The sequence below is a fragment of the Arachis ipaensis genome, chromosome B7 (genome assembly GCF_059453495.1).
Source record: "Arachis ipaensis isolate K30076 ecotype BB chromosome B7, ASM5945349v1, whole genome shotgun sequence".
In the NCBI taxonomy this organism is placed as follows: domain Eukaryota; kingdom Viridiplantae; phylum Streptophyta; class Magnoliopsida; order Fabales; family Fabaceae; genus Arachis; species Arachis ipaensis.
The window spans coordinates 65,024,757-65,096,845 of NC_142442.1; the positions used below are offsets into that span (position 1 = coordinate 65,024,757).

The window sequence follows — 72,089 nt, forward strand, 5'->3', positions numbered from 1 at the left end:
ACGACCTGCATCTGAAAAACAACAACAAAGTATGGAATGAGAATCGGAGGTTCTCAGTATGGTAACAGTGCCCAATGATGTAAGATGTAAGGCTCCGGGACGCCAAAGGCAATCCTAGAACTTCACATCATATACGGATATTCAAGCTTAGAACAAAATAAATAATTAAAGAACTTAACCATAAACCATAAGCAGGGTTATCTAACTTAGGGGATTTCTAACTAGAACTAATCACACCGCTGTATCCCACAGCCTTTGCCAAACTAACCTCCGTGCGATCCCATCGCCACCGCCTACCTAACCTCCTCAGCACCAAACAATCACAATTAATGCAAACAAGTAAAACACATATAATATTCATACACAACAAGTAGTTCAAGAAGCAGATAGGCATGTTATACAATTAGGCAAACTCAAGTAAACAAAGCAAGCAAGCATATAGAAGATGCACATGATGAATGTCTGTTCTATTGGCTCGTGATATCACTTGTCGGTCTATGAATGCTAACCCGACACATCCTTTCGGATGTTGCCTTTCTGCCACTTCCGATGATATATCGCCTGGCCCGCTCTTGTTTCGATGATATAGTGCCTGGCACACTACCGTTTCGAGGATATAGTGCCTGGCCCAATTGCATGCTTAATCCGAGGATATAGTGCCTGGCACACTCTTGCGACAGAGAAGGAAAACAACAACAACATATAATTCATCACAAATCATTCCAAGGATATAATGCCTGGTTCACTATCGTTCCAAGGATATAGTGCCTGGCTCACTATCCACATCCACAAGTCCATCAATCTCAAATCATCGTCATTTCTCATCTCAAATCACTTCCAATTATTAACTCTCTACATTCCAAGGATATAGTGCCTGACACACTCTCTTTCAAACATTATCATTCCAAGGTTATAGTGCCTGGCCTACTCTCAACATCCATCAGGATCATTCATTCCTTTTTGAGTCCTCAACTCATCACATCCATCATCAATTCATGATTTCCATTCCGAACTCATAGTTCATCAATTCCTCAATTCCAATACCATCCTCCTTTCTTATCTACCATATCCATCCTCAGTACACCAGAAACCTAAGCCTCCATTCTCTAACTTTTCAAAATAATACCAAGTATATTACCTAGGACCTTTCCCATGTTCTAATACCCGAAATTAAGCCCAAAAGTCTTAAAATGGTGTCACAGAAGCTTACAAGCTTGTTGGGAAGGTAAAATAGTTGAAAACAAAATTTAAGTCTGAGAAATAGGGCGTGTGCGTACGCACAGGGGTGTGCGTGCACACACCCAGGAAGTTTCAAAACGTGTGCGTACGCACAGGGGTGTGCGTATGCACAAGTACCAAAATTCACAATGTCTGTCCACTCGCACAACCTATGCTAGCGCCCCCAACAGACGACCCTTCCCAACTTGTGCGTGCACACAGGGCTGTGCGTACGCACAGGTTGTAAAACTTCCTTGGTGTGTGCGTGCGCACAAGGCTGTGCGTACGCATATACTAGAAATCACAAAATTCTGCAACTCTGCAGAATTTCAGATTTTGACACCAATATTTGAATGATCATAACTTCCTCTACAAAATTCCAAATTTTACAAACTTTATATCATATCGAAGGGTTTTCAATAATCTTTAATTCTAAACCAAATCCAACAAATTTTGAAAGCTGAGGCAAAATTTATGATCAGACAAAGTTCACCAAAAATCCATTTTTTTACCAAAACTTCACAATTACCAACTTTTCCCATTTTCACAACTCAAACCAACCAAAACCAAATAAAACCATTCCAAACTCCATTTTTCATTAACATCTAACCTTTATATCATATTACACCTTTCGTACCATCTATTCCATCACACTTCCTTATTCTCAATCTCAATATCAATTATATAACACTAAAAATCAACCCTCCACCAACACTTTAATCAATCATAAATATATCAATATCAATCATCACAACCAATACTATTTCATCGTAATCTATATATTCCACACCTAAAATTACTCAACCATTACATCACATATTACTACCAATCCATAATTTAGCAACACATAACATCATCAATTCCATATACCAATTTCCACTTGTAGACTCAAATCTCAATAATTTACATCACAAACTATCATCCCACCATACTCTATCAACATCAATAAACCCCATCAATCATTAACAATCCTCAACAATCATCATTTCTCAATTCCCACATCATACATCAACATCATCAATAATCATCAACAATACCAACAACTCCCAATTACCATAACAAATATCAACATTAGATATCTCAATTTATCAACTCCTCAAACATTCATCTCCAATTACCAACAACATAATATTCATCATTACTCATCAACCACATCAATAACCATCAACAATTAACATTGAATCACATATAATTATTCATACATCACCCATATCCAATCCTATCTTCGGAAGTTTCCAGAAACATTACATATTACATAAAGAAAACCAAAACCATACCTTGGCCAATTCCCAAACACACCAAACACTAAAATGAAGCCACCAAACTTGATCTAAAGCCTCAACCAACTCCAACAAAAACCAAAACTCAATCTAACATCATACATATATATCAAGATCAAAACCTAAGATACGTAAAATAACTAAACACAAGGATTTAATAAAATCTTACCTTACCCAATGAGATTAGGGGTAAAATCCAATAATTACCCGCTACTAGAGATCACTTAAATAAGCAAAACCACAAAACTTGCTCAAAAACCAACCAAATAACATGCAGGAACTTAGAGCTAGAAACTAGAGCGTGAAGAGAGAGATCTTAAAAGATTTCTTTAAATATAAAGGAAGAGCTCGACAAGATCTTCGCGTGGTCGTAAATAGCTCGTCAATCGGAGCTCTGGATCAAAAGTTATGGCTCCCGGAAGTGGAGGATGAATAGTAACCACTCCCTTCTTCCTCTCTTCTCTCATAACCGCGCCCCTCTTTCTTTTGGGGAAGAAATGGGCTGAAAAGCTAATTAAGTAAGCTTATATATGTTGGACCTTGGACCCGCTTTGGGCCCGATCCAACCCGTTAGCGTTTTTGGTCTTTTTGGCTCACTTTGGGCAAAAACCTTTAAGATTAATGTCCGGTTTTCGATTCTAAATTATTTTTATCCTTTCGAAACAATAAACAAATTTTATAAATCTTATTTTTCTCAAAACACAGTACCGGGCAGGCTTAAACCAATTCGACCAGTTCGGCTGCCGGTTCTCGGCCTTTCGCAGAAAATACATTTTCTGACTCCGAAAAATTCATTGAAACCAAATTTCATGTTTATATTTTCAAATTAAAACTTCTAAATTTTGAATCTATTCCGGGCACTAAAATTATTTTATTAAAACAATTTTGCGTGAAAAACTCGGGTTCTTACATAAGGACGATGGTAAATCCCGCTTACTGTTTTATAGAGTATCCTACTCGCATCCTTTCGGATCACAGGAGTGTTCCTGACACTATATCTGTGGGGGGTTCCCGTAGCCATTTACGTGATCGAAAGGCGACATTCCCATGGGAATGTGTTAGGTTGGCAGTTGAACCGACGATATGATATCACAGCCAAATAGGACAGGCATTCGTCATGTGCATATTTTATATGTTTGCTTCCTTTGCCGACTTGCATTATTTTCCTTATTGTATACCATGCTTAGTTGTTTCTTGAATTACTTGATATACATGATTATACTTGTGTTTTACTTGCATTGCTATTACTTGTGTTTTCTACTGGGATTGAGGAGGTTCGGAAGGCGGTGACAATGAGATCGCATGGAGGTTAGGCTGGCGAAGGTTGTGGGATAGCGGTGTAAATGTTAGATTAGAAAATCCCTAAGTTAGATTCCCTTATTTCATTATGGATTTAAAGTGATGGTTTTAAATTTAGTTAATGTTTTAAGTTGAATCTCATGATTGATATGAAGCTCTAGGATTGTCTCTGGCGTCCGGGGTCTTATATCTTACATTACTGGGCACTGTTACCATACTGAAAATCTCTGGTTCTCATACCATATTCTGTTGTTATTTTTCAGAGCGGAGGACCTTGTTTATCTTTTGGAGTCTTTTGATTTCTTTTGTTTTTAATACTCTCACTTTTGTATTTATTTTTGCCTTAGAGGCTTACTTTGAGAGAGATATGTTGTATTCTGTCTAACTTTCAAAGAACTCAGTATGTCTGTATATTGACTAGTTAGTCTAAACTCCACGGGCTGCGGCTAGTACCTTATGATTATTATACTCTTATATCTACATATGTTTTATTATTTTGTATCTACATCTTGTGATTTAATGGTTTTAGCTTCGTGTGAACGTTTGCGCTTTTGTAACTCTGGTTTGAGCTTATTTCTTTCTATATATATTATTGTATAAGCCTTAGAATTTGTCGTAACCTTTGATTAACCTTTGCTTTACGGCATGAGGTAAGGCTTAGGGTAATTAGGGTGTTACAAGTTTGGAGATCTGAAAAGCAAGCAAAACCCAGAGAAGATGATAGGGATAGCAAAAATTAGGGGCACAAAGATGATGAGAAACCATTCCAATTAACACCACATTTTAATTCCTACACCCAATTCAACACCAATTAAGAAGATATCATCAAAGAAATCCTCAATGCAATTATTAAACCACCAAGAAAAGCTGGAACATACCAAGATCAAAAGTATATGGATAAAACAAAACATTGCACCTCTCGCCAGAAGTTCAAACACACCACGGATGACTACGTGGTGGCATAAGACCTGTTAGAGAAATCGGCTAGACAAGGACTTCTAGACAAATATGTTGATGGCAGAATTAACAAATAGGTGTCACGGGGCAATACACATGGAGGACATCTCACATCCATCTCAAGATCTAAAGACGAAAGCACAAGACCTTCACATGAATCACAACCGCAACCAAGAGGTATTATTAATCGTATTTCAGGGGGATTCGTAGGAGGCAGACCAACAAGCTCAACTAGAAAATATACTTGTATAGTAATGTTGAAAGCTCAAAACCTAACATCAACCATCCGAACATCCCAGTAATAACTTTTGAACCTTCAGATTATAAATTGCCAGACAGAAATCTGGATGATTCAATAGTGATCTCCATTATGGTCAAGGATCTCATGGTGAGGAAGGTGCTCTTTGACCCCAGAAGTAGTGCAAACGTGTTATTTATTCAACATTCCAAAAGATAAAAATGAGTGGCAAAGCCCTCCAAGCTTTAATAGGGGAACTCGTCGGCTTCTCTGGTGAAAGAGTACTAGTTATGGGATATGTGCGGCTACACACCACTATTGGTGAACATCCTCACAAAAGGTACAATTATATGAAGATGACAACTATTATACATATATAGGTAATAAGTGTAGGTAAAAGGACACAGCTCATTTCTTTGCTAAGAAGCAACACTAAGTTGTTCGCATGGACACCAGCAGATATGCCTGGAATTGATATGAGTTTAATATTTCACAAGCTTGCCATACATAGTTGTCAAAACCGAATTGATAATCGAACCGATTAGATTACTAGTTTATTAGTCATTTATTTAATCGGTAAGTTACTGGTTGAACTAGTTGACTCAATCCCACATACATAAAAATATAAAATAGTTAAAAATATAAAATTAAAATTTAAAATACATATTTTCACTAATATTTTAATAAAAATAAGTCTCAAATTCAAAAAATAACTAATATAACGATAACCATAAAATTAGTTAGTACTACTATAATAGTATCTTAATTTGACACAATAAGAATAACAATAAATATTTGTGCACAATTGAAAGATAATTAATTTAATAATAAATAATAAAATTAAATTAAATTGATTTAATTTATTTTGTTGTTGAAACCATGCAAGTTATAGTAGATATATCTAAATTGGCACACATACTACCAAAGCATCAAATAGCTTGGTGACAAGGCTTATTGCTTTCCAAGATGAAGACTGAGGTTTGAACTACCTCAACTACAATTTTGAAAAAAATTATAGGTGCCTCCTTTGTACGTAAGGATCATAGGTGGACTGTGAAGCGTTGGAGCACAGGAGGATCCACCCCTTTGTATGTGCAGGATCATAGCTGGACCACGGAGTGATGGAGCACAGGAGACCCGACCAGTTCACGGGTTTAAAGTAAGTCAAACGGTTTTAGGAGGTTTTCATCAAACCAAACAGTTTTGGGCGATCAGAATGTGGGTTCTAACAACTATGTTTCCATAAGTCCTACAACTCACTGTGGCACAGAAATCCTCAAGTTTTCTTACCCTAAGCTTCAATGGATGCTTACTCTGGGTATGACCAGATTCTAATGGATCCTAATGACCAGGACGCTTACTCTGGGTATAACCAGATCCTAATGACCAGGACAAAATAGCATTCATCACTGACCATGATAGCTTTCGTTACAAAGTTATACCTTTAGGCCTCAAAAATAGAAGAACAACTTATCAGCACCTTATGGAGAAAGTTTTTCAATATCAGATAGGCAAGAAGATGGAGGTATACATCGACGACGTAGTAACTAAAACCCCAGGAGGACGATCTCATTGCTCTGACCTACAAGAAACATCCAACCAGTTAAGAATGTACAACATACGACTCAATCCAGAGAAGTGTGCCTATGGCATCTAGGGCAACAAATTCCTCAACTTCATGCTTACTTCTCGAGGAATTGTAGCAAACCTGGATAAATGCTGAGCTATACTAGAGATGCAAAGCCCATGGATAGTAAAAGAAGTGCAACAGTTGGCCGAGTGTCTTGTAGCTTTTTCCAGGTTTCTATCTTAACTAGCACATAAATCATACAACTTCTTCCAAACATTAAGGAAATGGAAAGAATTCCAATGGTCTATAGCTTGTGACGAAGCATTCAAGCAACTAAAGCACGTGCTAGCCAGTCTGTCTATATGATAGAAACCTATCATGGGTAAACCAATTTTTATTTGTCTTCTATTTCCTCTAATGCTGTTAATTTTGTTTCTTGTGGCAAAAATAGAGATAAGATATCCAATACTAAAGAAATTGGCATTTTCCTTAGTTACAACAGCTCGAAGAATACGCCACTACTTCTAAAGTCACCAGATCATAGTTCAGACTGACTGCCCCTCAAAACATATCCTAACCAGAGTTGTCAGGGAGGTTGATAAAATAGTCAATTGAGTTGTCTAAATTTGATATCCAATATCTATACAGGGGGATGTAAAATCACAATTCCTAGTTGATTTCATAGTAGAATTCACAATGCCGAACACCACAACCCAAGTCCTTGATAAGCGAATATTTTATACGCTTTTTGGCATTATTTTCTTAGTGATTTTAGTACAATTCATTAAGTTTTATTATGTTTTAATAGGTTTGAGTGAAAAATTCACATTTTGGATGCTACTTCCAGCTTTTGTGTTTTTCTTATGATTTTAGGTGAATTTTGGGTGAATTTGGCAAGTTTTGGCAAAGTTTGATTCAGAGGCAAACAAAGGAGTGTAGATGCTGTCAGATCCTGACCTCCATACATTCAAACGAGCATTTTTAGAGCTACAGAGGTCCAATTGACGCACTCTCAATGGCGTTGAAAAGCTCACTTTCAGAGCTTTTTAGCAATTGATGCACCACTATTTCGTGATACATTTTAGGCTGAATTGAGTGGATTTTATCCATTATTCTCACACTTATTCATATAAATTGCATGTTTTACATTTTTCTTCCTAATTTTGTGCTTTGATTGAAAATATACTTCTTTGGTCTTCACTTTGCTAATTTTAATCCTCTTTTATTATCATTCGATGCCATGATATGTTTGTTAAGTGATTTCAGGTTTTCTAGGGCTGGAACGGCTATTTAATTTTTGAATTTAATTAATAAATAAAGTAAAAACAAAAATATTTTCTCTTTTCACTTCTAATTTTCAAATTCTTCTTCCCTTTTATTCGAATTCTTCTTCTCTCTTCTCTATCTTCATTCTTCTTTCTTCTTCACATTTCACAGGGAGTGATGCAGCACTATTTCGTGGTGCATTTTATGCTGAATTGAGTGAATTTTATCACTTTTTCTTACACTTATTCAATGAAATAGCATGGTTTTGTAATTCTCCCTTAATTTGTGCTTAAATGTGAAAACATGCTTTTTAGGCCTTTAATTTGCTAGTTTTAATTCACCTTTGATTCCACTAGATGCCTTGATGTGTTTGTTAGTGAATTCAGGTTGAAAAGGCTAGGAACGGATCAAAAGAGTGAAGAGAAAAGCATGCAAAGTGGAGAGATCATGGAAAATCAATGATTTGGAGTGCATTCATCGACGCGCACGCATGAATATGAAGTCGCATGGCAACGCGTACGCGTGACATGACGCGTACGCGTGGGAAGTAAAAATGCCAATAGACGCGTACGCGTCGCAACTCGCACGTGACCTCATTAAAGTGAAAATGCTGGGGGCAATTTCTAAGCTTCCCAGGCCTAGATCCAACTCATTTTCTGAGCCTATTACGTGAAGAATTCAAGAGGAGTTTAAGGGGGGAGCATATAGTTTAGTTTTCATCATGATTTAGTTAGTTTCTAGAGAGAGAAGCTCTCTCTTCTCTCTAGAATTAGGTTAGATGTAGATTAGGATTTCTTAGATCTAGGTTAAATTCATGCTTTGATTTACTTTTCCTTTACAAATTCTTGTTCCATTACCTTTGCTTCTCTAGTTTAGTATTTCATTCCTTGTATTTGTTTACTTTGTTGTTGATGAACTCTTGTTCCTTTTATTTTCCTTTAATGCAATTTATGTTTCATGTTTCTTTTATTGTTGATTTGAATTGTTGTTGTTAATTTCCTTGCTTTGAGTAGTTGTAGATTTATATTTCTTGCAATTTTGTTTTACTTTTCTTTTGTGCCTTTCAAGTGTTTGATTAAATGCTTGGAAGGATGTTAGAGTAGAATTTTTGTATTCTTGGCTTGGGATGGTAACTTAGGTGAAATTGAGTTGCTAATGTCCAAGTGTTGATAATTGGTGTCCATTGACTCTAGCTTCCACTAAGTCTATTAGTGAGTAGCTAGGACTTATGGATTATGATTGATGTAGCTCATTTGACTTTCCTTCACTTGTTAGGGCATGACTTAATGGGATTGATCCTTACAATTATCATGTTGTGGTTAGTAACAAGGATAAAGATCCTTAACCATCAACCCTTGCCAAGACCTTTTTATTATTTGAGTTCCTTTACTTTCTTGTCATTTATGTTTTTTGTCTCTTATCACAAAACCCCAAAATATACATCTCATAACCAATAACAAGAACACTTCCCTGTAATTCCTTGAGAGACGACCCGATGTTTGAATACTTCGATTTTTATTTTTATTGGGGTTTGTACTTGTGACAAACAAATTTTTTATTAAGGAATTATTTTTTGGTTTAGAACTATACTTGCAACGAGATTTCATTTGTGAAATTCTTTTCTGACACACAATTTTCCGTTCAACAGGGAGTCCTTTGTTCTTGAACAGAGAGCTCCCATTCTTCTTTCTTTCTTCTTTCTTTGCTTTCTTTTCTTGTTTATGAGCAGGAACAGTGATAAAGAACCTCTCTTTAATCTTGATCTTGAACCTGAGAGGACTCTAAGGAGGCGTTTACAACAAGCTAAAGTACAATACTCTGGAAGAAACCTCACAGAGATTTTCGAACAAGAAGTTGAAAACATGGCAGCCGAGCCTAATAATGAAGGAGATGCAAGAAAGGTTCTTGGTGACTACACCATACTAACTTCTGATTTCTATAGAAGAAGTATCTCCATACTTGCCATTAGAGCAAACAACTTTGAGCTTAAGCCTCAATTAGTCTCTCTAATGCAACAGAATTGCAAATTCCTTGGACTTTCACTGGAAGATCCACATCAATTTCTAGCTGAATTTTTGCAAATCTGTGATACTGTTAAGACCAATGGAGTGGATCCTGAGGTCTACAGACTTATGCTCTTTCCCTTTACGGTCAGAGACAGAGCTAGGATATGGTTGGACTGTAAACCTAAAGAAATCCTAGACTCTTGGAAAAAATTGGTCAATGCTTTCTTGGCCAAGTTCTTTCCACCTCAGAAGATGAGCAAAATCAGAGTGGAAGTTCAAACCTTCAGATAAAAAGAAAGTGAATCCCTCTATGAAGCTTGGAAAAGATACAAGCAACTGATCAGGAGATGTCCTTCTGACATGCCCTCAGAATGGTCTATCTTAGGCATCTTCTATGATGGTCTCTCTAAATTGTCCAAAATATCATTGGATAGTTCAGCTGGAGGATCACTCCACTTGAAGAAAACACCTGCAGAGGCAAGAGAACTCATTGAGATGGTTGTAAACAACCAATTCATGTACACTTCTAAGAGAAACCCTGTGAATAATGCGGTAGCTCAGAAGAAAGGAGTTCTTGAAGTAGATACTTTGAATGCCATATTGGCTCAGAATAAGATCTTGACCCAACGGGTCAATATGATCTCTCAGCATTTGACTGGAATGCAAGCTGTAGCAAGCAGCACTCAGGAAGCTTCCTCTGAAGGAGAAGCTTATGATCCTAAACAACCAATGATGGAGGAGGTATATTACATGGAAGAACCTTATGAAAACACCTACAACCCTTCATGGAAGAACCATCCTAACCTTTCATGGAAGGATCAACAAAAGCCTCAGCAAGGCTTCCATAGTAATCAAGGCGGAAGAACCCAGAATAGGTTCAACAATAGGCCACCATTCCAATCTTCTCAGGAACATATGGAGACTCCTAGGCAGAGCCTTTCTGACTTAGTCACTATAGTCTCCAACCTCCCTAAGACCACTCATAGTTTCATAACTGAAAGAAGGTCCTCCATCAGAAATTTGGAGGTACAAGTTGGTCAACTGAGTAAGAGAATTGATGCACCCCTATTTCATGATATATTTTGGACTGAATTGAGTGGGTTTGTGTCAACTAATCTCATACTTATTCATGAAAATTGCACGTTTTTTATTTCCTTCCTAATTTTGTGATAGGGTTGAAAACTTCCTTCCTTGGCCTTTAAATTATCAATTTTTAATTCTCCTTTATTACCATTTGATATCGTGATGTGTTTGTGAGGTGTTTTCAGGTTTACAGGGCATGAACGGCTTAAAGGGTGAAGAGGAGGCATGTCAAAGTGGAAGGAACACAAGAAACTAAGGAGCTGAGTAGCGACGATCGACGCACATGCATGGCTCACGTGTGCGCGTGAATTGGCGCATCTAACAGCGACGCGTACGCGTGAGCGACGCGTACGCATGACAAGCGCAGAAGGCCAGCAACGCGTAGGCATGGCTGACGCGTACGCGTGACAGAGCGTCATGTGCTGCACTCATCAGAAGTCGCTGGGGGCGATTTCTGGGCTATTTTGGACCCAGTTTTCAGCCCAAAAACACAGACTAGAAGCAGGGGACAAGCTGAGACTGAACATACTTTCACCTTCACTTTAGTTTTAGTTTTTAGTTTTTGGAATTCTAGAAAGAGAAATACTTCTTCTCCTAGGGTTCTTAGCATTCTTAGTTTTGCTTTGGATTGGATATTGAGAGAGTTGCTACTACCTTCGATTGAAGTCGTCATCTCTATAGTTTGCTTTTCTAATAACTCAATTACTTTTTTCTCTTTAGTTGCCCTGTGTTCATGTTTGGATATTGTTATTTTTGAACTCTATTAATGCAATGAATTGTTTTTATATTTAATTCTATTACTTTTTTAATTTCTTTTAATTAATTATTAGTGCCAAATTTGATTTTATTAATTTATTTTAATTACCATGTCTCCTATCTACTCCTTTTACATGTCTGTGAAAATGGTATTCATGTTAATGGAGTAGAGCTCCCAACTTGGTTTAAGAGTTGAGTAATTGAAAACTCTTGAGTTGTAATACTCAAGTGTAACATGTAATTGAGAATTGCTGGCTAACTCAATTTTCATTGACTCTAGTCCTTCCCTAGGAAGTGACTAGGAGTTGTGAATCAGAGTTAGTGCTACCCACTTAACCTTCCTTTGTAACTGCAAGAGGATAACTGAGTGGAGGTAATAAACCTTTACTATTGCACTTGGGAAAAGACAACAAGGATAGAAATTCCAATTATCTCTCCTAACTAAGATCTATTATTTCAAATACATAACATCTCTTGCTATTGTTCGCTGCTTTAAGTTCTCGCTATTTATTTTTCTGTTCTCCACCTCAAAAATTACTCAGAAAATTCCTAGCCAATAAATAGCACCTTGTGTCAACTCTTTGGGAAACGACCTGGGAATTCCACTCCCAGTTATTTAATTATAATTATGACACAAATTAAATTGATAGTGGAAATTTCGTCGGATAAGACTGTACTGACAACACTGTTTTTATTAGAAATTCTTAACCGGCATTTTTTCACCCATCAAGAATCCCTGAGATTCTTCCTAACACTCTTCCTAGTAACACTGAGGTAAAGCCAAGAGAAGAGTGCAAGGCCATCACTACTGGAGCTGAGGCTTAATCTAAAGGGAGTAATCCAGTATTGAACACTAATGATGAGCTCCCTATTGAGCGTTCAATGCCCAATGCTACACCTTTAATGACGTTGAACGCCAGGAAGGAGGTCCCTCCTGGGCGTTCAACACCCAACCTGGCACAAGAGCTAGTATTGAACGCCAGTAAGGAAGACCTTACTGGGCATTCAATGCCCAAATTTGCAGAGAAGCTGGCATTGAATGCCAGTGATGATGACCACACTGAGCATTCAACGCCCAAAAAGCCACAAGAGAGGGATTTGAATGCCAGTAAGGGTATTCCTACTGACTATTCAACACCCACTGAGGAAGTCCCTATCCAAGAATTAAAGCAAGCCAAGGCTCATGTAGAGACTATAGAGGTCCCCTTGCAAGCATTCTTGTAATTCATGAGTTCTGATGAATACTCATCCTCTGATGAGGATGAAGAAACTAGGACTGAGCAAGTTGCTCGGTATCTAGGAGCTCTGATGAAGCTCAATGCCAAGTAATTTGGAGTAAAGGCATTGGAGGAAGAACCTCTAGTGCTTACCAAAGAACTCAATGCTTTGGTTTAGCAGAAGCTGCCTCAAAAGCTTTCGAATCCCAGACGCTTCCTAATTCCTTGCACTATGGGCACCATGACCTTTGAAAAGGCTCTGTGTGACCTAGGGTCAAGTATAAACCTCATGCCACTCTCTGTAATGGAAAAATTGGAAATCTTTAAGGTGCAAGCTGCAAACATCTCACTAGAGATGGCAGATAAGTCAATAAAAAAATGCATATGGGTTAGTAGAGGATGTCTTAGTAAAAGTTGAAGACCTTTACATCCCTACAAACTTCATAATCTTAGATAATGGAGAAGATGAGGATGAATCCATCATCCTTGGAAGACCTTTCCTAGCCAATGCCAATGCTATCATTGATGTAGCAAAGGGAGAATTAATTTTACAACTAGGGGAGGAACATATATTGTTCAAGATGCCTCACTCTAACTTTCCCTTTGAGAAAAGAGAGATAACTGTGCAACGCTTAGTGTTCCAACCTTCTCTCTCAATGCAGAGCTTTACTGAGCCCCAAACACTAATTCTAAGTTTAGTGTTGGGCAGCCATCAATAAGCACTGAGAATAAAGGTATTAGGAAGAAAGTACCTAAAGGCTGAAGGGACAAGAAGGTCCCCACTGAAGGCCTCTCACTTGGCATGAGAGTTGTCTTCACCAAGAAACCAGTCATACCACATACAGTGAGTCGTGTCTTGTCTCTAGAGTATGTGGAGCTCATCCATGAAAAGATAGGAAGACTATGGAGAGGTTGATCAAGGGATGGATTCAATCATTGATAAGTTCCCCTCTACAATTGAATCCTCCCCCATTGGGCTTGACATGGAGACTAAAGAAGAAGACACCTCACCCCCCATATCCTTGGCAAGCAATGTAGACGAAGTTGAATTGGAAGGAAGCCACTAAGAGAAAGACGTTGAGCAAGAAGCAAGCTCCATCATTGAAGATGATTCCACACTAACCAATGAGTCTTTTGGAATTGATGAACCTCCCTCATTGTGCTATGAAATTGATGACAAGGAGGACCGTGCACAACTTCCGACACATGGTTTGAGCAATGAGAGGCGTATAGAAGAAGTTGGTGAGCAAGAAATTGAACTTAAAGAAGCTTGCAAAGAGGTGGAAGTTGCAAAGGAAGACCACAAGGGAATGGATCTCGCATTGGCTAAGTGTGGGAAGGTCCCCCTTCCTAAGTCACCATCATCCAACACAACATTCAAGTGAGTAAAATTCCTATCCCTAAGTTTTACTTTCTCACTTGAATACGGTTTGCTTGAAAATGATGTTCAACTTAGAGCCCTTTGTGGAGCTAAGAGTAGGAGAGAGTTGTGAAGTGGTTGGAGATATCACTCTAAGTTCATGATGGTTGCATGCTCAAAGTTGAATAGCAATGGTTGGTGTAGAACCAAATTGTATGGGTCTAGGAGAATGTTTGGATGCTTAATTGAGAATTCACAAGCCTTATCACCCAGATTTAACTATGGTAGTCAATAAGAAGATGGGTGCAAGAACAAGGTTTGAGACCCTGGAATTCATTTCAACAATCAAAACTCTTGGGGTCTTGTCATTTACTTAAGCTTACTTGAAGGCCTTGTGCACCTAATTTGGGATTCTGGAGGCTATTGGAAATGCAAGAATTGGTGGGGATTCAAGGAAGAGTTCAAGCATAAGCCACCATAGAAAAGCCCCCACCAAATGTCCAACTTAAGGACTTAAACTAAAAGTGCTAGGTGGGAGACACCCCACCATGGTAAAACTCTTTTTCTCTTTTATAAATATTGGTAAAACTAGTTCAATTTAATGTTTTGATTGGTTTGTTGAGTTTAATTGTTAGTCTACTATGTTAAATAAGGTTTTATGGTGTTTTGGTAGCTGTTTGGAAGTTTCGAATGCTTGGTTTGGTGCAAGAACATGGAAAAACTTTGAAAAACAGAGCACCATCCACGCGTACCCGTGCTCCACGCATACGCGTGACCCAAGTATTTTTGATCATCCACACGCACGCGTCATGAACGCGTACACGTGGATTCAAAAATTCCACCTCCCAACCAAAAACCCGAGAGTTGCGCCTGCACTGCGCGAACACTGTGCTTTTCGCGCAAGGCTAGGTATGCGTATGCGTACCTCATGCATACGCATCGCTCTCTAAATAACCCATCGACGCGCATGCGTGCCTCATGCATACGCGTCGCATCCATTTCACCTCACCCACGCGCACGCGTCACTATACGCGTATGCGTGGATTACCTTACTTCATACACTTCTTTTCTCATCTTCTTTCCATTTCTTTCCTTCTTCTTTCTTCTTCCCTTCTCCTACCCCTCATCCAACGCTTCCAAACACCATATAACACCACTTTTTTAGTTAGTTAGTTTGTTTAATTTTTGTTTAACTTTTGTTTTTTTATTATAAGTGTTGGATTATTAATCTTGTTTACTGTTTACTGCTACTGACTACTAATAGGATGTTATCTTAACATCAATTTTGTTTATATTCATTGTTGGATTCTCTATTGAGGTTATAATTGGTTACTTGGTTTTGAGTTTTTCATGTTTGACATCTTTTCATACCAAGTACATATGACTTTGCCTTCAAGTTTTTAACCTTTTTGAATTGCATGATTTGGCCACCATGTGATTTGAACTTTTCTCTTTGATTAGGCAATTTCTCGATGGATGATGTGCATTTATCTTAATGCATTGTGCTTCTTGATTATATACATCCATATGTTTTTGGCTTGAATGCTTTCATGCTTCTTTATTGCTTGTTTGGTTGTTTTGACCCACAAGTTTAGAACATCTCAAGCACACTAGAATGAGTGAAGTGCATGTTCTTCTTTTGTATAATTGTGACATAGCTCTCTATGTTGGTGTGTGTGTGTTCTAAACTGCGTGCAACTTAGAATGCACACTCACTTTTATTCATGTCACACATTGGGTCACTCACTTCATTCTAGTGAATTACCTCATTCCAACAATGTACGCTTCCTTGCTTTTGTATTTTCTCATCTTACGGTGTTATATTTTATTTTTCATGAATGATGTACCACAAGCAAACACGGAAGCGGGAGGAAGAACACGCAGCAACCGGTTGATCTACCAGCTGAAGGTAGTGATCCGGAAAGTTGCCGTACCCCCTTGCTCATCTTTGAAAGTACCGAGGACGGTGCAAACTTTTAAGTGTGGGGAAGTCGTCCAACCGGTCGGCGGTTTTGGGTGACAAGTTTCTAATCCCAACACTTTTGCATTTCATTTTTAGGTCTTTTAGGATTTTTAGTTGGATTTTCTTCTTTCGCATACATATACACAATAAGCTTAGTCAAAATAATGAAATTTTTCAAGAATTTTATCTATAAGGCACCCCAATTGATTAAAAAAAATTTAGAACTTGCTTGAATTATATATTGTGGAATATGATTTTTGAGCTAAGAACACAAGCATGTGAGATTTGAGCCTAATTGTGTGGTTACATCATATAACCACTTATTTTCATTCTTGTGTGCATTATTCTCTTCCTATGATTGTAATCTTTGATTTGTTTGATTCTTTATGTCTATTATTTTGTATATACACGCACTTATATGATTGAGGCCATTGTTTCAAATAGCTCACTTACCCAAATAGCCTACCTTTTATCTTCCATTATTAGCCAATTTTGAGCCTATGCTTAACCCATTTGTTCTTAATTGTAGCACATTACAAGCCTAAGTGAAAAATAATAAATGTCCCTTTTTTGGATCTTTGATTAGCTTAGGCTAGTAAGAGTGTTCATCATTTGATTTTGGGAGAGTTGGGAACATTGGGCATAGATAAAAGTGTGTTTGTATTTTTGTTGAAAAATTTTGGGAACTGGGTACACATTCATGTATTAATACGTTTAAACCATATGCATTGATGCTTTTGTATATATTTCAGTTTATATATATATATAATAGAAAAAGAAAGAAAAAGAAAATCAATAAAAAGGGGACAAAATGCTCGAAGTAAAGTTCAATAAAAATCAATGCATATGTGTGGTGATCAAAAGAGAATGTATGAGTGTGTGAAAAAGTGAAGAATAGGTAGTTAGGATAGCTTTGAAATTGTATAGGTTGTTATATAAGTTAAGTGGGAAGTTTAAGTTAATCAAAGATTCAAATTTCTAGTTCACTTGACCATATGCATCCTTACCTTGACCCTAACCCCATTACAACCTATGGGAAAGTCCTCATGATATTTGTATGCATGCATGAAATAACTGTTGATTGTTAGATGAAAAACAAATCTTGGAAAGTATGATTAGGGGAGAATTGAGTGAATCAACCCCATACACTTGAGCGACTGGAGCGGATACACATCCGGTGAGGGTTCGATCGCTCAATTACATGCTTCCACCCATGACCATCCCTTTTCTTGCATGTTCGTTAAAATCATTCTAATAACTCAATTCAATTGTGGGTTTGATTTGATTGCTATTGCCTTAGCCCTTGTACTTGTATATGTATTCATGGGAATTGATTTATTTTGACCAAGCAATTGCATTCATTTAGATAGATTGCATGTAGTTAGTTGCATTTAGGTAGTTTTGATAAACCACTATTTTATGGTTTATCTTGTGCTCAATTGAGTGGTTTTATCAAGTCTTCATGCACTTATTCATACAGATTGAATGATTTTACAATTCCTTCCTAGTTTTGTTCCATAATTGAAATCTTGCTTCCTGAGCCTTTAAATTGTATATTTTTAATTCTCCTTTATACCATTCGATGCTGTGATCTGTGTGTTAAGTGTTTTTAGGCTTTATAAGGGAGGAATGGCTTAGAGGATAGAGAGGAAGCTTGCAAAAATGGAAGGAACACAAGAAATAAAGGAGACAACCAGCGAGGAGTGACGCACACGCATGGCTCACGTGTGCGCGTGAATTGGGGTTCACACAGCGACGCGTGCGTGTGCCTGACGCATACGCGTGACAAGGAAAATCGCCAAATGACGCACACGCGTGACTGACGCGTACGCGTAACATGCGCTACCTGCAGAAATCACAGAAAACGCTAGGGGCGATTTTGGGCTGAGTTTGAACCCAATTTTCGGCCCAGAAACACAGACTAGAGCCAGGGGACGAGCAGAGAATCAACACACATTCTCATTCGCATAGTTTTTAGTTTTAATTTTGGGAATCTTAGAGAGAACACACTTTTCCTCTAGGTTTTCTATACATTCATAGTTTTTATGCTTTTGATGCCTGTTTTGGATATTGAGAAGTGATACTACCTCCGTTGAAGTCGCTATTATTCTAGTTTGCTTTCTTATTCCTTTACTTTTTTTATTACTTATTAACCCTGTTCTGATACGTATGTTGCATTTTGGAATTTATTAATGCAAAGAATTATTTTTACTTTTAATTAGTTTTCAATTCCGATTCTATTTAATATATAATGCCTTCTTCATATATTTCTGTGAACGTTATATCCATGTCAATGGAGTAGACTCCCAACTTGACTTGGGGGTTGATTAAAAGGAGACCCTTGAGTTGGAATGCTCAAGTGATTAGTTAAATTAGAAGTTGTTGGCTAATTCTCTAGGCACTAACGCTAATCCTTCCCAAGGGAGAGGATTAGGACTTGTGAATAAGAGTTAGCTCAATCACTTGGCTTTTCTTTATTTAGTAAGGGTTAACTAAGTGAAAATAACAACCTCTTGATACTACTCTTGAGAGAATTCCAACAAGGATAGAACTTCCAATTAATCTTCCCCCGGTCAAGGCTTTTTATTTTGAATATATAAATCTCTTTCAATTTTCATTGCTTTAATTTACAATTATTTATTTTCTGTTATTCAACTCTTAAAATTTCTCGGAAAAACCCTTGACTAATAAAATAGCACCCTTTTGTCAACTCGTTGGGAGACGACCTGGGATTCCTACTCCCAGTATTTTTATTCTAATTTCGTTACAACCCTTCTAAATTGATAAGCAGGATTTTGTTGGTTAAGAACTGTACTTACAACGCTATTCTTACTATAATTTCTTAATTGGCTGATTTTCGCCACCATCAATTTTTGGCGCCGTTGCCGGGAGTTGCAATAGCGTGCTAAATTATTAGTTGGTGTACATATTTTTAATTTTTGCATATTTTATTTTATTTTATTTACCATGAGCTATATGTTTCTTTCAATGAATGACGTGTTCACTGCCTGACCCGAGCTTAGCTGCGTTTGGTCCTGAAATTAAAAGAACTATTTTACGTATTAGGCAAGCTCGGCGTCGGTTAGCCTCTAAGGGTGGTGAAGTGGTTACTACCAATTCACCAGTCTCTTCTGAAGGCAAATCTGAAGCGGAATTTGAGGAAGAAACAAGCTCCTCTACTACTGATTCTATTGATTTACGTACAGGTAACATGGCGGAGCCCAGGAGGATTACTCTCCAGGAAGCAGGAGCTCCAGACTTTACACTGCAACCGTATCAAGCGCGTCACCCAAATCTGGCTGCAGATTTTGAACTGAAGACTACGCTAATCAACTTAATGCCTAAGTTTCATGGCTTACCTGCTCAGGAGCCTATCAAGTACCTTAGGGATTTTCAGACAGCCTGTTCTACTGTTAGGCGTCATGGTGCAGATGAGACTTCTATTCTGCTAACCGCCTTCCCATTTTCTCTTGAGGGAAAGGCGAGGGAGTGGTACTACACTCAATCTGAAGCAACTGTTACTAACTGGGATACGCTCAGGGGAGAATTCTTGGAAAAATACTTTCCAGCTGAAGTTACAGACAAACTGAGGAAGGAGATTTCTTGCATTATCCAAGCTGAGTCAGAGACCCTTTATAAGTATTGGGAGCACTTCAGGAATCTTCTGGATGCATGCCCCACCACATGATCGACAGGTTGGTGTTGATCAGCTACTTCACACAAGGCATGAAGCCTCATAATAAGACTACATTGGATGGTGCGAGTAATGGTTCTCTAAAAAAGTACAAGACCGCAGATGAATCGTGGCAACTGATCAGCGACCTAGTTGAGTCCACTCGGAATGCTAGGCACAGGAACAACCATCCCAAGGCTGTTGTAGAGATTTCCTCTAGTAGTGAGACTACTGCTCTCACACAAACTCTATGTGAGATGATCAACCTACTGAAGCAGATACAGCGGAATCAGCAACAACCTCAGCCTCCCCCACAACAACAGTATCAACAGTTGGCCCCTCAAAGAATTTGCAGAATATGTGCATGCAATACTCATTACACTGATGAGTGCCCGCAGCTCCAATAAGAGGACAACACCTTGGCAGCTACTCACAATTTCTATGACCGCCCAAGTCAAGGATATCATTAAGGCGGCAATTATAACCAAGGTGGGAACTATAACCAAGATTGGCAAGATAACTCCAACCAAGGGTGGAGAGGTAACTCCAACCAAAGCTGGAGGGACAACTACAACCAAAGAGGCAGAGATAATAGTGGAAATCAGAGGTGAAACAACAACAACAATTAGTAGAATCGGTCTCAGCAAAACCAAAACCAACCTTACCGGGTACCTCACCAAAGACAAGCCCAGGGATCTCAAAACAACCAACAGCATGGCCCTCAAATCACTTACCCATCTTCCTCTCCCAATGATGAGTTGCTTCACTCTCTTGCACAAAGACAACAGACCATGGAAAGCCAACTTACCGGTCTGACCTCTGCTATACAAGCTCTCGTCTCCCATATGGGATCGTCGAGTACCTCCAACACTCAACCTACAAGCTCCAGTACACTTCCGTCCCAGCCTTTACCCAACCCCAAAGGAGGAATCAACACCATTACTTTGAGGTCTGGGACTTCACTACCAGAGAGGAGTCATGCGGAGCCAAGCTTAACAGAAGACACTCCAGTTGAAAGTACTGTGGAGGTAGAGGATACTGAAGAAGAAGATGTAGTACAAGACATGGTTAACCAAGGAATGGAGGACCAAGGGACGCAGAAGCTACAAGTGGCGCCATTCCTATTCCATTTCCACACCTTGCTAGGAAGCCCAGAAAGCAGATAGAGCTAGACCCTAAAATGGTAGAAATATTTAAAAAGGTTGAGGTAAGCATTCCACTTTTTGATGCCATTTAGCAGGTACCTAAATATGCTAAGTTTCTAAAAGATTTGTGCATGCATAAAGATAAAATAAATGAATTAGAAACTATTCCTTTAGGTAGCTCCATTTCTGCTTTAGTGGGTGATATACCTGAAAAATATAGTGACCCAGGTCCATGCATGGTTACTATTACTATAGATGGTGTGAAATTTTCTGATTGCATGTGTGATTTAGGCGCGTGTGTTAGTATAATGCCATTATCTGTATATGATGCTTTGAGGCTTCCTCCCTTAAAAAGGTCGGCAGCATATTTTGTTTTGGTAAATAAGAGCATTATCTCTGTGGTTGGAATTGCCGAGGACGTGCTGGTGAGCATTAAGGGGCTCACATTTTCTATTGACTTCTATATCTTGGAGATACCCCCTAATGACTCAGGAAGACCATCATCCATCCTACTTGGAAGACCATTCTTGAAGACTTCAAAGTTCAAGTTGGATGCATTTTCAGGAACTTACTCCTTTGAGATAGATGGCAGAGAAGTGAGCTTCAACTTGGATGAAGCTATGAAGCACCCTCCGGAAGATCATTCCATCTTCCAGTGCGACATCATTGATGAGATTGTAGCTGCAGTTCACCAGGAGGAAGTAGAAGAGAAGCATATGGAGCAAGAGGCAAGTGTGGGGACTCCCCCTGAACTTACTGAAGATACCTTGCCACCAGCCCCAGATGATCAAGTGCCTAGCCATGAACAGAAAGTGGAGTTAAAGCCTCTTCCACCCCACCTCAAGTATGCTTACCTTGAGGATCATCAGAAGCTCCCAGTTATCATTGCAAGAGAACTCACTTCCCAACAGGAGGAGCAGCTGCTTAGTGTGCTGAGAAGACACAAGAAGGCTATTGGGTGGAGCTTGGCGGATATAGTGGGCATCAGCCCTCAAGTTTGTGAGTACAGGATATTTTTAGAAGAGGGAGCAAGGCCTGTTTGTCAGCCTCAAAGGCGGTTGAATCCCACCATCTTAGAAGTTGTCAAGAAGGAAGTGACCAGACTCCTTGAAGCTGATATCGTCTACCCCATCTCAGACAGTGAATGGGTCAGCCCAGTACAAGTGGTGCCCAAGAAATCTGGAGTCACAACAGTGAAGAATGAGCATGGAGAGCTCTTCACAACTAGAGTGTAGAATTCATGGAAAGTTTGCATTGATTACAGGCGCCTCAACCAAGCTACTTGCAAGGATCATTACCCCTTGCCATTTATTGATCAGATGCTTGATCGCCTATCAGGTAAATCATATTACTGCTTTTTAGATGGTTACACAGGCTACTTTCAAATCCATATAGCTCTTGAGGATTAGGAGAAGACTACTTTTACATGTCCCTTTGGAACGTATGCATACAAGAGGATGCCTTTTGGCTTATGTAATGCACCGGCTACTTTCCAAAGGTGCATGATCAGTATTTTCTCAGATCTTATTGAGAACTATATGGAAGTTTTTCATGGATGATTTTAGTGTGTATGGTGATTCATTTAGCCTTTGCTTGGATAGTTTAGCTAGAGTATTAGACAGGTGTGTTAGTTCAAACCTTGTATTAAATTTTGAAAAATGTCATTTTATGGTAAAACAAGGCATTGTTCTGGGACACATTGTTTCTAATACTGGTATTTCTGTAGATCGAGCAAAGGTAGATGTGATTTCTAGTTTGCCTTACCCCTCCTCCGTGAGGGAAGTCCATTCATTCCTTGGCCATGTAGGTTTCTACCGGAGATTTATCAAGGACTTCAGTAAGGTAGCATTGCCTTTATCCAGACTACTACAGAAGGATGTTGAGTTCGAGCTGGATGCGAACTGTAAGGAGGCGTTTGATAAGCTGAAGCTTGCCTTGACTCAAGCTCCGATTTTGAGAGGACCAGACTAGAGCCAGCCTTTTGAGATTATGTGTGATGCCTCCAACCATGCAGTGGGAGCGACGCTGGCTCAGCGCGAAGGTAAGGATCCTTTTGTAATAGCTTATGCTTCTAAGACCTTAGACGCTGCTCAGTCTAATTACACTACCACTAAAAAAGAGCTTCTGGCTATTGTTTTTGCTATGGATAAATTCGGAGCCTATTTACTTGGTACTAAAGTGGTAGTGTACTCAGACCATGCAGCTCTAAAATATTTATTAGCTAAAAAAGAGTCCAAGCCGAGGTTAATACGTTGGATATTGTTGCTGCAAGAATTTGATTCTAAAATTAAGGATAGGAGTGGTTTCCAGAATTTAGTGGCAGACTACTTAAGTCGCCTTGAGCACATTAAGGATGACTCCACTCCTATCAATGATGCTTTTCCATTAGATAGCTTGCACGCAATATCTGAAGTAGTTCCTTGGTATGCACCTGTAGCTAATTATCTAGTTAGTCATACCTTCCCTCCTAATTTTACTAAGCATCAGAGAGACAAGGTGAAAAGCGAGTCCAAATATTATATATGGGATGACCCATACTTTTTAAGGTATGGTGCTGACCAGATAATTAGAAGGTGTGTGCCTCAATCAGAATTCCAGTCCATTTTAGAGGCCTGCCACTCCTCTAAGAGTGGTGGACATTTTGGCCCTTAAAGAACAGCTAGAAAAATTTTAGACTGTGGATTCTGGTGGCCTACTCTTTTTAAAGATGCTACTACCTTCTGTAAATCTTGTTCCCCATGTCAAAGGTTTGGTAATATATCCAAGAGGGATGAGATGCCTCAATAGCTTATGCTATTCTGTGAAATTTTTTATGTTTGGGGCATTGACTTCATGGGTCCATTCCTAATATTGTTAGCTATAGATTATGTTTGTAAATGGGTGGAAGCAATTCCTACCCGTACTAATGATGCTAACACTGTTGTCTCCTTTGTTAGAAACCATATTATCTGTCGCTTTGGATCACCACGAGCAATCGTGAGTGATCAAGGCACTCACTTTTGTAAATAGGAGATTAGCAGGACTACTGAAGAAGCATGGGATTGTTCACAAGATAGCAACAGCTTACCATCCCCAGACCAATGGACAAGTTGAGGTGTCTAACAGAGAGATAAAGCGCATACTGGAGAAGATAGTCAAGCCTCATGGGAAGGACTGGAGCACCAGGCTTGTAGACGCGCTTTGGGAATATCAGACAGTGTACAAGACACCCATAGGGATGAGTCCCTTCTGCCTAGTCTATGGCAAAGCTTGTCACCTCCCAGTGGAGGTGGAACACAAGGCTTTCTGGGCTGTAAGGGAATGCAACATGGGATTTGAGAAGGCTGGTACTGAAAGGAAGCTGCAACTAGCAGAACTGGAGAACCTTCGACTCGAAGCATATAATAACTCCAGATTATATAAAGAGAAGATGAAGGCTTTGCATTAAAAGAACATCAAGAGAATGGGGAGCTATTTCTCCTTTACAACTCCAGGTTGAGGCTCATGCCAGAAAAGTTGAGATCCAGATGGGAAGGCCCCTACAGGGTAGAAAAGGCAGAGCCATACGGAGTCTTTCACCTGAGTCATCCATCAAGCTCCAAATTCATCAAGGTCAATGGACATCGCTTAAAGCTGTATCATGGTGAGAAGATGAAGGACAATAAAGAGCTAGAGGTCTTCCTCTTAGAAGATCCACCAACAGAAGCAGATTGAGCTTGTGGACCGTCCAACTTAAGGACGTAAAAGCAAAGTGCTAGGTGGGAGACAACCCACCATGGTATGATCGTTCCATTTTCATTCCTAATTTTATTTTCTCTTTCCATAGCGTTCATTCATAATTTCTGCATATTCATCTGCATTCTGCATTTTGCATTCTTCATAAAAAAAAAGAAAGAAAGAGAGCACACGACGCGCAAGTGTCACTGACGTGTACGCGTCATATGCACATGCGACGAAGGAAGAATTGACCAGAGAGTTATGTGGGAGCAGGGCTAGAAGCATGCCTTAGGCACAAGCAAGACCACGCATACGCGTCCCTCACACGTACGCGTCGCTTGCGATTTTGGGCCATCATGCGTACGCGTCCCTGACGCTACGTGCACGCGTGACCATGAAAAATCGGCATACATGGTGCGTGGCCAGAGAGTTATGATGGTGTGGGGCTGGAACTGTACTGGGAGCACAACCCCCATCACGTGTACGCGTCCCTGACGCATACGCGTCGTTTTCCTATCTTGGCCACCCGCGCACGCGTCATATGCAATTTTGGCTCTCGTGCGTATTTGAACCGCGAGTTGTGCGTTCGTGGGACTGCCTTTGCGCCATTCGCACAACCAATGTCACGCGTACGCATCCCTGACGTGTACGCGTCACTTAAAACTAGCACGATCCACGCGTACGCGTGATGCACACGTACGCGTCACATGCGACGCACAATTTATCCACTTCAGCACCTGATTTCAAATCCCCTCTCCCCCAATCCTAATTCTTTTCAATCCTAATTATTTCTTCCTTCTTTCTTTCTTCTTTCTAATTCTTTCTTACTTTCTACTACTTTCTTCTTTCCTTCTTCATCTTCTTCATCTAGGTTCTTTTCTTCCTCCCATCTACTCTTTCATTATTGCATTTGTTTATGTTTCTTTCTTCTCTATCTTTCTTTTAGCTTACTTATTTATGGTTTCTTTTTTCTTTTCTTTTTCATGCATTCTTTTGTTGGTATTGGAGTTTTATTTGGGTACTACCTTATTATCATGAAGCTTGTGGTTATTATATGGAGTGATTTAACAATTGATACTTTAATTTGGCTCTCATATACATTTGGATTATATTATTTTCATTCCTATTATATCTTGCTCACCAAGTGTTTGTGAAAAAGCCCTTTTGGCATCTTGAACTCTATTTTGTTTTACTCTTTTACTTGCATGCCTGTTTTTCACAACCCTTGCACTCCACGTGTATTTGGGATTATCATTCACAATTGTCATCATACAAATACTCTCTATATTGGCACACTTAATTTTTAATGCTTGAGTTATGCTTCTCATGCCTATTCCTTACATGCTTTCACCTCTTGCATCTATTTAATTATGAATTGCCTTATTGCTCTTAATTGATGTCATACCTACATATTTTAGCTACCATATATTTGAGCTAACATCTTTCCTTTGGTATTCATTATTACTTGGAATTTTCTCCCTTCTGGTTTTGGTTATCTATATTTCACACTCTTCCTTTTTCTTCTTCCTTAGGCATGGGTACCAAGAAAGGAAAAGAGAAGGCCACTGACAAGCCACCGGCTAAGAGAGGAACCAAGAGAACACTAGCTAAAGTACTTCCATCTACCAGTGTCAAGCCACCAACAAAGCGGGTGAAAAGGATTATTAAAGTTGATGAATCCGAGAAAGCCTTTCCCGCCCGAGAATCCACACGGTTTGCTAACCGTTATTGCGAACAAATGTTCCACATCCTAGCTGAGAGGAACTACAACAATGAGCATCTACTCATTGTCCCAACACACTTTGTTGATTTTGTGGAGCCCCAAATAGAGAGGAGACAGTGGAGATTTTTTAGGATACAGCCGCGAGAGGCCAACTTATCATGGGTAGTTGAATTCTACTCGAACTTCTACTCGCCTACTCTGCAGACTGTCTATGTTCATCAGCAGCAAGTCCCTGTCTCCAAGAGTGCCATACAGAGAGCACTAGACCTTCCACCTAGTCTTGAGGGATGGGATGCATATCAAGAAGCATCTCATAAGTGACAAATATATCAGTTCGACTGGGATAGCATACTTGGAGTTATAGCCCAACCTGGCAGCAAGTGGATCTACGGGCAGCATCGTTCAAAACCCAAGAGCATCTCAGCTCAGTCACTCACCCTGGAGGCTTACGTGTGGGCACAGATTATGTCCCACTATGTCTTTCCGAGCACTCACGAGTCGACCTTCACAGCGGACATGGCTATCCTCATCTGGTGCATCCTGATAGAGCAACCCCTCAACCTGCCCCGACACATCTGGGATGCCATGGGACACGTATAGATTGCGGGTAACCTGCCTTTTCCCACCTTGGTTTCAGATTTATTCTCTACAGCAGGTGTGTCATCTCAGGTAGGAGACACGAAGGACATGATCCCTAGAGCTGACCAGTATGTCTCGAATGGGAAGTACACAGGCCGCCAGTACCCTCTGTGAGCCGGCCTGCTGGTCCATCTTTGGATACTCCTCCCTCGTCCACTTCACCATCATCCACACCACAAGCACCATCCATCCATCAGATGTTCCTTCAGATCCTTGAGAGGTTCGACCGGCAAGACCGGCGAATGGAGCAAATGGAGCACCGTAACAAGTGCCGATACAACTACCTGAAGGACCTCATAGCTGGTACACACCCACCTCCATAACCAAAGGACACCCCAGACTCCCCTTCATCCAGTAGTACAGAGAGCCAAGGTGAACCAGACACTGGAGGCGACGCTTCTAGCCCCCCTTGCTCCTTATTGATGGCACGGAGGACCGTGCCAAGCTTTAAATGTGGGGAGGTCAGTCCTTGACTTCCGGAGGTAACTTTTCTCTCTCTTAACACCAACATTTGACTTTTTCTTTTGTTAGATAGGATAGATTGCATAATAATAATTGTTTGCATGTATGTTTTGCTTGGTTAAAGTAATGAGTTTCTTTTCAAGACCCTATTTTACAATATTTCACTAATTCAAACTGAAAGTTTGTGTTAAACTTGTTTGAAGATTGTAAATTGGAACATGAATTATAGCTAAGAACACACAACCTGTGAGATTTAAGCTTAATTACATGGTTACATTATTTAACCATAAAATTTTATTCTTGTGTGTTTTCTTCTCTATGATTGCAATCTTTGCTTTGTTTCAATCTATATGTCCATTGTTTAGTATATTTACATGTTTGCACATGATTGAGGCCATCATTTGTTATTACCTCACTTATCCCAAATAGCCTACCATTTCAATCACCTTTGTTAGCCACCTTGAGCCTTTTAATCCCCATTTGTTCTATATTTTACCACATCACTAGCCTTAAGCGGAAAAACAATTAATTACCTGATTTGAATCTTTGGTTAGCTTAAGATAGAGATTGTGTATCAATTAAGTGTGGGGAACCGTGGGAACTTGGGTAGATAGGAAAGTGTTTAATTTTATTGAAAAGATATTGGAAATTTGGGTGCATACTTATATGAGACCAGAAAAGAAATTAAAACCTATGTGCATTGATAAAGTTATGTTTGCTTTCATGTTTAAAAAAAATTCAAATAAATAAGTAAATAAATAAATAAGGGGACAAAATTACCCCAATGCTAAGTTGAATAAAAGATCAATGCATAGGTGATGAAATTGAAGAAAAGTTGGTACATGAGTATGTAATGCAAAGTGGGAATTTTGGGTAGCTAGGCATGAATTGGAATTACATAGAGTGTGCATGTGTGTTAGGTAAGAGCTTAGGTCAATCAAAGATTCATATTTCAGCTCACTTGGCCATACATATATCCTTACCCTTACCTTAGCCCCATTACAACCCTGAAAAGACCTCATAATGTTTGCATTGGTATACTAATTTTTTGTTGATTGGTTAGATGAAGAACAAAGTCTAGAGAGCATAACTAGAGAAGAGTAGAGTGATTAACCCTAGACACTTGAGAGATTAGAGTGCATATACACTACCAGTGAGGGTTCAACGCTTGATTTTATGTTCCCTGCTTTCATGAGCTATCTTCTCACAAGTTTACTTGTCTTTTATTATATGATTTGAATTAGTGGAATCTGACTTATGTTTGTCTGAAGGAACTCATCTACTTTTAACCAAGTAGACAGAATCATCATAGCATATAGTTGCATTCATAGGTTGCATCTCATGAGTCTTACTTTCTCCCATTCATTCTTTATATCTCCTTGAGCTTAGCATGAGGACATGCTAATGTTTAAGTGTGGGGAGGTTGATAAACCACTATTTTATGGTTTATCTTGTGCTCAATTGAGTGGTTTTATCAAGTCTTCATGCACTTAATCATACAGATTGAATGATTTTACAATTCCTTCCTAGTTTTGTTCCATAATTGAAATCTTGCTTCCTAAGCCTTTAAATTGTATATTTTTAATTCTCCTTTATACCATTCGATGTCGTGATCTGTGCGTTAAGTGTTTTCAGGCTTTATTGGGTAGGAATGACTTAGAGGATGATAGAGAGGAAGCTTGCAAAAATGGAAGGAGCACAAGAAATAAAGAAGACAACCAGCAAGGAGCGACGCGCACACATGGCTCACGCGTGCGCGTGAATTGGGGTTCGCACGGCAACGCGTGCGCATGCCTGACGCGTACGTGTGACAAGAAAAATTTCCAAACGATGCGCACGAGTGACTGACGCATACGCGTGACATGCGCTACCTGCAGAAATCGCAGAAAATGCTAGGGGCGATTTTGGGCCGAGTTTGAACCCAGTTTTTGGCCCAGAAACACAAACTAGAGCCAGGGGACGAGCAGAGACTCAACACACATTCTCATTCGCATAGTTTTTAGTTTTAGTTTTAGAAATCTTAGAGAAAACTCACTCTTCCTCTAGGTTTTCTATACATTCATAGTTTTTATGCTTTTGATGCTTGTTTTGGATATTGAGAAGAGATACTACCTCCATTGAAGTCGCTATTATTCTAGTTTGCTTTCTTATTCCTTTACTCTTTTGATTACCTATTAACCCTGTTCAGATACGTATGTTGCATTTTGGGATTTATTAATGCAAAGAATTATTTTTACTTTTAATTAATTTTCAATTCTGATTCTATTTAATTTATCATGCCTTCTTCTTATATTTCTGTGAACGTTATATCCATGTCAATGGAGTAGACTCCCAACTTGACTTGGAGGTTGATTAAAAAGAGACCCTTGAGTTAGAATGCTCAAGTGATTAGTTAAATTGGAAGTTGTTGGCTAACTCTCTAGGCACTAACGCTAATCCTTTCCAAGGGAGAGGATTAGGACTTGTGAATAAGAGTTAGCTCAATCACTTGACTTTCCTTTATTTAGTAAGGGTTAACTAAGTGAAAACAACAACCTCTTGATACTACTCTTGAGAGAATTCCAACAAGGATAGAACTTCTAATTAATCTTCCCCCGATCAAGGCTTTTTATTTTGAATATATAAATCTCTTTCAATTTTCATTGCTTTAATTTGCAATTATTTATTTTCTGTTTTTCAATTTTAAAATTTCTCGAAAAAACCCCTGACTAATAAAATAGCACCCTTTTTGTCAACTCGTTAGGAGACGACCTGGGATTCCTACTCCCAGTATTTTTATTCTAATTTTGTGACAACCCTTCTAAATTGATAAGCATATTTTGGTTGTTTAAGAACTGTACTTACAACTCTATTCTTACTATAATTTCTTAATTGGCTGATTTTCGCCACCATCAAGTTTGCATTGAATAAATGTTGATACCCTTTGTTTCTTTCTTGAGTTTAGCATGAGGACATGCTTGGTTTAAGTGTGGGGAGGTTTGATAAACCCCAATTTTGTGGTTTATCTTGTGCTTAATTTGGGGAATTTCATCACCTTTTCTCACATTTATTCAATGAAATAGCATGATTTTGTAATTCTCCCTTAATTTGTGCTTAAGTGTAAAAACATGCTTTCTAGGCCCCTAAATTAGTGATTTTTGTTTCCTTTAATTCCATTCGATGCCTTGATGTGTTTGTTGAGTGATTTCAGATTCATAAGGCAAGTATTGGATGGAAGAAGTGAAGAGAAAACCATGCAAGGAGGAGAATTCATGAAGAAATGAACAATTGGAGAATTGAGGGCCACGCGCACGCGTCATCCACGCGTACGCGTGCATTGAAGATTCGCAGGCCACGCGCACGCGTCACCCACGCGTACGCGTGAATAGGAGTTTTGGCCAGCGATGCACACGCGTCACCCATGCGTACGCGTGACGCTCGGCACGTAACTCACTTAAAGTGAAATTGCTGGGGCGATTTCTGAGCTGCCCAGGCCCAAACCCAACTTGTTTCTGAGGGTATTTCATGCAGAATTGAAGATTGAGCAAAGAGGACCACTTAGTTAGTCATGATGAGCCTTTAGTTAGTTTTCTAGAGAGAAAAGCTCCCTCTTCTCTCTAGAATTAGGTTAGGATTAGGTTAATTTCTCTTAGATCTAGATTTGATTACTTGATTTCATCTTGTTTCCTCTATAATTTCTTGTTCTAATACTTCAATTCTTCTTGGTTCTTTTGTTAATTTCCCTTTGATGTCACTTTTATGTTTGTGAATGCTCTTGTTGGATTTGGATTTGGATTTCCTTTAATGCAATTGATGTTTCTTTTATGCTCTTGTGGTTAATTGTTTTGTTTATTGTTGATTTCTTGCTCATGATGGTTATGGATCTTGTTAATTCTTGCATTTTGTGATGTTTACTTCTATTGCACTCTAGGTGTTTGATGAAATATTTTCTCTAGTTTTTAAGTAGTTCTCTTTACTCTTGGCCTAGGCTAAGGGGATTGAGTGACCTTGAGCTATTGGGTCTCATTGAATTGGTGATTTGAAACCCTTAGTGGTCAATTTGATAACCATTGACTCTAGCCTACTACTAAGTTAATTAGTAGCTAGGTTAGGACTTATGGATTGATGTTGATCAAGCCATTTGACGTACTTCAAGCCTAGGAGTAGATATTACGTACTTAAGGCTTTTGGAAGTAGACCTAATGAGCGTGGTTCCTCATAATTGTCAATATATAGTTCGTAGACAAGGATGGTGATCTCAATTACCTATGTCTAGCCAAGAGTACTTTTCCTTTCTTTTGTTAGTTAATTGTTCATTTACTTTTCTTGCCATTTATTTTCTTGCCAAAACATAAAACCAAACCCCTTACCCCCTTTATAGCCAATAATTAAGCACTTCATTGCAATTCCTTGTGAGACGACCCGAGGTTTAAATACTTCGGTTAATTCTTATTAGGGTTTGTAGTTGTGACAACCAATATTTTTGTATGTGAGGATTCTTTGTTAGTTTAGAACTATACTTGCAACGAGATTTTATTTGTGAAATTCTAAATTGTATAAGGAAGCCGAGCTATCAATGACCTGTTGCCAATCAGTTTCAGGGACTGAATTGAACAAATACGAAGGTAGGTGGAGACCAATTTATATTTTTATAGTTATTAAGAAGTACAATGTTAATTGGATAAATGGTTAGAAACCAAAATGAACTTTTACTCAAAATTAAATAATGTGATAATTAAGAATAAAATATATTTTTATTTCTTTTATTTTTTGAATAAAATACATTTCTAAAGTGATACATCTTATATGAACATCATATATTAGGAAAGAACACCATCCCAAGTTCTAAAAAATGAGAAAGAAGTTAAAGAACAAAGAGATGATGACAAAGTTGATAGATATTAGAACTACAAAAAAATCTTATATCTAAAAGTTACGAATTTGAATCTTTTAAATTTTAAATTTTTATTTTAGTGGGTAAAGTGTAATCTCTCACCTTTGAATGGGTTCTCTTTCATATTTTCTATTGGTTCCACTTATGAAATAAATGGTGAGATATCACATTTTTTCCTCTAAAATAAAATTCAAACTTTAAAAAATTCAAATAAAAAAATTACATCGAAAAACCTTGTTTTAAGTGAGGACTTAGAAGGAGCACAATCAGATCTCCTTTAAAAATAATGTGCTCTAATTTTATAAATAAAGTACAGTTATGTTTTAAAAACTTTGAAAGATTCGAATTAGGTCAAGTATGGAAGAAAAGCTCAGATAATTTGAGAAGACTTAAATTTGATACTTTCAAGATTAAAAGAAAAAATAATTATGACATATCTAAATATTCATGAAAAAGGGATTTGAATTGTGTTTAATTTTTTTTGGAAATAAATAAATTTTAAAAACCTATGTGTCTTTAAACTTGTGAGCAACGAGATGTGGTAGAATAAAACCTTAAACTCTAAATTAAAAAAAAAAAAAAAAAGCTTGAACCCTAAAGTTTTTATATATGATTGTGAAGTTGAAGAATAAGATAAAAAATAAATAAATAAATAAATAAAAGCTCGAAACAACCAAAGAGTTTATCCAAAAGGATGCAGGAGGGTTAAGATGAGTCTGATTAAACTTGGTGACCTACATATGTTAACAATTCCCCTATTTCCTAGTCTAATACCTTAAGAGTTTTCATAAAAACCGCATCTTGATATAAGCCTGTTTAACCATTTATATTAAACGATAATAAATGCAATTTCAAAAATAATCCTTTGAATCTATATTTATTTCATGTTTTTTAAAGAAATCTATTTGACTCCTAAGATAAGGAACATATTTTTTAAGGTCTTAAATAATCTCAAATCCTCTTGCATATTTCGAAAAATATTTTTTTTCGTACAAGTTATTTTTTTTTATAAATTTATACAAATTATTTATATTCACGCATACATGTTATTTTTTGTATTGTTATTGCACGTTCTTTTGTTATCGTCGTCACCAACACCACCTTGTCCTCCTCCTCCTTTTCTTTCTCCTTTTTTTATTTCATTGGAATTTCTTCTTTTCCTTCTTTTTCCTTCTTCTCTTCCATCATTAGTTATCTCGTTACTGAAGATAATAAATAATTCAAGTTCAGATTGTCAATTAAACCAAAATGAAATTTATTATTGTTTTGAATTATTATTTTTGTTTGTGAAAGTTATTGTTCATCGGTGATTGTTTGAATTGAATGTTATGTAAAAGTTCTGCATTAGAAGAAATATTTTTTTATATTTGCAACAAATTTGGGTATAACACGAAAATATTTAGGTGTAACACGAAGATATTTGAATGTATTATTTAAGAATTTTTGGTGTATGTGTGCTATTAAATTCTGCATAATTAAAAACTCTTCTTCTCCCTCCTGATCATCTTCTGGTGCTTCTTCTTCTTCTTTTTCATCATCATCATCATCATCTTTTTTTTTCTTATTCATCTTTTTTTTTCTTGTTTTATCTTTTTAAATTTTTTCTTGTTTTACTCTTTTAACAAGAATGAAAACAAAAAAAATCAAATAAAGAAGAAACATATAATGGTACAAAATTACTTGGAAAATAATGAACTTACATTCATTCAACTAAAAGAAAGAAAGAAATAAGGAAAAAAATAAGAAGAAAACATTGTAGCATTAGAGGAAATATTTTTCTGTATTTATAGCAAATTTGGGTGTAACACGAAGATATTTGAGTGTATTGTTTAAAAATTTTCGGTCTATGCATGCTAATAAGTTCTGCATAATTCAAAACTCCTTCTCCTCTTCTGTTGCTTCTTCTTCTTCTTTTCATCCTCACCATCTTTTTTTTTATTTATCTTTTTCTTTTTATTTTACCTTCTCAAGTTTCTTCTTGTTTTACTCTCTTAACAAGAATAAAAACAAAAAAAATCAAAGAAGAAGAAACACATAATGCTGTAAAATACTTGGAAGTTGATGAACTTACATTCATTCGACTAAAAGAAAGAAAGAAATAAGAAAAAAAATGCAGAAAAAAAATGCAGTATTAGAGGAAACATTTTTCTGTATTTGCAGTAAATTTGGGTGTAACACGAATATATTTGGGTGTATTGTTTAAGAATTTTCTATGTATGTGTGCTGATAAGTTCTGCGTAATTCAAAACTCTTTCTCTTCTTCCTCCTCATCTTCTGCTGCTTCTTCTTCTTCATCTTCTTATTTCATATTCTCATAATTCTTCTTGGGAGAAAAAAATCAATATATATATATATATATATATATATATATAAATATAATGTTACAAAATTAATAGAAAAATGAGGAAAAAAATGTAGCAACAACAACAGTAATAAAAAAACAACGATGAAGATAAAACATGCGAAGAAAAATAAAGAGAAACGCAAAGAAGAAGGAGAAGAAGAAGGAAGAGAAGGAGGAGGAGGAGGAGGAAGAACACGGGAGGAACGTGATTTTCACACGCGTGTTATGAAAGTAGATTTTGTTGGATTTGGGTTAACTTGTATGACTTGTATGCTAAAAAGACTTATATGTGTAGGAGTATTCTTTCAAAATACCATCAGATCAGTCTCAAACTTAAAGCATGACCTAAATGCTCATAAAAGCTTTAAAATGCTCAAATCTATCTGCAATAAGAGATTTTATAAATATACAAGTTATTTGGAGCTCTTTTTTATTTTAGAAATTTGAGTTATATATTTCTTTTCTAAATATGATATCTGATAAATTTTTTTATCATTTTAAATTATACAAAAAAATTTATAGTTTATCAACTAACTTGCATATATTTTGCATAATTAAAAGTATTTGTACATATTTCTCTCATGTGAATTCAACAATAAAAACGTACTTTTTAAACTTCGTTAAAAAAAATAACGTCATGATTCATGTTAATTAATTTGAGAGACTACTTTGATTGAATAAAGATTTGAGAGAAATTTTGTTCTTTTATTTGTGAATAATCAGACAAAATTAGTTAACAAATAGCAGCAACAAAGCATAATAAGTGGATAAAATTAGTAATAACAAAAAGGACAAAAAACCTCTCTTCCTTGAATAAAAATAAAAAGAGGATAACAACCTCTCCATCTCAGTACATCTTGTCATTTGTATTTATACAAGAATTTTCCGACTCAACCACTGCCATTACCAGGGTGTAAAAGAAAGAAGGGAAAAAAGGCTCAGTAGCTTCTTTCTTTCGCAGTTGGAGTGCCCAACATATCTAAGTTGGTCGTTAGACTCTTTAAGCATATAATTTCAAAAGCTCTTCATGGAAAGCCTTTCTGATTGCTTCTCTTTTGAGCTTGAGCGCAGCAGTGACTAGACCAGACTCTGGAGTCCATGGTTCAGGAAGCAATTCAATTTTTGCAGGGATCTCAAATTTCTCCAAACGAGCCTTCTTTCCTTCCTGCAAATAGTTTCATAGATTTGTTATAACAAAAATTGAGTAATAGTACATTTTTTGCAACTACAGAAGGCAATGCACTGCACTACAGGGTCTAGACTACAGAGATATTGAAATAAACATGTGAATGACACTATCAAGTTTCCCACATTAAACAACCAATACGCTTTACAACCAAATTTAGATTGCTCCCTAGAACAGTGATGCATTATTATCTCGGTGGGGCTTTTGGTGTTTTGGGGGGGTTGTTAAAATTGACTTTCATATGAGAAATCCTGATTAAATTGGAATAAAAATTTTATTCCAGGAAGACAGATATTATCCACAAATAAATGAATATGCTAGGTGTATACTAAAATCAGGTACCAGTGTAAAATACATATTGAAATACAAAATACACAAAAAATGAATTAAACTACACATGTATTTATGCACAAATACATGGTGGCTGATTTTGGTGTGCAAATAGCATTTTTGACAAAGAAAGAATCCTAGGTTAGAACAAATGTGATAATTTTGTATTTTAGATCCCCTAAAGTGAAGAAACTTGTGAAGTGACAATGAAAGAGTAATCACCCCTCGAGATCATTAGGTGAGATCCTGTAAGGATGAAAGTTATTGATTCAATGGTGATTAGTACTAGAACCTAATTTGTGAGTAGAAAATGCATATATTGGATGGGTGTTTAATAAAGTTAAATATGGGTATTTCTATTTTGGTGCTAAATTGAGTAATTGTCGAGTTCATTGCTTAATTGTTGATTTTAAATTTATAATTTTCTGCACTTTGAACTTGTGGATGATGTTTACTTTCCTTAGGTAAGTAGTGTTTTTGGTCTAGTTTGAGAGTAGGTTACCTAAGATGAATCCTGAATCATTGTTCTTCATGATTAGTGGAATTAAATCTTAAATTGAATCATGTTAATTAACATTGACTATAGCTAAATTTTCCCATTGTAGGTAAATGGAAGGGAGGTAAATGGAAGGGTTTCGACCTTTACTTGATATTTTAGAGGTTCAAGGAATCCTTTAAACTCATTGTTCAAATAGTAGTAGTCACAATTTGAGGGCTCGACCAGCATAGCCTGCCTAACAAAACTTTGGAAATAAATTTACATTAACATCAAAAGTGGCACATACCTTTACAAGTGACGCATGCACCTCCTTCATAGTGTCTTCTCTCTTGCATAGTTCTGAAAGTTTTGAATAAGCTATGCCTTTACTTGAGGCCCAATCTTCCAAAGTAGATGGAGAAACTACGACGAGTGCCACACAGTAATTGTAGATAGGATCAGCATGCAACATAATATTGTCCACAAAAGGGCTAACACTAAGAGCTGCCTCAACCTGTATTCGATAAAATTAGTCACAAAGGAATATTACTGAGAATGATGCTGACGCATTCCACAAACCAATATTCATACCTTTCCCAAGGAGACATACTCTCCATGCTGCAATTTAACAATATCCTTTTTGCGATCAATGATTTCGAGGCAACCGTCTGAATGAAATCTCCCTATATCACCAGTGTAGAACCACCTCATTCCTTTTTCATCAACCTTTAACATGAATGATACAGAAGTTAATTCATGCAGTCTAAATATATGCTGCAAATAGAACTTTGAAATTTGCTAAGCAAAAGAGAAAGAGTGCCCCTAGGAAAATAAGAAGCGATATCTTATCCCACCTTAACTCCACTCCACCCCCCCCCCCCCCCTTTTTTCTTTTTCAAAAGCACGAAAAAAATGACAATGAAGCTATACCTTGTATGATTCTTTTGTCTTTTCTTCATTTTTGAAGTACCCAAGTGTCACGTTTGGACCACCAATTACAATTTCACCCCGGGGCATGGGTGAGTCTTTTGTTAGATACCCACCTTCAGGCCAATCAATTAGCTGAACCAAAAAATAATAATAATAATAAATATCAAATAAGATGTTTTTGAGTGGGTGGGTACCAAAAGAAAACCAAGCTGCCATTTTAAGACAATCATGCTAAAAAAAGGACTTGTACCATGGCCACCATCCCATTTCAACTTTCAACATTAAACAAGGCAAGTAAGAAATAACAATGTTTCTGACTGAGGTGAATTACGAAAGGACCATAAAGAACACGATAGATGCAGGTCCTTTCAATGATTTTTTAACAAGGACTATGAATTACTTTTTATCTGATGTAACAAGGAAATGAAGTTGACACCCAATATATCCTGTAAGAGTTGTAATGGTCTCTACAATTTCATAAAATATGGATACATAAATTTGAAAAGATTACTCATTTGAACTTGACATCAAATATTTACTTTTGATGGGATGTGACGACAGAAAACTCAACTTTCAAAATGTTTGGTCGTAATTTGAAAACATGTAGACCTCTGAAATAGAGGCAAGGTTTCTGAAGATGACATATGTTTACAAGTTGCTCAAGAGTCATGGTCGCCATATTAGTGGTGAAAACTAGAAGCAACACAATGACAAACCCGGTTACAAACAAAAACATACTCTATGCAAAGAAAAGTTAATAACAACAAAGCCTTTTTCCCATAACCAGTTGTCCTTCTTCGGATAGAGGGATATCGCAGCATAGAGATAGGTAACCACACTAAAATATAAACCATATCTATGGACAAATCATTTTCATAAAATCCATTTTTGTCTCCCTCTACCTCTATCAGTTGAGCTAGCATTCATTTGATCTACATATATTGGACTTCTACCTTCTTGTATGATTACAAGAATCTTACGATCTTTACCAAAATAGACGCTATCATAACTCCAACCTATTAATCTTGTACAGTGGGCCAACTTATCAAGTACTACAACCTTATCTTTGCAACGGTGACTTTATTCACTTGTTGGTTATTTACTACCTAATATTCAATTCCATATAATAGTGTTGTAGGATTTTCCCTTAAACTTCAGTGAGACTTTTCAGTCACAAAATAACAGTCAACACACTACTCTATTTCCTCTATACAGGTTAAATCCAATAGGTAGCTTACATTTGTCTATATAGACTGAATGACTGATTTGTTTAATATGGAATAGATCAGACAGGTCCCCAGTATTAAAGATATACAACAACTAGAAAGTCTTATCCCACTAGATGGGGGTTGGCTACCCACAGTTAAAGATATAAATGCCAAATTTATATTGAAACTTGTATGTTTTGCTTTTACCTCTCAAGAAACTCAGTCAAAATCTTCTACCTTGATATCTACTGACCTGAGCAAAGTAAAACTTGATTTAGGAGGACTTATTATACTTGGATGAAATTTTCTTAGCCAACAATATCGTCACTTTGCCTTGTAAAGCGTGTTGTCATTCCTATAATTTCCAATCTTTGTCAGCTAACCATCAAACTCCGCCTATGTTACACTTGCGGTACATAGCCGGTCCCAAGCCCGGATAAAGGAGGTGTTAGGTCTTCGGCAACCAACATAAAAATATAGCCGAACCCCCATGACATGAATCAAAGACATTATTGCGCTAAAGCTAGGTCGTTGCCCGGAAGCAACGCGCCGTATGGCTCGAGTACGGTGTCGAAGCAAGAGCCGCTGCATCGGTGCCCGGATGTAGTGTTAAATGAGCAAGGGTTCTCGCGTTTTCGTGAACGGACGAGGGTAAATAAGCTAGTTCACAAAGGAAAAGGTAAAGGTCGAAGCGACAGAAGGTTGAGATTTGGGACATGGAACATAGGCACTCTAACAGGAAAGTCCATAGAGGTGGTGGACACCATGACAAGGAGGAAGATTAACATTATGTGCCTACAAGAAACGAAATGGGTTGGTGCAAAGGCTAGGGAGTTGGATACTTCTGGTTTCAAACTTTGGTATACAGGAAAGGTGAAGAATAGGAATGGGGTTGGAATAATTGTGGATAAGCAGTGGAAGAAAGACGTAGTGGATGTCAAGAGGGTGGGAGATCGGATCATCTCTATCAAACTTGTGGTGGAGGGAGGTGCTTTCCATGTGATTAGCGCCTATGCACCGCAAGTGGGTTCGGACGAACAACACAAGATAAGGTTTTGGGAGGATCTAGAGAGTTTGGTTCAAGGCATACCTTTGGGAGATAAGATTTTCTTAGGAGGAGATTTAAATGGCCATGTTGGGAGAGAAGTGACTGGATATGGGAGTATTCACGGAGGCCATGGTTTTGGGGTGATCAATGCCGAGGGTAAAACTATTTTGGACTTTTCCTCAACTTTTGATCTTCTCATCGCAAATACATGTTTTAAAAAGAGAGACGAACATCTTATAACCTATAAGAGTGGCATGACAAGCTCTCAAATCGACTTCTTGTTGAGGAGAGTCGACCGGAAATTTTGCATTAACTGTAAAATTATCCCGGGAGAGAGTTTGACAACACAACATAAGGTGCTCGTCATGGATTTTCGCGTTGAGCAAAAATTGAGGAAAAGACATCATACGAAGAACCCAAGGACGAGGTGGTGGCAGATGAAAGGGGAGGAACAAAGAAGCTTCCTAAGACGGGTAGGAGAAGAGGCAAAGTGGGATGGGAATGGAAGCGTGGAAGAAATGTGGAGGAAGATGGCAGAAGTTATTAGAAGAACAGCAAAAGAAAGTTTTGGTGAATCTAAAGGAATAGGACCAAGAGACAAGGAGTCCTGGTGGTGGAATGCGAGTATACAAGAAAAGATAAAGATAAAAAGGGAATGCTTTAAAGAGTGGTTTTTATGCCGCAATGCAGATAACTGGGAAAAATATAAGGCGGCTAAGAAAGAGACAAAAGTGGCTGTAAGTGAAGCAAGAACAAGAGCATATGAGGGTCTCTACCAGTCTTTGGGCACGAAAGAAGGAGAAAAATGTATATATAGAATCGCAAAGAGTCGGGAAAAAAGAACGAGAGATTTGGATCAGGTTAAGTGCATAAAGGATAAGGATGGAGAGGTGTTGGCTCAAGAGGAGAAGATTAATGAAAGGTAGAAGAGCTACTTCTACGAGTTATTTAATGAGGGACAGAAGACTCTTCCGAGCCTTGGTCGATTATGCACAAGGGAAGAAGATCAAAACTTTAACTACTATCGAAGGATTCGAGACTTCGAGGTAAAAGAGGCTCTAAAGCAGATGAAAAATGGCAGGGCAGTAGGACCTGATAATATCCCGATTGAGGTTTGGAAGGGTCTTGGAGGAAAAGGCATCAACTGATTAACCAAGCTTTTTAATGAGATTTTAAGGTCAAAGAAGATGCCTGATGAGTGGAGAAAGAGCACCTTGGTACCTATCTACAAGAATAAGGGGGATATACAAAGTTGCGAAAACTATAGAGGGATTAAGCTTATGAGTCATACTATGAAGTTATGGGAAAGGGTGATAGAACGGAGGTTGAGAAAAGAGACACAAGTAACAGAGAACCAATTTGGATTTATGCCAGACAAATCTACCACTGAAGCGATATACCTATTAAGAAGGATGATGGAGAGGTATCGTAGTAATAAAAGGGATCTACACATGGTGTTTATTGATTTGGAAAAAGCGTATGATAGAGTACCAAGGGAGAAGACATGTATGATGGGGCCACAACTAGTGTGAAGACTCAAGGTGGTGTGACAGAGGAATTCCCTATTGGTATAGGATTACACCAGGGATCATCCTTAAGTCCATACCTTTTCACATTAGTCTTGGAAGTACTCACAGAGCACATCCAAGAGCCTGTGTCATAGTGCATGCTTTTTGCCGATGATATCGTCCTTATGGGAGAGTCAAGAGAAGACCTAAATAAGAAGTTGGAGTTATGGAGAGAAGCTCTAGAAGTGTATGGTCTGCGCATAAGCCGTAGCAAGACGGAATATATGGAATGTAAGTTCAGTCTGAGAAGGGAAAACTCCAATATAGAGGTGAAGATTGGAGAAAACATCCTGCGAAAAGTTAAAAGTTTTAAGTATCTTGGGTGCATCATACAGGATAATGGAGAGATTGAACAGGATGTAAATCATAGGATCCAAGCAGGTTGGTCAAAATGGCGGAGTGCATCTGGTTTTATATGCGACAAAAAAGTGCCTTTAAAACTTAAAGATAAATTCTATCGCACCGCTATAAGACCGGCTATGCTGTATGGTACGGAGTGTTGGACGGCTAAAGGGGAGCACGAACATAAGTTGAGTGTGGCAGAGATGAAGATGTTGAGATGGATGAGTGGTCATACGCGATTGGATAAAATAAGGAATGAAGATATAAGGGAGAGAGTTGGAGTAGCACCCATTGTGGAAAAGATGGTTGAATCGCGTCTCAGGTGGTTTGGACATGTGGGAAGAAGACCGATAGAACATCCAGTCAGGAGGGTGGATGAGATAGAAGATGGACAAAGGGCGAAAGGCAGAGGAAGACCTAAGAAGACCATCCATGAGGTGGTCAAACGAGATCTACATGTAAACGGTCTCTCTGTAGACATGATACATGACAGAGCACAATGGCGTCGTTTGATTCATGTAGCCGACCCCACTTAGTAGGACAAGGCTTTGTTGGCTTTGTTGTTGTTGTTGTCAGCTAACCATCATTGTGGTTTATCTATTAAAACCATCCACAAAATCTTAGTAGCCTATTATTTAACTTTTCCAAATCAGTGCAAAAGACGAAAAGCTCTTTGATCATTCTGATATCCCCTCCATTAGTTATAAATTACTTTAATACCTCTGATATTTCTCCATCAATATCCACAAAAAGGAGAGTAGCTTTTCTGTGATTAACCTTTTTTAAGGCAAGAAAACAAACTAGTTTCCTGCAAAATGTCCTCCTATCTCAATCACCACTCAATAGTACACTGCCTAATATTCATAACATGGGCTCGTAAGTTTCAATTCCGCTAATCCTGTATTTTATACATAGGGGATTAGACCATCGGTACTCCTCTACTCATCCAACATTTACTTGGACTTTATAATCATGTTGAACAACTTTGTAAGTCAACTTATGCCTTTCCCTCCTAGACATTTCCATACCTTAAATGGTATCCCATTAGCAATCTCATTAACTTTTTATTATTCATTCTCTTGAGAGACTCCTCTTACACCGCTCTCAAGTTTTACAATAGAAGTTAATAAATTTTGTCCTCCTCTCTAATAGTTTAGCCTATCAGACTGCAAGAGTGTCCTATACCATTTATATAAAAAAACTAACTCTTCAATCTTCTCCTGGTGCCTTATTACTGAATTTCGTGAACAAAAACTCCACCTCTTCATCTTTAATACATTTCAGCTTGTCAAAATCAGATCCCCCACTGCTGCAAGCAGCAGTAGCTTGTAAATGCTTATATATCACTATTTCAGAGCCAAAGGATTGATACAACAACAAAGCCTTATCCCGCTAGGTGCGGTCAGCTACATGGATCATGCTACCATTATACTAATGTTAACAAATATATATAAAGGTAAACTTGATCTGATTAAGCATTACCTTAATAAATGAGCATGGAAGAGGTGGTCCAACACGACCAACAGATGTATCATCAACATCAGAGAATGTCCCACCAGCACAAGTCTCTGTCAGACCATATCCTTGACCTATTGGAGCACTGGAAATGACAATCCAATATAAATATATAAATATGAAAAGAAAATAATAAGTGCAAGTGTAAAGCAACAGAAGTTGATACTAATATATCATTTAGAAGCCCATCATAACAGAAGTAGAAGTTGAGTGTGCAAAAGAAATATGCAGGCTGCCAGAACAGTTTGAACTTTCTATTGATATCAACTGTCAAGCCGATTGTAGCAAATCATTCACAGGCCATAATATAGACTAGCAGTTCACATTTCAACCTTGGTTCGATCATATGGTAATACAGCAATCAGTCAATCACTCTTTTACAACAGAGCTGTCTCAAAACTTGCTGCCTCGTATACCAATTTGGTCAAAAAGGTCACAATTAGAATTGTGGATATAGATTTCTTAAGCAGATTTGTTTCGTCGCTGGTATTGAAACTTTTGAAAGAAATTATTAGAAGAGATATCAGAAGAGGTATTCAAATCCTTATGCTAAGCGGTATTGAAACTTTGAAATTATCAGAAGAGGTAAGCATAAAAGGACAAAGTACAGATATCAAACATGAAAGAGCACAATAATGTCGTTTAACCCATGTAGCTAACCAATGCACTAAGTCTCTATTGTTGTTATCAAGTAGATATTTTGTCCTCTATTCAAATATTTCTCCTTTTATTTGGAAAGTTCATATATTGATTATTCATATATCAAGACTTACCCAAGACAAATATTGATGAATCTCTGTGTATCACCAGAAAGAGGAGCACCACCAGACAATATAAAACGGATACGACCCCCTAGAATTGCCCGGACCTTTCTAAACACAAGAAAGTCCCAAAGTGCCTTCTCCAAGCCCCAAGCTCCAAGCCAGCTACCATTAACTGCTTGCAACCTGCGAGCATAGGCTAAGTTGAACAACTTCTTTGACAACCCTCCAGTTGCATTTACCTACATGGGCAAGCTTAAGATTTTATTCTTGGTCCAATGACTAAATGAAAGTCAGCTTTCATGCAACCACCTCACTAACACACATGATACGACTGATGCATGATGCATAGGTGTGTCTTCACACCTCAAATATCAATACCTTCTTGAACACTCCATCACGCACTCGATCAAGGATTGCTGGTACTGCTGCCATTAATGATGGCTTCAACACTGTAGCATCCCCCTTTGTTCCTTTCTTAATCTTGTTTGATGTATCTGTTAAGGTCAGAGGAGATCCATATCCTATTGCACTTCCACAAGCTGCAATCAAATTCTAAAATGTTTTCGAGATTGATAAGTCGTGAAATAAACAAAAATTTGATGTGCTTAGACAGAAATATGCATTAAGTATTTCAAACTACAAAAGTATATCCACATACCTCAGCTGCTAATTCAAGGATATGGGCCATTGGTAAGTATGCTAGATATGTGTCATTTCTCCCAAGGTCAGGAACAATTGTCATCACAGCAGAGACAGTTGCTAAGACATTGGCATGTGTCATCATCACACCCTTTGTGAAAAAACCAAAAAAAAAAGTATTAAAGGAACAGCACTACAATATAAACAAGAGAATCAAGATGGAAAAGGAAGTAAAATAAAGCACCAAAATCTGGTCCAATCAGATATACTATTTGGGATCACCAATCAAGTGAAGTGATTTAGAAATTGATATTAGAAAAGCTAAATATATATATATGAGATGCTTCCAACCTTAGGTAAACCTGTACTTCCACTTGTGTACATTATAACGGCAACATCAGCGGGATGAGGTAAATCAGCATCAACAGGGTTTTCTCTACCAAGCTTCTCTACATTAGCAAAAGAAGTTACGATCCAGCCATGCTCAACAGATGAGGCTTCAGATGGGATATCATCATCCATGCATATCACACGTTTCACTGAATCAAGTTGTCCACTAATACGTACAAGTGTCTTCAGTTCTTTTTGGGCACATATCACTGTTGTAACCTCTGTCTGGCACGCATTTTGTAAGTGAGTTCACAAAATGAAGCATGCAAACTTAAGAATGCATCATCCTAAAAGAGTTAGAGAAGAAAATAAAAACCTCATTGAGTGAGTGACATAACGCTTCCTCCCCCAATGATGCATAAATAGTCACAACTGTCACATTTCGCCGGAAGCAACCCTGAAGGTGCATATGAAAGGCTTAAAGAAACAGAAAAATTATCAATCACTTTTTTTAAGGAAAATTAGACGTAATAATAAAACTAATATTTCACCAATTCTACAGCACTTAATGATGCATAAATCTCTTTTTATTGATTTGGTGGCTGAGAAGAAAATTTCAGTTATGCTCAGAGATATATTGGCTTTACTATTATCCTTTCTATATAACCATTTGGATGAGTAAAATTGACAATTCTCTAAACTGAGATTATCGTGTTAATTTATATCTCTAATAACAAAAAATAAATAATTAAAAAACGTGAATCTGTGATTATCATAGCTCAATTTTGGTTTGGTGTTTACAATTTTCACAATTTCTTATATGAAAAAGTCTATGGGACCAGCAACTTTTGTATTTTCTGGCCAGCACTTAACCATCAAAATAAAAGTGAGTGATTTCCCACCATTAGATGTAATCTCACACCATTAAAAACACTATACACTATTGATGGCCAATTGATGGTTACAAAATACTAAAATTGCTGGCCCTAACATTCCTCTTCTTATAATACCCAAAATAAAAAAAACCAAGTATTTCTCGCCAATTTTCATGGGAAGTAAGAGTCTACATTGATTAATTTTCAAATAAAAGAAAGACTTTAATTTTTAAAGCCACCCAATGTAAAATATACTTTACAATAGATCCAATTAATATTATCACCTTACCAAAAATAATTACATTATCCATCAATTAATATTAATTCATTCAGAAAAACTCTGTTTACACGGTTAATTGTTAGTGGCTGGGTGCATCAAAGATGACTATCGAAAGACTAAAAAAAAAAAGTTAAACAAAATAAAATAAAGAAAAGCAAAATCGACCAAAAATAAAAGAAATTAAAAAAAAAATACCTGGAGCGCAATGAACCACTCTTCCCTAGTATCAGCAAAGATGGCAGCACGCTCTTCCCTGACATGACCCAACGTGGCCAAACCAGAAGCGAATCCGCAAACTGCTTCGAACGTTTTGGCGTATGTGAGCCACTCGTAGTCTCCCAAGTGAAGCTTCTCGAAGGTTCTACCGTCTTCGCTGGTCACCACCTCCCTCGACACCAGCCGCCGTGTCCCTAGCAGCAGTCGCTCCGCATGCCGCCTGCAAGTCATCTCAAATAGCTCCGCCAGCGTCGCGGCCCCCTCCCATGACGTCTCCACAAGTGACTCGAAGCGCCGGTTCCTCACTGCCAGGCCCTTCTCCCCTCCCACGTCTGCTGGCACGGCGCGCCGCTTTCTTCTGCCGCCGCCGCCGCCGCCGGAGGCGTTGCGGACGAGGAGGGTGACTAGGAGAGGGACTACGACGCCCGCAATGTAGGGAGTCATTGTTGCTGTTGCTGCCTAACTGAATTTGAGGCGTGAGATTTGGGATATAAAATGTGAGGAGTTGTGAGAATTTAATAGCGAATCTGGGAAAAAAAGGACTTATTGCATGTCACGCCATTGGACTATGTTGCATATGTGATTGTGCGCGTGTCATAAAAAAAGATTTTTTTAATTAAAAAATATATTTTTTTATTTTTTAATAATAAAAATAAAAATATTAAAAAAATTTTTAAAAAAATTTGAAAAGTTATAATTTATATTTTTAAAAAATTAAATAAAATATTTTTACATAATAAATAAATAAAAAATATTTTTATATTATGGTACTTAAATATAATTAATAAATAAAATTATTTTTTATATGAAATATTTAAATTTAAAATTATTTTATATTTTTAAAAAATCTTTCATATAAAACTCAAAAAATATATATTTTTTAAAAACTCTTTCAAACAAATCATATTATATATATTTTATACTTATTAAATAGAGTTTGACAGTGTGATAATATTTTTTATGAAATATTTTTCCGTTGGATAACAGTATAACAATTTCTTTTTATTGTTTAGCCGCATTTTCTCTCAATTGAAATAATTACTTTATAGATTTAAATTTCACAACATAAAATTGAAGTTACTTAACAGATTAATTTAATCTTAATAAATACGTTTGTTTTTTTACTTAAGATCATGATTTCTTTATCCATAAATTGAGAATTTGACACATAAAAAGTATTTTATAGAAAGAATAATACAATTTACTCTGTATCCCAATAACTTAAGGCTTTTGCCTAACCTTTCAATTTAAAAAAAAAAAAAATACTTCCTGGGTCTCTATTTTTAAATAATTGTCCATTTATAAATATTTTGAATATTAAATAAAAAATATTTTATAAGAGATAGATGTTCGAATTAGAAAAATATTAAATGAACAAGTTATTTTTATAATCAAATTTAATTAAGTATTTTTTTTCTTATACATTTTTCTTATTATGCCAATAAATTATTATACTAATTTAATTAAATTTAATCAAATAACTTAATCATATAATATCAAATTATATCACGAGGAAAGTGTAAACAGGGCATGGTATGACTGTTGAGTGTTGACAACTAAGAAGACGTGAACATTGAAGTTTCAGTCATGAACGAGTTTTTCCAAGTTGACATTTTTTGTTCTTTTTCCTTGTCCTGTGTTTGTCTCTGTCCTCAGCGTTGCTTAATTTCTAACAACTAAGGATAAGAAAGTGCTACAATTTTCGTTGCTACGTTTTTGGTTGATGTTGGGTTGCCCGTGCAAGACTTGGAATCTTGCGTGGCCTGTTTATTCAGATGTTTTGGAGAATATAGGAAGAAAACAATTCGTAAACTGAGTAAGAAAACTTAACTAAAAATATAATTGGTATTTTTTTGGGTGTAACGTATTGTGAAAACTAGAAGAATTGCGGTTGAGCTCACAGCAACTGAAAAAAAAAAAAAAATACATGAATGGAGTTTGAAGATGATATATTGAGATTGAGATTATTGTGATGTGGTGCATGAGCAACAGTAGGCAATAGATGCCATGTTATTGACACGTCATTCATTTGCTCTGTAAAAATTTATATCTGGCAAGTTCTTTTCGAAGGGTGAATTCTCGCGTAGGCCTCTACCCTTCATTGATTAGAACGTGCAATTGGATGAGGTTGGTTGTTTAACAAAATGAATATAGCAAAAGCGACAGAGAAAGATAAAGTTAAGTGAATACATATCTATTTTAGTCTTGCGCAATGAGTTCATCTAGATCTAGTTGCTTTAAACATAAAACCATACACAATAGAACCAACCAACCAACAATAAAAACAGAAAAATGATTTTAAGTAAAATTGATAGTTCTAATCGAGTGCATTTGTTTACCTCTAAAAGTACAACTAATATACTGCCCCAAAAACGGTAATGCCTCAATATTTTGTAAACTTGAAAAACTTTGAAATTATTTTTTCGTACAATTGTGCCTTTGAAGCCTTTCATAACATATAGTGTGTGTTTGGTTTAACTTTTATAAACTATAGAGTTAAATTTAATTTGATTATACTAGAATTATTTTTTTATTAAAATTGAGTTTATTTCAACATAATTTATATTTGAATACTTTGATTCAAAAGTAATTACAATTAAAAAATATTTTTCAGATAATGATGACCAAAATTACGTTTAGATGTAAAATAACCAAAAGAGTAAAAAATAGATTAAACTTTTAATATTATTATTTCAACAATTTTTATATTACAGAATTTTAAATTATAATATATTATTATTAAAATATTATCTTAAATATTATATGCATATTATAATAAATTATATATAATATTAAATATATATATACATAATTGATAATGTCTAATAATTATAAACTATAATAATAAAGGACAAAAAAATTTATAAAATTAAATAAAAATAACAAAAAGATGTATAAAATAAAATAAAGATAGAAGATGAAAAAGAAAGAGAAATAAAATGAAGATGACCTTGCATGGAGAAAAGATGAAGTGAAGAAGGATAATTGAAAAATAAAACGAAGATGACCGTGTATGTATAACAAGAAGAAAGTGAAGAAGGATAGTTGAGAGAATAAATTTTGCAATCAATTCTCAACCGTAGGAATTGAAAACAAAAACTACAAAATGTTGCTTCAAGTAAATGTACGTTTGAGGGTAAAAATTTTGTTAAAAAATTCATCCAAACAAGTTTGGTCCAACGTTCAAGACTTTTGATTGTGCATGAACGCTAAACCAAACATACACATAGCCTTAGTTTGGAGCTGCTCTTCCATTCATATGATCTTGTCGTTGCCCTTGAGACGAGCTCCCAGAGAACATCTCCATCATAGATCTAAAGGCTCCTGTTACATCATCAGACATTTCATCAAAGTTCAAATTAATATTGCCACCAATTCTTATTTCCGGTTCGTTAGCACTTGTGGCATTGGCATCCACTGGCCGTTCCTGAGACTGCGACCCATGGTGCGAACCTGTGACATTTGCAGCCATGTCTCTGAACATGCTTGCTATATCATTTGGGTTAAATGGCACTGATGGAAAAGGTGGCACTCCATGGCTTCTTGATCCTCTTGTCGATTGGTTCGGGAATTCCCAAGATGATCTTGAACTCTTTAGAGCATAAAAAGTGATTAGTTTCAGCCTTTCAGGTATCATGTTTAAGAAACTACCATCAGAATGCTATAACTGCTACTATAGAGAGAGATTACAGCATCTTGTTTGAGCAACAACCATTACAATGCTAATGACAAATGTATCATGAACACATATTACCAATTCGGCAAAAATATTTTAAGTTACTAATGCTTGAAGTGCAGGAAAATGCTACACATTGGATATTATGGAAATAACTAACAATTAACCACGGCATTCAAAAAAACCATATGCAAGTTAAACACACCATCACTGGTGTAAATTGAAACATTGCTAAAATTTTACTAATTCTTGATGCTCCCTTTGTGTGGGAATAGCAAAAGTTTAACATGAAACATGTTTTCTCCAGAGACTTGGAGTAGGATGTCTACGTGGAGATCCCTCTAAACTCTGATTCAATCGATGAATAAAACCAATGTATTTAAGAAAAGCACGTTGAAGCGATTGCTCCACATCTTACTTTTGAAGGTTCATAAATACGACGGTATCAAAGGAGTATGAAAAAGCAAGATGATCATACCATCCTTTCCAAACACACTCAAGGAGGTAAACTCTCGATTCTGTCTGGATATGTGGATGACATTGCGATCAGGCAATTGTATGCACCTATGACAAATTTTCTGACAAGCTAGTTTTACAGGACAAGACTAGATCACTAGATGTCTGGAATCTATTTGGTGTAAACCCATGATCTTCATAGAAGACTTTTCTTCTTAGACATGTTGAGAGATTGGCAACCTATGCTTCATAGATAACTTTCATTTTGGTTGTTTTTTGCTCTCGTAAAGAATAACTATTATCCTCTGTCTTTTACTATTCTTCTCTGATTGAATGAAATCCTTTTGTCAAATTTTTTTTTTTTTATCCACTCAAACAAGTAGTATATTCTGAAGGATAAGTTAGCATCTGGATTCAAAATACAAGATATTTGGAAATTAAGGTACTTCCAACGGATTCAATTGCCCATCTCAAGAAAGGTATCTTTATTTCTTAAAGAAACTCCCAAACAAACAGTAAAGCTCAAATGCAAACCCGCTGGTGTATCTAACCAACAGAATCACAAAATAAGAAATTATTAGGAGTCTCCTATGGTTGAATGTTGATAACGGTCTATTCGAGAGTTGAGTGGGGATGTTATTACATTTGGCACATGCTACATAAAATTAAGCATATGCAGTTAGTGTTAGCAAATTTATGCATGCCAAGCAAGGAAGACACACATGCAAGCTGCAGATAAAATATGTAACATCATCTCAACAAGGTTTTTGTTATTGAAAGGAGATTCAATCATCATATTCATGTTCTTGGGAGGATGTCTAGTAACATGAAGGAGTGAGAAACCTAACAAATTTACTTGTGAAGTGTAGTATGTAGAGGCCGAATTTCCAACAGTGGCACCAGTAGGTTGTGAATTACAATGGACAAAAGCATAGTAGTCTGAGAGCATAAATGCATAACACTAAGCTGTCATGAAAATATTCTATAAAAAATCAATGTCATCAATGAATAATATTCAGTCTCTACTATATCTTCTTTCAAGTAACTAAAATATAAATATTTCCTTTATTTTTAAAAATGAAATAATGATGATAACAATACCTGATTATGATTTGCATGGTGTTGCTCTTCTCGCAATTTATGCTCAGCCACCTATAGATACAAAATGGTTATGACAAACAGAAGAAGTAACAAGCAAAGCAAAACAGAAAGGAACAACAGGTCAAACCCGTATATTTTCTTTAACAGCTTCGTTATTTGGATCCAATAGCAAGGCTGCAGAAGTAAGATATCATGGTAAGGATAAAACCTCAAGTTTCTCACTTATTCAATAGATTTAAAATTCTTGAATCCCAAGCATCTTGGATCCAATAGTTATCATCAAAATAAACATGATAAGTTTAATGTAGCGTGTATTTTGGAAAGATAAGTCAATTTGACTGGAATTTTTACATCATGTTCCTGGAAGTTTAGGAAATCCAAACAGCAAATGGTAGCTCATCCATCAAGAACTTTGAGAAAAACTCCCTTTGAGATTTTGTGAGAGAAATTTAGTAATCTATTTTTAAAAAAACAAGAATATCATTAAGACAGAAGAATTTTACAAGAACATGGGAGAATCAAAGAGACTCCTTACAAGAGCAAAATGCAAAAGTAAAAAACCTATCAATAGAGCCTAGCTTCCAAAACTCTTGACTAAATTTTAACATCGAAGATGCATGGGGTCAAACTAAATACAACAGTAGCATATACTGCACATTCCCGGAAAGGTTTTGCAATCCTTCTACTAGCTTTAAGGATAGATACCCCAAAGGGCTGCAAGTATATAGGCACAAAAGGTTCAAGGATAGTTTTGGAATTAAGCAGAATCAGGGAGTGGGAAAATTGAGTGAATCCTCAATTCCTAACTAATTGTGCAGAAATTGAGAACAAATAGAATGTCATGCTGGCATGTGGGTTGTGCGCAAAGTGGTGGTGTATTTCTAGCTACGTGAAAGAGAGATATAAAGCGTAGAGAGTGAGGAAAGAGAGGGAGGCTAAAAATTGGGAGTTGGCCTGGGTGAGTGGGGCTGCAATAGCGCCCTGTTTCACTTTGCTTGTTGCGTATTTTCTTCTATCTTCTCTTCAACTGTGAGCTGAGATCCAGACTCATCAGTGTGAATAGTACAATCATACTACTTCCTCTAGTCCCTGTGTTTGTGGTTTCTTACACCTTCCTACTCCCAAAACCAACAGACCTGCTCACCTGACACTCGCCTGACAAAGTATTTCAAAAAAATTCAGCCACTTTGCATATGTGAAATGGATTCTGAATTTACCTCACACAGAACACATTATAAAAATCAGAGAAATAGCATTGTGTGGTGTTCAAACAATGTGTAAATGTGAAATATATGATGCATCTCAAATATGTCACGATGGTTTGTATGAAAAAGCAACAAAAAGGTCAACATTCACAGGGCAAGTCCCTGTCAATTCTAAAACAAATTATAAGCTTACATAACAGTAGAAGAATACACTACCAACCTTTTCTGAACCCTTTATCAATAGCAAAGCTGTAGTTTCCTTGAGCATAGTATACTAACCCCAAACGACTGTAAGCCTTGCTGTAGTTTGGATCAATCTCAATAGATCTAAGACAATCTTGGATTGCTTCATCATATTTTTTAAGCTGAGTGTAAGCTGCTGCCCTGATATGTGTCAAAACAATGAACAGAGTACAGGTTCATTGCTTAAAATGGTGCCTAATGATCAGAGAAGGTTGAACCATGGCATATATCACAATACATTACTTCAAGAGAAAAGAGAAAGGAAGGGACTCTTATGACTACAAATTTCAATTTGGGTCACGATAGATCAGAAGAGATTAAACCATCATCCTTGTAAACGTTCTCAAGGTCATGATTCAGTATTCCTTTGGAGCTGTGGGATGAAATAATGGATAAGATTCCATAATCGATAAACTATTTGTTATATAAAGCCGTCACACAATTCCACGAGTTTAAATCCTGAGAGAAAAGTGCTTAAGGGCATGTTAGAAATCCCAAAGAAATGCAATTGATTTTATTTGCAAATCAATTAACTTGTTTAGATTTTAAGAAAAATGAGAATTGAATTTATTTTGAAATCCAACAGATTTTCTATCACTTTGTATTTGAAGTCCTTTCACTTTTAACAGGATTTACATGGATTTTGGATCTAAAAGATTTAAAAAAAAAAACTGTTTTGCCCTCTAAATATTAGTGTAAATAAAGATGTGTTTCGAATGGGAGGTGGCAGGCAGCTATCAGGCGGAGGTCCGTTGGTGGTTGGCAGTGGTCAGCAGCAGTTCACACACATTATTTGATTTCAAAAAAGCAAATCAAATCAAATCAAATCAAATCAAATCATTTCCATTTTTTTTTTGTTGAAACACACCCCCTGACAGATAATTGATTGCGATGTAATTCCACATATATTTGTTGCTCAATTTTACATAAGAATTCAGGGATGTTTCATTCTTTTGAAAGAAAATAGTACTGCCTACAGAACCTGTTCATTCTGTTTATCTCAATTTCATTTCAAGGTGTCAAGGAAGCAACAGTCGACAGGGAAGGGAAGAATATCAGTGACGAATGGACAAATTTGGTGACAATATTGAGAGTGGGTATAAGTAGCAAAAGAATTTTTTAAAATTTTAGTTCGAAATAAGTACTGTTTTGGTTCCTAAAGTTTGGAGCCAAAACCCAAATTGCCCCTAACTTTTTTTTGGTTCGAAATGCTCCTCAACGTTACATTTAGAATTAAAATCGTCCTTTTCGACTTTTTTGGACAAAAATCCCCTTGTGTTTGTTATTGGTAGTTATGAAAATTAAAATAAATTAAAAGATAAATTAAGAATTAAATAAACATAATAATTATATATAGATTCACTTCAATTTCTGGGAGGAAACAACAAGATGACGATAGTTCCTCCGCCGCATCCAATGGAGGGGCTCCACAAAGCAAGAGCACCACCATTCCTCACGAAGACGTTTGACGCGATGGACAATCTGAAACGGCGCAAGCTTCTTGGTTTGGGATCCGCACACCTTCTCTAGAGGCCTTCTTCCAAGATACTTCAAGCATAATAACTTCCCAATATAAAGATTTTGTATTTCTTTCTAACCCAATTTAAAGATTGTGTTCCTTTCTAACCCAATTTAGAAACCAGTTATAATTATTAATTACTATAAAAAGGTTTTACTGATTATTTACCTGCCACTATATATGATTGAATATTTAAATCCATTGGTCTCGTGGTTTCTGGAATTCCCTTACCTGCTTTTGCGATTTGTGAACAATCATTGAGACTTCAAATTTGTCTTATCTATTTGGTCATGTAGGGTTTTAGAAAGATTGGTCCAGATAAATGGGAATTTGCGAATGAAGGGTTTGTTAGAGGGCGCAGTCACTTGTTAGCTTCATGGAGCCCCTCCATCGACTGCGGCGGAGGAACAATCGTCATCTCATCGTTTCCTCCCAGAAACTGAAGTGAAGTTGTGTATGATTATTATGTTTATTTATTTCTTTATTTATCTATTAATTTGTTTTAATTTTCATAACTACCAATAATAAACACAATGGCATTTTTGTCCGAAAAATCAAAAGGAGAATTTTAATAATAAATGTAACACTAAGGACCATTTCGAACCAAAAATAAGGTTAAAAACGATTTAGATATTGACCCCAAACTTTAGGGACCAAAACTATACTTATCCCTTTTAGTTACAAACTTAACTACTCATTCAATACAAAATCCATGATTAGCATTCTCACTTCTCACATAACAAGAGTGTCCTCCTGCCCTAGACTAATATCTCACAAAAGCATATTACATCTAGTGAAAATGAGCAGAAATTGCAACTTCCTGAGAAGATCAGTAAGTTAACATTCCATATAAAAGCTACCCATGTAATCATATAGAGAATAACCAAATATAATTAGTAGTATATTTGAAAACATATAAACCAGAGCAAATACCTGTTGCAGTAATAAACAGCACTTTTTTCATGCACTGCAATTGCACAATTATACAACTCAATTGCATCATGGTATTGCTTGGATTGCATTGCCTTGTTACCTGAGTGAAACCAAATTTCGGGTATTATTAGCAAGAGATACACATAATGCATGTCACCGTGTGTGCATGCTTGCATTATCAGAAAATCCTCCTAATGCTCAGCTTAAAAATCCTTCTAATTCACATTCCAACAAAATCATGAATTGAAATTTACACAATTATGAATTAATCAACAGATTTAAAAACTTATCATACCTAGTGATTTCAGTGATTCAGCCAAATTCTTCAGATTTAATACTGGGGACCCAGATTTTTCCATCTCCTATATAGCAGCAGAATAACTTCATCAGAATTAGCTTCTGATAGAACCCATAGCCAATGGCATTGGTTGATCTATGTAATAAACGTCACCAAATAAGATGAGGCTTGGAAGTTGTTGTACAACAATATAGATAGAAACGAAAGAAAATAAAAGGATTGCATAAAATAACTAGTACTAATAGAAATGTATGTATATACATAGATTTAAGATAACAACTGACTGAAGGATCAATTGAGAAAGGCATGAATATGTTTATGAAATTGTTAATTTCAAGCATCTAACCAAAAGGATTGTCTGATAGAATAAAGAACCCCAAAGAACCAGATGGAGACAGCACGTGACAATACTGATCGGAATTGAGTTGCATGTAGCAGTTTCAAAACCTTTCACAGTAAAGCTATCTCTCATACAGGTAGAATGCATATCATTTAACATACTGATAATGCTGTTGATGAACATATGGAATATCATAGTAGTCAGCCAAATCTCGTCTCATCCGAGATGTCCCCAAAAATAGGATGGTAGGATTAGCCAGAATTTGAAGAAAGGTAGAAGAAAATTTTGATTATGAAATAAACTTAGAACTGAGCAGTGTGATTAACTACTACGTGGCATATTATAATTTGTTCACTTCCCAGTACTATTATTTTATCAACATCACTTTTCTTTCAATGGGACCATTTATATGCCCTCTCCTGGGCAGATGGGCCAAAGATATTCAAGAAAACTAGAGAACAACAGAGTTTCAGGGGTTTTTTCCTTCTTTATTCCTGTATTTGCTTAGGTTGGTTAGTTAGGAGACTATTTAAGCTATTTAGTAAGACATTTTATGAAGCATTTTATTAATGAAATTCCAAGTTTCATATGAAACATGTTTTTCTAAATATCCAAGTGAGATGATTGATTTGCTTTGCTTGTTGCATGAAGAAATTTTAAGTGGGCTAGTCAAAGTGGCGGAATGCGTATGGTATTATGTGTGAAAAAAATACCTTTAAAACTTAAGGACAAATTTTATTGCAATGTCATTAGATCAATTATGTTATATGAACTGAGTGTTAGGTGACAAAGGGTAAACATGAGCATAAGCTTAATGTGGCAAAAATGAACAAGCTTAGATACATGAGCGGCTAAATACATATGGACAGAATAAAGAACAAAAATATAAGAGAAACTTTGCAATAGCGCCTACTGCTGAAAGATGATAGAATCTTGTCTCATGTGGTTTGGACATGTGAGCGAAAAATCAGCAGAATATCCGATCAGGAGGATGGACCAGATAAAAGATAGAAAAATAGTGAAAGGTAGAGGAAGACCTAAAATGATCATACACAAGGCAGACAAAAGATATCTATGTGTAAATGACCATAAACATGATTTAGGATAAGATGCAATACTGTCATTTGATCCACGTAATCGACTAGACCTGGTGGGATAAGGCTTTGCTATTGTTGTTGGTGCATGAAGAAATTGAAGGATCTAATCTAAGGTAACCCTTAGTTTAGTTCCTTTAATTTATCCTTTTGATCAAGATTGTCAAAGACGTGTTCTTTGAAGATCTAGTAGGAAAATCTCTTTCAATGTGTAAGAATAAATTTGTTAGAGGTCTAGCAAAAAAAAAAAACATTATTTCCACTATCTATTGCTCTTGGGTCTTCCTGTCTTATGAAAATTACTTAGAGTGACTCATATAAGAAAATAAATTAAAGTCCAAGTGTTTGTAAACATGATAGGACACAATGATGTCGGTTAATCCATGTAGCGGACCCTACTTAGTGGGATTGTTGTTTTTGTGATAAGATGTGGAATTAATTGAAACTTTTGTTATAAACTAATTGATAAAATAGAATTAATATTATTAATGAGGAAAGAAAGCTCAAAAGCAAGAGTAACTTAGGGGTGAATGACCAGCGCTTAGTCCTAGGTTCGACTCTCAGTCCAAATTTTAGATTTATTTCCAAAATTTGCCTTCCAAGATCCACCACCTGCTAGTCCACCCATGGATGTCAACAAGCATCCTACCATGTTCCTAAAGCAGTTTGGGATAAACTGGCTAGTTTTCAACGGGTTTGGTCTAATTACTTCTTCAGTTTGACACCTTAACCAGGTTGGTCACTAAATTGAATCACCAATTTTCCAGTCGTACCAGCCAATTCGGTCTAGTTCTAATAACTATGCTTCACATTGCCTCAAATCAAGTATTCCATGAGAAAACAGAACACACTGTATATACTCTAGCTTGAGAGGGAATGTTGATATTATAATAAAGTTACTTTATGTATCAATAAGGATGTCATACCTTAAAAGCATTATCAAATAAACAAGATGCTTTCTCTAGTTGCATTGGGTCATCAGTTCCATCGTGATTCACCCTAAAATAGTGATTTTTCTCCAGAGATGCAAAAAATTTTCCACAGAGTTCATCTTTGGATGCTGCTATCAAACATTACAAAATAACAATGAAACATTTAACACATATCAAAGTATTCAAATTTACAGACTAGGATCTCAATCACTGTATCCAAATATTTAAGAAAAATTATATAGTAGAATTCTAATATGATTTGGATATAAACCAATCTATAATATATGCCGCATTCTGGTAAAACACATTCATTTCATGTGGACGAGGTCATAATCACTAAAGTTTAAAATAAATTTAAGGGGACAGATTTACCTACCAAAAATGTCAGTGCCCTGTGTCCAATCTTGATCCTAATCAAGTTATATATTATGAAATGGAATCAAAACCACAACAAATTTAAGTAGGAAACAATGTAAAGTCAATTGAAAGTCTAATAAACTGCTAGACCAAGAACAATGAAACCTACATAGATATATCATTAGACATCACCATAATAGAAGATGGATACAAACTAAGAACTCCTTCAGCAAACTAAGATGGATACAAAAGTACAAGACCATAAACAGAAGAAGAAATAGAAATTGTGAAGGATAATAAATTCTGCCTAAACAAAACAACAAAATATTTAAAAAAAAACAAATGGAAACAGAAAAAGAAAAAAGAAAACAAGCAATGTAAGAAAGTTCTCCACACTCAGCATATCAATCAGAGGAACCCAAAAACAAAGTCATATCCCTGGTCAAGGGATATGTGCCAAAGAAACCTACCAAAAACATCATAATGTAGCATACATTCTTCCTTAGCACAAAAATTTTCTCTTTACTTCTATCTAACCATCAATTGATGTCTAAGAGTAAATGACATCTCTAAAATTTAAGATGTCACATCACTGAAATGGCATAACAAAGTGAAAGAACACGAAAAGGGAGAGTGAGAAGTCAATGCCTTCATATGATTTTGAGCAAAGGATGATGGATTATGGTCAGAGAATGAACTAGAAGCATCCATAGGACTAGGGTCTGACTTGATAGTTTCACGCTGCTTTCTTGCTTCAAGGCTCTTGAACATGTCAATCAAGGAATCAGATTGCGGATCACCATCTACACCAGCACAGTTTAGCTTAAAGGCCTCTGCCAAACACTCCCTAGCAACCTCAATCCCTTCGGCATCAACCCCAGGCCCTGGTTCAACTATTTCGCATAAAGGAAATTGCTCAGATTAAGGCGTGTTCAAATAAAATAATTACAAAAAAAAAAACAAAAAACAAAAGTGGGCAAATTAAATGAAATTAAACAACTACTTTGACAACCTTTTTACAATAGACAACTTCAACCTAACTAATACAAACCGGAAAAAAATGAGTAAGAATTTGGCAAAAATTAGATTTTTGGATTGCAGAGAGAGACAGAGAGAGGGATGGGGGGAGGGGAAATCAGCAGCGAAACTAAAAAAGGTAAATACCAGAGTTGAGGAATTGCAGGAAGGAACGAACTATGCGACGAGAGAGCGGGGAATCGGTGGTTATGTGATTGTTGTGAGACATATCTATCTAATCTGAGAAAGAAAGAAAGAACGAAAGAATTGACGATGTCGTGAAAGCGAAACCAAGCTAGAAGATGACGAACATTCGAATATAGCAAATTGGGGATGTTACTGAGATACTTCTCCCCACTTCGCCGAGAGTAGCTTTCTTCTTTGAACTTGGATCCTGATTTGTAATTTTAAAGAGGGAGAATTCTGTGAAAGTATTTTGTGGTGCTTAAAGACCAAGGTGCGTGAAAGAATTATCTGACAATTTTAAGGCTGATATGCAAATATGGATTTTTAAGCATAAGTCCCTCTTCTGTAGTCTATTGGAGCGGGTAGTTGTTCTTATTGGGATTTCTGCCGCTAATGTTAAAGGAAATCCTCGGATTTTTTTTTAAATAAATAAAATAAATGTTTAATTTACTAAAATATATATTTTATAGTTTGTTATTAAAATACATCGTATCTCTTATTTCGTTTACAGTGTAAATGAAAGAAAACTGTTACTGTAAATGAGATATGTATCGTATTCTTTCATTTAGACTGTAAACAAGATAAGACTAAACACAGCACAGGCCATACACTTTGTTTATAGTGCCATTTGGATATATTTTTCACTCATTTATTCATATTTTCTCCAACTTCTACCCTATTCTAAGTATATTATTGATTTACTCGGCAAGTATGACGCACACAGATATACATGATCCGGACATCAACCGCTTGAACGCGACATGGCGCATCACCGAGGTAGCCGACTTTGAGGTTTGATGCGTATTTTTGCAAACTATTATCGGCAAGTGTACCGAGTTGTACCAAGTACTACCACTAGGGTTACGTTTCCACAAGAATTAACGGACTATGCAACCGTGATATAGTGATTAATCTAGTTAGACAATCAAAATTTAGAGTTTTAGAAGTCTTTAACATAAAATAATAAATTAAGTGAAAGCAAGCAATAAGTGTTTGACAAAGTAATATTATGAAAAGAGTCAAGGTTTCAAAGATGTTAAACTTTAGAAAGAATGCTTTTCACGCTCTACTTTAATTATGCAAGATGTATCTATGGCAAATCATTAGTAATCAAACTGCAATTCCTTGGTAATTCAATTTTTCTTAACTTAATAAACACCCATTCTTTGATTAATTGATTATGAAAAGAGGTGAAGTATGTAACGATCCACACTACTAGAAAACTAGTTATTACAGATGGATATTTTCGACGGATTTTATCCCACGAAAATACAGACGGAATTTCAGAGGGATTTTTTGTCGGAAAACAAAAAAATGAATTAGCATAAATTACAGACGGAAAATAGAATCCATCGATAATTCTGTCGGTAAAATTAATTTTTTTCGTGGGAAATGATTACAGACGGAAAATTCGTCTGTAATTAAATAGACAAAACGTTGCATTTTATTAAATTTTTACAGACGGATTTTCCGTCTGTAATTTAAATTTTCCGTCGGAAATATGGAGATAACCCTAATTTTATCACCACCCATTCACACTCCATTCACACTCCACACGAATCCAATGAGCTTGTTCCTCTCTCCGTCACTGAGTTGCTTCTTCTCTCCGTCGCACCAGCTTCTTCCGCCGCTCTCGCCGCCTTTTGCGTTGCAGGATCTCTCTCTATCATCCTTGTGTCGCACGGGCTCCCTCCACCGCCGCTCTCGTCGTGTCTGCAGCGATTCGTGAAACTCAGCTCAACTCGGTGGAAACTCGGTGGTTATTGTTGAATGGCGAAGCTTGAAGCTCAGCTCAGAATGATAGTGGACTCCGTTAGTAACTTCTTCTCCGGCAAAGACCAGCTTCCCTGGTGTGACCCTGACATCGTCGCTGTAAGCCTTTTCTTTTTCTCGATTCCATTTTCTTCATTCAGAATTGATATCAACTTGTGATTTCTTGTTATCTATTGGTCGTGATTTCAGTCTTGATGTTTAGGTCAAAATCAAGTAAGAACTTGCAATAGGTTTAGGGTTTAGATATAAATCAATCACATATCTTTTGTTATTTTAGTTAAGGAGGAGGAATTGCAGCTTCTATGAAACAATTCCCTGTTGTGATGGATCATTGTGTAATCAGTTAAGTTTTTACATTAGGTTAAGTGGAAAAAACACATAAACTTGCTTTGTTTTATATAATTGTTTGATTCAAGTGTTTACATTAGGTTCTTTGTTAATTTAATGTAAGACAACTTTTCTGATTCTGGTGCAGATTCATGGAGGATCACAACACAGCTACCTTCCCTTCCAAAAAGTAAGCTCATGCAGAGTTATACTTTAACTCATTTAAATTTGAACAAGCCTCTGCATACTTTTGTAGATAAGAAGTAATCTTTGCTCATGAGTCTGCTAATTGTCAATTTGGGGATGTTTTTGTCCTTCATTTACATTGTCATCTTCTTAAACTCCTCGTTGTGCAATGTTGACTTGGATTTAAAACCTTGAATGAATTTTTCTGTATACTTGTTGGGATTGACAACTGGTTCAATATGTATTGACATTGTAAATTGATTCCATTTGTCTAAGCTTTTCCTTTGAACTTACACTGCACCTGGTTTTATTTGATTCATGAAGCAGAAAATTTTACTCTCATTGTTTTAAATTTTTTATGCATAGGATTTTCTCAATATGTTTATTTTACTTTGTCAACTATTTTTCATTTGCACAAAATCAGAACATCTACACCATCAAGGCATATAGTAGTTTGTATGATTTAACATTAAATTCCTTTATTTTCATTATATCATGATCATTTTTTCATTGCCACTGCAGGCAAGAATTGTTGCAAGCACGTGAAAAGCATAAGGAAGAGCAAGTGATTGCTTTGAAGCAGTCTATGCAAAGTGGAATGGTTAGTTTTTACCAGATTGCTTTTTTATGTTGATGTGGCTCCTATTCTTAGATTATTTTGTTGATGTCAAGGTCCTTTTCTTCTCACACTTCTAGGCTGTCATTTACAGGCACAGACAATGAAAGAGCAAGCTCAACTGAGGGAGGAAATGGCATACCAATACAAGCTTGGTAACTTTGAGGTGAGAATCCCAAATTAAACTATTTGAGGCTCTTTGGTTGGTTTTAATGATTCTGCTTGTTTATTTGTAATTTTGTCACTATAGGCTGCTACTGCAATTCAGAGAAGGTTGGATATAGCTTCCATGAATAAATATCGAGAAAAGAGCTTTCTGATCAAAGAATTTGGTGACAGTTTCATGGTGATCATGCCTTCATGACAAACATCAATGTAAATTATGAATTGTTATGGTTATCAGGTATGAGATATGCCTGGGAGGTGGGGATGGATTTTATGTGTTCCGAAAGTTTAGTTAAATGCTCATTGTTTGTGACTCATTTTTGCTTACTGCTATTTAGAATTTAGATACTAGAATTTTGTAGAGGTTCTGCTTTTTAGCATGAAGTTTAGGTGGAAAAATCATGTTGTCTTGAACCGTAAATATAAATATAATTTGGCTGAACGTATGAGATATTTTTCTATATCCTAAACCATAAAATTAAATGACCATATATCAAACTTAAATTTTGGCATTATTTTTCTAAGGAAAATGGAGATATATGTATATTTTGAGGAAGATGAAGAATATTACTCTCTTGCCTTAGATTGTTGTTGTCTTGTTGAAAGAGTGATGGTCCCCATGTGCATCCAACTAATATGTTCAACCTCTTCTTTTGATTGAGATTTTGTAAAGGTTCTTTTGGTTGGAATTTTAGTAAAAGTGCATTTTCATATAGGAATATTTGCAAAAGTGTATAAGGAGTTCACTTGAACTTGCATGCTATTATTCTCAATTTTTGTATTTTTTATTGATCTTGCAGGAGCACCATCTTGGAGATATGAATAAGCAACTTAGGCTCAAGGTTTTGAAATATAACATACACCAAACATTTCAGCATAGGAATTATTATTGTAACAATTCTAGCTACGGAGGATACATGCCTGTTGTCATATTTGTTTAATTAATTTAATTAATGAACACATTTTTAAATTAATTTATTTTCTTGAAAAATTAAACTTCAATTTTTAGCTTGAGGCAGAAGGGTTCAATCTAAAACCTATGAAAAGCTTGTGGAGTTCAACTTCAGTTGCTGCAAACAGCAACTTTACCTTTCAGCCTTCTCAAACCAATAACCCTATGGATTGCCAACCTGAGCCTTTCTTGCAAATAGGGTAAATGAAATTTTCAATTTAATTTTAGTGATGTGTTCATAGAAATAATTAATTAATGACCTGATTAAGGTATTAACACTCAAGTATTAATTAATGGTTTTTTCTTGGACTGAAACTTGGGTCAAGTATTATACTACTGGTGTCAATTACTTTATAAAAGCAATATATATATATATATATATATATATATATATATATATATATAGGGATTTCTATCAATAGTAACTGACATTTTAGCTTCATCTAATGTTGCTTTCTTAGTTTCTTTCAATAGGTCACTTTCAAACTATCATGCGCATATGATGAGAAACCTTGAATTTGATGTTAATTTGAACGGAGTCATAGTAGTTTTCATTCTTATTTTATTTTGTTTTCTCCCTCAACACCAAAATTATCTTTCAGTCTGAAGAATCGTTGGTGGAGCTGCTGCAAAATCTCGCAGACATAGATATTACATTCCAAGGTTGAAGGTAATTTAGCATCTTTTTTTTTTGAATTAATTTTATTTTCCTGTATAACGGGAAATAGTTTGAAGACTAAGGTTTAGGAAGCTCACTTTGATGGCTGCATTTTATATTACAGATTAACAATCAGCACATACAATGTTGTCTAGAACCACATCTCTCTTTCCTCCTGTTCGAACCGTAGAGACCTAGGCATCCTTCTTTCCAGGTTTTGGTTGTCTTTGCTTCCAGGTTTTGGTTTCAAAATTCTTTTAATTTTTGTTGAGTTCAATTAATTTTATTTAGTTAGTTTGATTTTAGTAATTATTTTAGTTAGATTTGTTTTTTGATTAGTGAATTTTTAGGTTGTTAAAATAGGATTAGATTAGGTTTTGATTCTGAATAGCTGAGAAATGTTTAGATTGTTAATCTGGATTGCTGAACATTGCTGAACATTGTTAATATGAGCTTGATGAATGTTGTCTATAATAGAAATTTAATTCAGTTAATGGCTTCTTCTCTGGTAATGCTTCTTCTCGGTAATAATCTGTAATTTCTATTGATCCTTCTTGGTGCTGTGGTGGTTGTGATTGAGATCTGGAATTTGATTCTTCTTCTTCTTCTTCTAATTCTTCCCTGCTATGTTGTACAATTTCTACTTTGTGCTTAATTTCTTCTTCTTCCTCTTTTCTTTCTTGAATTTCTGCTATTGCTGCTGCGATTTTCTTGTTTGGTTGATGGCTCAGATTCGATTGATTTTCTAGACAAGGTGATATTGATGGTGTTTTTAACTTGCCCTTGCAGTTTTTTCCCTCTTCCCATCATGTTTGATTCTCTTTTGTAATAATATGAAACTACATAAACTCTTTTAGTGTCACCGTCTTCATTAATGGTGCGAATGGAGCAAGTCAGAAGAGAACGAGCCACCAACGATGGCAGCATGCGTTCAAGTTTGCTGCCCATCTCACTGTGTAACATGTTAAGTGATACTCCAATACACAGTTTGGTCTTAACAAATGAGAAATAAATTAATATAACATGAACGTGGGCGTAGACTTTTATCACATGCTTTTATCATCATGAGGTATCTGCTTTCGTACTATTCAGCTTCTTAATCCTATGCTATATAAAAACTAGTCATGAATTTGCCTCATCAAAAAATTGTGAACGCTAAGAGAACAAAGAAAACTTATTAACCAGGTTGGTTCTTATTAACTACTTCTTACTTGCCTTATAAATCCATGTGTAAGATGTTTCATGAAAATTGAAAAATAATTGTGTTTATGGTGAAACACAGAAGAAAACAATCAGTTCAGAAGATTGCCTTGGTTGGGCTGCAAGAGATGAATCTGGACATCTCTCCCCATACAAATTCAATCGCAGGTAATTAACCACACTAACATCTGATTGAACTTTAATTTACATGTTTCTAGTTAAGAGCTGAGATTTTATGATCTGCATTTTATAATTTACATGTTCCTAGTTATATTTCTACCCATATGAAATATTTTGTTGCCTCATTGGTCTTAATTAATTCTCTACTGAATTGAAAGCAGAGATAGACTGCCTCAATCAGATATACATTCAGTCTGAGTTGGAGCAAGCATTATATTGCCACCATCATTAAGAAGCTCAAGAAAGAATGAAACTATCCATAAATTAGGGTATTGAATCTTGATGAGTCCATTAGTAGTTACTTGTCATCTAATGTATTCAGTTTGTATTATTGCATGGAAATAATTGCTTCTTATTATAAAGAAAGCACTTTGTATTCACTGGTGTGTTTTTCTCTTTGTACCATCAATAAAATTTGTATTTATTAAATTTATATTTATTTTGTATGAAAACAAATTTATTTTGCAATAGAAAAATCTAAAAAAAATTATTTTACTTTACTGATGGATTTACAGACGGATTTTCTGTTTGTATTCAGAGTTTTGGATGATTTTCCAAGGTTCCAATTACCGACTGAAAATCCGTCAGAAAATTTGTCTGTAATTACAGACAGAAAATTTGTTGGAAAATCCGTCTATAATTACAGACGAAAAATCCGTCGGAAAGTTCGTCGCCTTCGGGAAATGGATGGAGAATTTACAGAGGGAAAATCCGTCGGTAACTGGTAAAAATCCATCGGTAATTTTTTGACGGAAAAAAATTCGTCGGTAAATAATTTCCGACGGGGCTTTTACAGAGGAAAAAAATCCGTCGGTAATTTCGTCAGTAACCAAAAATCCGTCTGTAATAAAGACTAAATCTGTCTGTAAATCCATCTGTAATAACTAGTTTTCTAGTAGTGCCAATTCCCAGTACGTCATGATCATATGGAAACCGAGTGTCACCAACTTGCTTCACTAAAACTTTCACTATTTATTATTAACCCTGTAATGGTATTAGCACACTATCGAATTTTCAAAAAAAATTTCTTTATAAAAAGATTTGCGAGTACAATTAATTAAACATATACAAGCCATATAAAGGAATTAAGTAAAACATACACAGGGCCAACATTATATATATACATAACATGTATGATAGATCATACGTACATATAATGATACTGTCATATATGCCATAAGTTAGCGTACAACCCTTCACATCTTGCTACTATATACATAATCAACACTCCGGACCCTGGTCCATATAGGAAGTCCCTAAGCTGGTGTCCAAAACTAGCCTAGCCAGTATTTACAGCTCCTAATCTCTCGGTGGATCTATCCAAAAGTGAGAGACTAAACCAAAATTTCTATACTAAACTTAAGGCGCCACCCAAAACACGCTACCAACTCTTACTATCTCTAATCGATCATTGCAACCAGAAGATGAGATCTCTATCACCTTCGTATCCTTGTCTGGGTCCTCGTATATATAGGGGTGATCTTAACTAGAGTTCCTATAAAAATCTAAAGGGGAAGAGTAGGGGTAAGAACTGGAGAGTTCTTAGTAGGGTTGGGGTGGTTAGTTAAGTCCGTTTTAATACTATACCCAGTCAGCAGCAACAACCGAATCATGTATCAAACACAATAACTAAAGAACATAAAGAGAAACAAACACAACACATACACAATCACAGAAAATAGAATTCATAGAAGATATGCTCAAACAATCATGATGCATGTCTATTCCTAGTGTAGGTAATGAGCTCATCTATTGGTTTCGACCCGCTCCCGACGTAACTAAGCAAAATTTGTCTGAGTTTGGTTTCTAGTGCCATAACCTCTAAAAGCAACTTCTTTCTTATAGGTGCGACTCTCTTGAGCAGATGTATGCAAACATAACCTCTGTAAGCAACCTCGGTCTTACAGGTGAGGCTCTCTCTAGCCAATGTATGTTTCGATAACCTCTGTAAGCAACCTCTGTCTTACAGGTGCGACCATCCCCTAGATTGGCCGATGTATCTCTGGAAGCAAATCTCAGTGGACTCACCACCATATATCTGCTCATTATCAGCAGGTACACAATCATCTCAGCTCGTTCTCAATGCCAAATAATATCTCTGCTTATCTTCTTTTTTTCTTTCTTTCTTTCTTTTCTTTTCTGTGCTCTGCCCTCCTGTGGCATGCATTCCTTTAGATTCTTTTAATCTTTGCTCTCTGCTCTCCTGTGGCAGAGGTTTTTTTAATATTTCTTTTCCCTTTCTTTTCTTTCTTCTTCTTTTCTTTCCTACTATTCGATAATATAAATTATTTTTGCATTATTCACTCGCCTTTCCCTAAGTGTCTTATGGAAAAGAACTATAAAGTTCTTTAATTAAGTATGTGTTTTCTAAAGTTTTTAAGATTACTCTGCTTGCTTGCTTTATCATTAATAATACACATTATGATATTCTTACAAGATAATATCTTTGATAAATACTAATTATAATAATAATTTATTTTAATATAAATGAGTAATTTTAAAGAAGTATTTAAAATAATATTTATAATCTTCTTTTAAAACTTAGTATATAAAACCTTATTTTAAACTTTTATTAATTACTTTCTAAATCACAAACTTTTTAATATTCTATTTTTAACTTTAATATTTTATAAAATTATATTTGAACCTTCACTTATTTTCATATTTATAAAAAAACCCGGATCTTTTACAAAATATTTTTACCCCTTCAAAAATATAATTTAATTACTAATCTTTCTCTTATACCAAAATCGAAATCCTTAACCTTTCTCTTTCAAAATATTACTTGTATTTTAATCTATTTTCGAGTTTTTCGGTTACCGAATCTTGGTAACTTTTAAGAGAGGGAGAGGCAGCGATGAGTGAGGGTTTGGGAGAGTGGGGGTTGAGAGAGTGCCAGATCACAGAGTGAGGCTGCGATTACAGCGGAGAAGGAGAGAGGCAGAGCCAGCGAGGAGTGATGAAGAGTGAGAGGAAGGGGTTGCATCAGATAGTGAGGGTTCAGAGAGGAAGAGACAGCGAAGAGTGGAACTTACGAGGGAATAGGGAAATTTGGGGGGGGGGGAGGTGGGGGTTGGGACGACGTCATTCTAGACTTCTGGGTTTAGGGATTTAAAAAAATGTTATTTTCGAAAGGGGGTGGGGGACGACGCCGTTTTGGACAGGGTACTCTATGGTCACCCTTTTTCAAAAAATCGTGACCATAGACCCTTTTAGGTCACCCTTTCGAAAAACCGTGACTATAGACTCTTTTAGGCCACCCCCTAAAACCGTGACCAAAGACCCTTTTAAGTCACCCCCCAAAACCGTTACCATAAACCCTTTTAGGTCACCCTTTTTTTGAAAAACCGTGACCATAGAACCTTTTTGGTCACTGTAAAAAATGTGACCATAGACCCTTTAGGTCACACCCAAAACCGTGACCATAGATCCTTTTAGGCCACCCTCCAAAACTGTGATCATAGACCACTTTAGGCCACCCCCAAAACCGTGACCATAAACCCTTTTAGGTCACCTTTTTTTGAAAAATCGTGACCATAAAACCTTTTTTGTCACTGTAAAAAACTGTGACCATAGATCCCTTTAGGTCACTCCCCAAAACCGTGACCATAAACCTTTTTAGGCCACCCTTTTTTAAAAAACCGTGACCAAAAAAACCGTGGCTATAGACCCAAAATGTTGTAGTAATCATCTAAACACCTTGGTTTAAGTTAATCTGTGGTAGCATAAACCAGATACTCACACTTCCTATTCCTTGATACTTTGTCAACCTTCGCAACAATCTCATATCCCAAAACTTCTCTTTCACATTATAACCATCCTAATGTAACACCCTATCACCCTAAACCTTACCTCTAGCTGTAAAGTAAAGGATGACAAAGCATCATGACAGTTCTAAAGCACATATAGTAATATATATAGAAAGAAGTAATAAGACTAGAAGCCCGATATAAGGAACATGAGTTCAAAGATAGGTAAACAGAAGAAACAAATCGCGAAGCATTCACACACGATAACTAAAGCGTAAAGGTAAGAAAAAGAGATTATAGATACAAAATAAACAAGGTATATATATATTGACTAGTCACAAAAGAAACCTAGTCACAGCCTGCGGAGTTTATATTGACAAGTTAAAACAGATACAACAGAGTTTTGAAAGTTAAAACGGATGCATCCTGTCTCTCAAAGTTTTAGCCTCTAAGGCAACAAGTACAATAATCAAAATTGAGAGAATAACTACATCAAAATAAACAAAAAGACAAAAGCGAGCCATCCTCCACTCTGTCACCATCCGCAAACTCACTGAGGTTGGTTGCGACCTGCATTTGAAAAAGAACAACAATATATGATATGAGAACCAGAGGTTCTCAGTATGGTAACCGTGCCCAATAGATAAGATATAAGGTTCTGGAAAGCTAAAGGCAATCCTAGAACTTTCCATCGATATAAATATTCAAGCTTAAAGAAACATGTAATTAACCATAATAGGGTAATCTAACTTAAGGATTTCTCTTCTAACTATAGTCACCGCTATCCCACAGCCTTCGCAACCTACCCTCCATGCGATCCCATTGCCACCGCCTACCAATCCTCCTTAATCCCAGCACAACACAATTAATGCAAACAAGTAAAACACAATTAATATACATATACATTAGGCTCACTCTCAACCTTGGGATATAGTATCCGACTTACTCTTATGGCAAGCAAGGTTATGCGAGCGGGAAATTACCTCAATCCTCACATCTGAACGTAGACAGGAGACTGCCATAGCCCCTACGCCGGGGTCGCTACCTTGATAAGTGGGATTAAACCATCATCCTTGTCAGGCGCATAGCGACTTACCAAATCAATGCATATCATAATCATCATTTAGTGATCACTACTCGTACTCAACAAATTCATCAACCTCGATCTTTTGTAAATTCTCATCAACTTTCATTTTCTTAACTCATCATAATCATCCTCATTTCTCAAGTTCTTTCAAGTTCATAAACCATTTGAATAAGATATTACTCAACCTCATTCATTTCTCAATTCTTCATCAATGAAATACTCCACAAATCAACTCTCACTAATTTCATCCACAAGCCTTTTAAAACCTAAATCACTGGCTCTAAGCTCATTATCTAAAACACTTATTTTTGTCTATCCAATACACTCTCACTTGTCCCAAAGCCTAATAATTAGCTAGGGCATCTCAACCAATAATTACAGATGTTTAGAAGGCTAAAAGAGTGCTTAAAAACTCAAAAATCAAATTTTCAGCAAAACAGGGATCATGCGTACGCATGTCTGTTCTTGCGTACACATGAGTGTAAAATAAAAAAAAAGTCGCGTATGCAAGCTACGTCTGCATATGCGAATGTTTGAAATAGAAACAGGGTCTCGCGTACGTATGCCAATTGTTGCATACGCATGGGTGTAAAATTTTCATTTTCACGTACGCATGCCAAGGTTGTGTAGCCATGAGTGTTGGGTAGAGGCCCATCCTAGGGTACGCATGCCTGTTCCGCATACGCATGCCTCCCAATTTCAGAAAAGCTGTTTGGTTACAAAATTCAGTTTTTCACACCAAACTTCAAACGTGCATAACTTCTTTACTAAAAATTTTTTTTCACCTGTTCTTCAAACGGCATAAAATTCATGGACCCAATTTTCATGCAAAACAAGTTTCATTAAATTTTAGGGTCCGGAAGCCAAGTTATGGCTCGTGAAAGTTTGTCAAAAATAGGTTTTTACCAAAGTTATCAAAAGCCTCTAGTTTTCAAAACACTCAAACCAAAACCAAACCAACCATGCTCAAAACAATATATAAATAGTCCTCCACCATCTTTCAAGCATTCTAATCCCTAGACCATTCATTTATTACTATAGCTATTCATTCAACAATTCCAAATCCAAATTAAATCACATAAAGACTCATAAATTTCCATCATTATTCAACCATACAACACCAAACCATTAAGTTTTCCAATTTATCAACTCTCTCAAAAATTCTTACCATAATTTACCAATCTCAACAATTATCAATGCAAAATCTCATAATCATCATCAATTATCATTAACATCACTAATCATCAAAACTCTTCATTAACATCAACAATCATCATCAATAATCATTAACATCAATAATCATCACAACTCCTCATCAACATCAACAATCATCATCAATGTCTTCAACATCAATATGCATCA

The 72,089-nt window shown here is 36.4% G+C and overlaps 3 protein-coding genes across 6 annotated transcripts; 1 reads left to right on the forward strand and 2 right to left on the reverse strand.

Annotated features, from left to right (window-relative positions):
• Positions 1 to 35,557: 35,557 nt before the first annotated feature.
• Positions 35,558 to 47,052, reverse strand: LACS9 (long chain acyl-CoA synthetase 9). Its single transcript, XM_088494333.1, has 11 exons — positions 46,457 to 47,052; positions 45,483 to 45,563; positions 45,128 to 45,391; positions 44,796 to 44,927; positions 44,516 to 44,689; positions 44,147 to 44,376; positions 43,341 to 43,458; positions 37,693 to 37,824; positions 37,354 to 37,488; positions 37,070 to 37,276; positions 35,558 to 35,933 (listed from the first exon to the last, which is right to left on the reverse strand). Exons 1-11 carry the CDS (start codon positions 46,919 to 46,921, stop codon positions 35,769 to 35,771), a joined length of 2,103 nt encoding a protein of 700 aa, XP_088350459.1. The 5' UTR covers positions 46,922 to 47,052; the 3' UTR covers positions 35,558 to 35,768.
• Positions 47,053 to 49,444: 2,392 nt separating this feature from the next.
• On the reverse strand, positions 49,445 to 60,239 carry TPR8 (Tetratricopeptide repeat (TPR)-like superfamily protein). 4 transcript variants are annotated; one of them, XM_088494335.1, is made up of 10 exons: positions 59,796 to 60,239; positions 59,280 to 59,524; positions 58,651 to 58,684; positions 58,269 to 58,402; positions 55,906 to 55,972; positions 55,611 to 55,710; positions 53,136 to 53,299; positions 51,838 to 51,884; positions 51,711 to 51,761; positions 49,445 to 50,069 (listed from the first exon to the last, which is right to left on the reverse strand). In XM_088494335.1, exons 1-10 carry the CDS (start codon positions 59,875 to 59,877, stop codon positions 49,710 to 49,712), a joined length of 1,284 nt encoding a protein of 427 aa, XP_088350461.1. In that variant the 5' UTR covers positions 59,878 to 60,239; the 3' UTR covers positions 49,445 to 49,709. The 4 variants fall into 4 exon arrangements, with proteins under 4 accessions (XP_088350461.1, XP_020961582.1, XP_088350463.1 ...); XM_021105923.2 differs by having other exon boundaries at positions 58,269 to 58,405; XM_088494337.1 differs by lacking the exon at positions 49,445 to 50,069 and adding an exon at positions 51,318 to 51,575.
• Positions 60,240 to 61,594: 1,355 nt separating this feature from the next.
• On the forward strand, positions 61,595 to 64,668 carry LOC107608780 (uncharacterized). The gene is made up of 10 exons (XM_088492439.1): positions 61,595 to 61,706; positions 61,885 to 61,949; positions 62,083 to 62,124; positions 62,643 to 62,721; positions 62,831 to 62,902; positions 62,987 to 63,082; positions 63,702 to 63,743; positions 63,911 to 64,053; positions 64,456 to 64,523; positions 64,636 to 64,668. The coding sequence occupies exons 1-9, from the start codon at positions 61,605 to 61,607 to the stop codon at positions 64,499 to 64,501; spliced, it is 687 nt and encodes a 228-aa protein (XP_088348565.1). The 5' UTR covers positions 61,595 to 61,604; the 3' UTR covers positions 64,502 to 64,523; positions 64,636 to 64,668.
• The last annotated feature ends 7,421 nt before the right edge of the window (positions 64,669 to 72,089 follow it).

Bases quoted from the DNA above. Each gene is read 5' to 3' on its own strand.
- LOC107608780 (XM_088492439.1), top strand. From the start codon at position 61,605: ATGGCGAAGCTTGAAGCTCAGCTCAGAATGATAGTGGACTCCGTTAGT. The intron at 62,125-62,642 runs GTAAGCTCATGC...TTGCCACTGCAG, and splicing joins GCTACCTTCCCTTCCAAAAA to GCAAGAATTGTTGCAAGCAC. The intron at 63,744-63,910 runs GTTTTGAAATAT...TTCAATTTTTAG, and splicing joins ATAAGCAACTTAGGCTCAAG to CTTGAGGCAGAAGGGTTCAA.
- TPR8 (XM_021105923.2), bottom strand. From the start codon at position 59,877: ATGTCTCACAACAATCACATAACCACCGATTCCCCGCTCTCTCGTCGC. The intron at 51,762-51,837 runs GTTTGACCTGTT...TTGTATCTATAG, and splicing joins CTGTTAAAGAAAATATACGG to GTGGCTGAGCATAAATTGCG. The intron at 50,070-51,710 runs GTATTGTTATCA...TATGCTCTAAAG, and splicing joins ACCATGCAAATCATAATCAG to AGTTCAAGATCATCTTGGGA.
- LACS9 (XM_088494333.1), bottom strand. From the start codon at position 46,921: ATGACTCCCTACATTGCGGGCGTCGTAGTCCCTCTCCTAGTCACCCTC. The intron at 44,928-45,127 runs GTTGGAAGCATC...TTTTTCACAAAG, and splicing joins GAAGTACAGGTTTACCTAAG to GGTGTGATGATGACACATGC. The intron at 35,934-37,069 runs GTATGTGCCACT...AACTATTTGCAG, and splicing joins TGCATGCGTCACTTGTAAAG to GAAGGAAAGAAGGCTCGTTT.